Source organism: Pecten maximus, chromosome 9 (genome assembly GCF_902652985.1).
Source record: "Pecten maximus chromosome 9, xPecMax1.1, whole genome shotgun sequence".
Taxonomy (NCBI): domain Eukaryota; kingdom Metazoa; phylum Mollusca; class Bivalvia; order Pectinida; family Pectinidae; genus Pecten; species Pecten maximus.
In genome coordinates, this window is record NC_047023.1 from 26801638 (window position 1) to 26873726 (window position 72089).

Here is a 72089-nt window from a genome sequence, read left to right on the forward strand (position 1 = left end):
AGTTGTCAGGTCTTTTGTATAACCGATATAGCTTACTGAGTAAAATCGTCCTACAAAAAATTCTTACTAGTAATCTTACTGAACACTCAAGTACCTTCTTATAATTCTAATGATCCTATTCATGTGGTGTAGCATCATTCAGACCGGCTTTTTAGTGCTATTGATATCAAATATACCAAATATCATAATTGCGCAAATGTTAGGGTTTCAATATGTTTTTTGTATGAAGGTGAAATGAAAGTTAACAATTAAAATTGACTTTCAATTGAAAAATATGTGTATGAATATAACACTGCAAAACATTTATGGACTTGTCATAACCATGGGTTCTGATGTGATTTCAAAATAGTGGCACATGTATTGCCAAATATCTGTACGTATCAATCACAAGACCCTAGTCAATTCATTTTAAATGGATACTACCCGGTGATAACTACGTGTAGTTGGGTACATCAGATTAACGGGATTAACAATACCCATGCTAGCTATACTTAACCAGCTATACACTTGATCTTTAGTAACGATGGGGACTCTATGCTGGGCAACACACCAGCGCAAGCTTAGTGGGTAGCCAAGAATAAATTGAGCAACTCTGATTTGATCTGTACAGTCAAATACAGTATCAAACCTAACTAGCCTTCAAGAATAAACATCAAACCAAAGATTAATGTAACTGAAATTTGTTTATTATTTCCACCAGTTAGATACAGTTTTTGTCACACTTGCCAACTGTAAGGACTTTCTTAGGGATATCAAATAGTTTCAAAGTTTCAAACTTTAATAAAGAAAAATTAAAATGAACCTTCAGGTGAGAAAATAATGCCTTAATACAACATATGCATAGTTGCTCTATCGTGTAGACAATATATATAAAAACTTGAAATTTTAAATAATGACGTAAATTATGAAATTAAACTTTTATTTTCTCTGTCTTGACAAATGTTCAGTTATATTATTATTATAAACACATATTAACTATTTTTACATACATGTACATCATATCACAGTCTTTCGGTACATATTTCTACAAGCAAGAAATAAATTGGTGATCTATTGCTCATATCACATACTGTTTATCTACAAAAATATATCAATTTGTAAGGTAGCAGGGTACAGTAGCTTGGTCGGTTTTTGATAAAATAAGTGGCCATAGTATGTCTTATAGATTTAAATGTTCCAGAATAACTGGTCATGCTTATTAAGGTATTTATAAGCTACATCATAGTTGCGATGGTAATTATAAAGAAGTGAAAACTGTGTTTAAAGGTATTTTTCATTATATATACAAAATCTGTGAAAAACATATCCAGGAAAATTTTTTTCGAACACTTGTCTAAAATCAAACAACAATTTCATGTTAATAGAAAAACTGATAATTCAACATAGGTACAACATTCGTTTTTTTTTTTGCAAAGTTCTCATGAATTGGAGGTTGGAAAATTTGACTACTTGTAAAGATTTGAGGCTGGCCAAAATTCAATCTCTGATCAAATACAAGTTTTATATCTTGAAAAATGTTAAGACATACACTGTTCACTTCAAAACGACTTTACAAATTTTAGTAAAGATATTACTTTAAAATTTTGATACAACCCTTAACAAAGGGGTTGATTATGGTAGAGAAATATCACAAATGGCCAGGCCCAGCTACTATGGTCTGCAACATTAAAAAAAAAGTTTTTACATTTTCAAATGCACAACTCTCTTGCTCACCATGCTGTATAATTCAAACATACATTTAATAAAAATATACTCGCTTCTTTCCATTTTCATTTTTTCACAGAACACAATTCATTAAACTTATGGGAGCAATCATTAATATTAAATTATCATGAATGTACAAGAACACAATCAATGGATGAAACAGTGAGTATTTGAAATCAATTGACAAACATAATTCATTTACAATATATACAATGTATTCTGATATCAGCTCATGGCACATTCTTATTGTCAGATAGATACAGGACACTACCATCTAAATACAATAGGCAAATCCATGTATGTAGTTTGTAAACAATCTCATTGTTATGTCTAAAAAAATATTTATTTGGCACTGGAATGAACATTAGGGCTATTCCAGTAATACATCTAGGACATGTTAGGTTTGTCAACAGGAAGGAATTAAAAAAATGATTTCTTTTAAACAGTTCTATATAAATAAACATATTTTCTCCTGCGACCTCCATGCAAAGAACATCTTTATTTCCGGAGTCCTCCTATGTGATACATACTTTTTACTTGAATAGCCCTTAATAACATTGCCTATACATTTTTCATTTAAACTTTTGTTTTCTTCCAGACATTCGCAGTCTCGCACATACTCATTATACACAAGATATCTCTCACTCTATCAGATGTGGTATTTGACACAGTCATTTACTATAGATATCAAAGATCACTCACTACTACGTCATATACCAGCTTTCTTAGTTGATCCTGTTCTCCGAGAAGCTTGGGGAAGTGGATTTACGAAACCTTTTCTTCACACACACAAAAACACCACCAAAGACCATGAGGACAATAGGAAGACCAAGACCTGCAGATATCACCCCGATCACAAGTGTGGATATTTTGTCTGCCGGAGGAACCCCATAGCCTAGTGATCCCGTCCTAAAATACAAAAAAAATTATCATTTAAAACAGACCAGTTGATGAAACATCAGAATCTCAGGATATACATTGTAACCGAAAGTATGCGGAATGTCATCTGATATATACTGACATTTACTCAGAATCAGATGTTATACATTCTACGTTATAGTCAAACCAGAAAAAAAAAATTTGCTTGTATGACCTCTCATCAGAATCACATCAATTTCGGCCAAAAATATTTGACACATATAGATCTACACTTAAACAATGATTAAGGACCAGAAAATGTTTTCTACTTTTAGCCAGAGAATTGTTTTTAATACAATAATGGTTGACCATTCTTTTATCATTCCTAATTTTTCAACTTCAAACTGTTAGTAATAAGATGAGACATCTTGCAAGTGATTGATACTGGTTCTGTTATAACATCAACTTGGATTCACAAATGAAATATTTTAAACATTGATTGGTTCTGGTTTTATAATGTTTAATGTTCTATAAAAAGCCATGACCATTTAAGGATTACCTCCCTTGTTTGTTAGCTGTACATGTATGTGTAAGGTGAGAGTGTGTGGGTTTTGGAAGGCTGTGTTATGTTCTGATTACTTCCCTTGTTTTAAGCTACGTGTACATGTGTAAGCAATCTAATTGAAATATAGATACTCATCCTCATTATGTTACATGAACATCTAACGACATCACATAAGGGGTCACGTTCTGGTGACCTTTGTTATCTCATTATTTCACTTTCAGGTGGAATTGTCAATTTTTTGATGTCATCGATCTCACCCATTCGTCACATCATACATCTGAAGCTAACCATTTCGGTACAACATTATATATAGCTAAATGCTTCGTTGGATGAAATGACTTCAAAACAGATTGACAGATTATGCAAGCTATGCACTCTAGTCATGCTATTTTTCACATACAAACTTCACTTCAAGATTCTGTCTGTAGTAATTTGATTGGTTAATCTAAGAGGTCATCCTGACGTGACCCCTTATGAGATGTCACTAGATGTTCTTGTAACATAGTGAGAATGAGTGTCTACAGTGTATATTTCAATTAGAGTGTATGTGTAAGGTGAGAGTGTGTGGGTTTTAAGAGTGTTCTGATTACCTCCCTTGTTTGTGAGCTACACGTGTAGGGCGAGTGATTGTTTTGGCAGGCTGTGATATGTTCTTGTTTGCCTCTGTGACAGCACTAAATTATCATATGCCAAGTTCATTGTGCTATCTCACTATAGTATAATGTCAAATACACCTAACAGGACTATTCTATTATCATCCAAGTTGATGTCCCTGTAGAGCATAGTGGAATTTCTAGGTCTCTTTTGGTGGTCTAAAAACAGTGAAATGGCTATAACTGTCGTTATCTTTGGAGGACACTCTTTATTACTATGAAAGTAGTGGGGAAAAAGAATAGTTCAGTACTTACCATGCTGTGTAGTTATTCTTGGTGAAGAATCCATCCTTAGAAAGCCCAAAAGAGAAATTGGAATATGTCATTTTAACATCACCAATTTTATCTGCTTTATAAAAAGCATAAGCTATACTGTTGTTGATAAAATTTGTGGACATTTTTTCTGCCACTGTCAGAGTTTGTGGACCATACTTCTTCACAGCAGTTCCTGCGGCGCGAGACCTGGTCGCCTTCATATAACAGATTGGCTTCCATTGTAGGAATCCACCGTTTGCTTTTTCTGCTGGTCGACTTACCAAGTTGTTTATCTGAAACCAATATTCAAGTATTTACATAAATAAAATTCATCTAGACCAGATTAAAAAATATTCATAACTACATTGTACTGATAAAAATTAATTTAAAATATTAAAATTAAAATACATATTATTATATTGAAATATTGATATGTAAATACATAATTCAAAGTTCATCCCATTTCAATTGAAAAATAAAATTCAACAAGAACATTACAATCTATTATTACAGTTGAACATAAAAATCAAATACACCATTTTGTGTATGGTATATGCTTTTCAAAGCCACTTGTTGTTCAGATTGGTAATCTAAGACAGACATTACATTTCACCAAAATATTAGTAAGCTGGATATTGTCAGATCATTATCCTATGTTTATTTTACACAATTAAATGCCTCAGTCATTAACAAGAGTAGAAATATGCAACTCATTATTTTGAAAAACACTACCGATATTCAGAACAGGGTCAAAAACTGACTTCCTGATGGTTATATGTTAATTGGAACATGTTTACTGAACTTATTTTTTAAGATAATTGAGAACTCTCCTGATATCTATTATTACAAACACCAAAAACCACAGGAAGCTTTAAGGTAACTTTTAAACAAGTTTATGGATGATGTAGCAGGATCTACTCTGGATCGCTGTATGAAACACTCTTACAGTTATTTCCAATTCCAATGTTTATTTATCGTCCATAAATAATCTTCTTCACAGATGAAGGGGAGGGTCTGACACTCAGAGAGACAACTCTTACATTAATGTAAATTGGAACTTTCATAATAGATCATTTAAATGATGTAAGGTGCGCTGAATAATATAATACAACAGAAATATATATTCATGTCTGACCATGTCAAAGTTCAGTATGGAATGGCACTATCCCAAAAAGCAAGGAAGTGCATTGACCCCTGTCATCGTAAAAACAGCCTGATCTCTGAACTCTACAGAACAGGTTTTAGACAGGTATATATAAGGCACACGTAATACTATAATACTGTATGTTTTTATGTTAGTACAGTACCAATATGCAAAGTTACAAATAGAATAAAACACAAAAACACATCAATGTCATAAGATAATGACACAACGATAAAGGTATATCTTGGTATTACTCCTGCAAACTACAGGTAGTTTCATTCACTAATTGAATGTAGTGTTACACCTTGAACGCATTAGAAAATGTTTAAATTTAATTTATTTATAATCATATACTGTTGCAGGGCTTTTTCTTTTTGGTTCCGTTGATTGGCCCCATTCCCAATTGGAATTATTTCATTTTAAATTCAAATTCCCAAAATTGGCAGTTTACTCCTGTAAAAATCTTTCCCAATTCACCAATTTTCTTCCCAAAATGAGACAAAAAGGCTCCATCCACTTACAGAAAATACACCCGGCGAGTACTCGTCATCAATAGACTTGACATCCTCTATAGCCATATCACCTTTGTCTGTGTCCATACTAAAGAAGATTGTCTCCACACCGTAGCGGGCATTAGACATATTTCCTGTGTCAATATCGTGGAGAATGAAGTCAAAGTGTGTGATATCCTCATTGTATTCCAGATGAGGGAGGTCATCTGATCTATCACCGTGGTCAAACAGGTGGAACTTTAAAGCAGAAATTTTTATTATTTATATCTTCAGAATGTCATTGATAGCTATATATAGTTATTTACAGGCAAAAACACACAGGCATGAATACCCTTCTGTCTATTTAACATATGTAATCAATCATGTAATTCATAATATGGAGCATAGGCTAGGAAGTTGTACCAAGCCCCTGTGATAAGAAAGACAATATATGTATGAGTTCTAAGAGGGCTGATTGATAAGTTGTGAGCCTCACATTAAAGGATTTGAATTTTGCCGGACATTATTGTATTATTTTTCAACATAATCCCCTTCAGTATCTAAAAAGTATACACTTTTATAGATTCCTTTTCTTGGCGGTTCAGAGAGTCATCCATTGCATGTTACAGTTATGGTTAGGGTGTCAGTTTTGGAAATAGATGAAAATCTGATGGAGCGATATAAACTAACCAAATGAGACCAGTCCTTGGGTACACGGCCCTATATAGTCAGAGAATAGCATTACTTAAAGAGAACATCCTCGAGTACCTCCTTCAATACGAGGCTCACAACTTATCAATCAGCCCCGGTACAAACATTCTGATGTACATGTAATATAAGTATTCTATATATTTAGGCAAGACATTTCCCCTGCTGCTACACTAGTCAATACATTTCCAAGGGAGCATAAATATGACCTTTCAAAAGAGGTATTACGAAAAATGAAATGAAATGGATCATTAACATTCTATAGCAAAGCTACATCAGACTTCAGTTCATTGTTTTCATGATGGCATGGAGAAAATCTAAAATAAACAAGAACTCATCAGCTGGAATTGAGAGGTTGGGAACCTGTAAATTATGGTTGTGATGATATCAGAGCAAGGTGATGTGCTGACTAAGGAAGAAAATGTTTAGGAGTCTTCTCATTCATACCTATTATTTCTTTAATAATTCAAGACAAAAATATTTTATACCAGCAAAAACATAATTTTGGCCATTTTTTTTTTATTGATTAAATGTAACACCTTGGTATAGCTGCTAATGAGCTAAACCCAATAATATTCAAACATGACATACTACAAGCACTTTTATTCATCATCTATTCAAGGATGCAGCTACGATATAATAAAAGCAGAGTCTATGGACTTTAAAGATGAAAGTTCTGGTATTAGACAGAACTGTATAGGGGATTATGGGACGGATAAACATACGTACCTGTATTGTTAGGGAGCCGTTAACAATGACAGTTGATTTAGTGGGATCCGTCTGGTGGATCTTTAATACTATAAGTTCATCTGATGAAGTGTCCATCAGATTCTCCCACTCTGTGTCATCAGCTAGGAAATCGTACACCGTCAGCTCAGGGCCAGATGTGCTGTAGTGGGAGAGGTCTGCATCGTCTGAAGTGTCATTGTACTGAAATAACTGGTAAAGACAGCAAAAGTAGGTCTGTCAATTATTTTTCCATTAATCTGAATAATCTTAAATGACAGATTACTGTTTGGTTTTGTAGAGTTTAATCTCCTATTATCATCCGTGGTCATGCAAGGACGTCAGAAAAATTATAACCAAAAAATTATATTAAAATAAAGCACAATTTTTATTTCAGAAAGAAACTATATGTACCATAGAATGGAGACACATGAATATATGATCAGTAATTGTTTATAGTATATTTCTATTACACAGTGAAAGCATTAATCAATTAAACTATTACAGTAACTGTTTCTGAAAATATTGTTTGTGGAGTTGATTGCCCTGTGAACAGCCTAGATCATTTAATTTTATGGAAGGGTTTCTTGTGTATCTAGTAGCTGTAAACTTCATTAAATTTATTGAAAACAATTTTGAAATTCCAATTAGTCCACAAAAAGAGCAGCTAAAAGTAGGTAGCATAGAAGAACTAATTCATCCAAACAATTACATATATTTGAACATGTCCAATTCCTCTCAAGGATATTCCAAAAAGTTGGCATGTATGAATTTGTAAATATAAAGGACCAGCTGTTCATAAACATAAATAATTAAGTTTTTACATGTTTTACCTACCCTTGTGAATATGATGCCATAAGAATAGAGAACTTTAGTGAGAGGATTTTTGGCGAAAATAGCTCCGGCTGTGTCATTTGAACGCAGTTTGTCCCAGTTGAAACTCAGCTTGTCATGTTCTCTATCTGTTAGTGTGTTGGTCCGGATCACCAGTGCGGTGGGAGTTCCCACAGTGGTGAACACAAAGTGTAAGGTGTCTTCATCACCCCTTGCCTTTACATAGGCCAGTCCCCCTCCGCACTCATCAGTACAGTCTGGGTTCAGGTATGTGTTTAACTGTAACAGTGAATTTCTTATATCAGCTACAAAATTTCATTTGACTCCAGAAATTAACATATTAACATATTGACACGGACACAAGTCAGATGAGATATACATGTATTTATCCTGAAATAACTCCCCTCCCTAGTATATAAGTTTAGTATTAAAGTTTGGGGAGGGCTTACTTGTGAACCACTTTTTAGCTTAGTAATCCATACAGATCCCAACTCTGTCCATATCACAGTGACTTGGAACTAATTCCCAACCCATGGTTCATACATTTGTACATTGTGTTTTTAATTGTTATTTTACATACTATGATATGGACTTTAAATCTGCTGTCACAGTTTCATTTTCTATCAGAACTCTAATTATAAGTATAGTACCTTATTTGATGTTACCCTTTTTTTCATATAAAAATCAAGTTTGTATCTGTATTTTCAGGCCTATAGTGATAATAAATCATCAAGATTGATGACAAATTACATACCTACTGTAATGGCATATGCAGAATTTATGTGTAAATTTGTTATTCCCATGCTGAGGCTTAGATCTATTAACTGTGTCTATTAGGGTGCACCTAAAGAGTGACCATGCAGGGAGTGACGAAGTGAAATTTTGCATGGAGTTAGATAATGGTGTCATAAGTATATCACAGAAAACAATATCAAAAATATTAATTAACGAATTCCTGGGCATGCAAAATGTCCCTGGACACTCCCGGGCCACTCATACACCAGTCTATATACATGTATACATGTAGACAGTTGAAAACAATAACCAAAATTTCTAGGTAGTGTAGACAGTTGAAAATATAGTAACCTAAATTTCTAGGTGGTGTGTTAAACACATGTGTTAGACTTATACGATAATTTAAGTTGACTTAAATTTTATTGTTAGAACAAGTAATTATAAATGTGGCCCATGTTCTCCAATAGAGGATTACATGGCGAGAAACGTATGACGGGGGCTTGTCGGCGTCAACACAAAAGACTCAAACACTGTCAAATGTGATCCGACATAAAGAACAATGAAGTGTACCCGATGCCTTGTCCAGATTTCGTACTTCGATGCACTGAAACAGTTATCTATCTGGTGTACATAATGTATATTTCATCTGATTTTAGACCGCATAATTTCGATATTAAAACAACAAACAAATATACAATGTAGAATACAAAAATGATGTTCGTAGAAACTGATCGATTGATATTGTATTCGTTGTAACCCTACTAACGTTTGACTGTCCTTACATTTTATCTAAATAACATAATAACATACTATCTTAGCTTACCTGTCGTTTTGGTGTGTAACCATTAGTTAAAACAACAAATGCTATGGATACCAACACAGAGACAACACGTCCTAACCCTCTAGTGATCGCCATCTTGAAAGTGGTTGAAGTCACATGATTTTTATGTCACAGTCAGCTGACCATTGTTATTTGACGTTGAGTAAGAGTTATCTCCCCTTGAACGCATCAAAGCCTAGTAGGATTTTCAGAAATGCTGTGGCGCAGGTCCTTTTCAGACGCACATATTGTCACTGTAAGAAGTATGTAGCAATATATGAAACAAATGAAATCAAAAGAAGAGGAGTTTGGCATCCAGGAAATGTGAAGAACCCCAGATTCATTAAATTCTTTTAAATCAAGGAGATTATCATTTGATTTTAAAAAGAAAAATCATAATTAAGGAACTTTCCTTCAATTCTGTTATATTTTCATAGTGTACAATTTCAATAGAATAATGGAATTCCCTCCAGTGTGGGGACGTTGGTGGAATTGGAGCCAGGACCGGTGTAATTACGTTTAAAATGGACCCCCGTGAAAAATGGATCCATTTCAACCGGGGTTCCGTGGAAAACGAAACCAAGTATTAAATTTACTTTACATACCGGTTGAAAATGGACCCCGTTGAATAGTGAACCACATGAAAGTATTGTATCTCGGTACCAATTTACATTGCCATAGACGTTGCAATAAGATATGCTTACATAATACAATGTATAAACGATATTGAAGGACATTAGTAAAATAAAATGGCCAGTGACCTTTGATATCACATTAGGCTGTTATGAGAAGTGTATATACAATGTACATGTATATAATACTTATGTACATTCATAAACACTTTAACTCGTGACATCTGGTGACCAGATAATGACCATTAGCATAACTTTAAATATCATATATATTTATATATCGACATTGATTGATAATTTGACCCATGACCTTTATTGAACAAGATAATGACCTTTCGTATAACTTTACACTGTTCATTGTTTAAGAAAAAATGCATATAAAATGTCTCTGAAAATGTGTACGATATTGATTGACATTGATTAATAATTTGACCTTTGACCCTTAGCGATCCATATAATGACCTTGGCTATAACCACTATGAATGTCCTACTAACGCATGGTCCTAAGGATGTCCTATGTGTTTTCATTTTACATGAGATTTATGAAAACCGTCTTAAGGTTTTTTTTCACTTTACCGAGGCTGTTAGTTATTGCATCTATACGTCATCACTGCTAAATCAAAATATCGATTTGTTTCTTTTCAAAACACAAAGCGTTATAATCAGTGGCCAAAGATTGGTAATTAAAATCGTCTCCCGGGCGTTCTATCGATGTTAATATATACATTTGTATGTCGAAAGATAAGTGCATTTGTGCATATGTTGGGGGTTCAACATCCATCACTGGGTTATATGAGGATGGGTGGAGACATTGGTATATATTGTTTTGAAATGCATTTATACGAAGGTTGATATCCAAACTCCCATTTCTGATAGAGGACAAGACATTATATAGAGGATATCTAACAGTGTCTTCAGTAATACCAAATATATTTCACGAGTGGGGCTAATATTTTGATATTTTTCACGAGTGCGCAGCACGATTGAAAAATATCAAAATATTAGCCACACGAAAATCCTACCCCGTATGCTAACTAGGACTACAGCGATAATTTGTAAACAAAAAAAGTAGTTTCCCCTGTCCAGGTGCTGACATATATGTCGGGCTTTCTGATTGGTCAATTATTTTGGTATTTTCTAATCATTAATTTGATTGGTCAAATCAGCAAAAGTGATATTTTTCATGATATTCTTCACTAGTGAAAAATATCACTTTTATAGAATGAATAATTTTTGATATTTCACTGGTAAAAATGTTATAAAAACTGTTATGTTTAATATTCTAAATTATCAAATATCCTAACTCTACCAGACAGATTTTTTTTGAAGTATGAATTATTTTGATTGACTCATTATTCCTTGCCTTAGTTCTGAATTAACACTCGTCGGTGCCTTGCGTGGAAATAGAATGATGTAAAAACCTGTGTGGTGTAGTTTTATCTACCATTTTATTATATACGCTGTAGATACAGAGATATCATCTGATCACCATCCGATCACTGCTCAATTTCAACTTGAAGTTGCACGATATAAAACTTTTAAACAAGGCTATCCCGTCCCCGCTTGGTCAAAGGCTACAGTTGATAATCTGATAGCGTACCAATTGTTAGTTGATTCCGAAATCAAAAGTCAATCTGATTTAAGTCACTTTGACGTCACAACACACATCGAAATGCTATGTAAGCAATTGACCCTTATACTGCAAAATTCAGCTCAACATTGCATTCCACGCTCGAACTATAATCCCGGGTTAAAGCCATACTGGACCAAGGACGTCCGAATGTCTCATAAAATCGCCAGAACTAAACGGAAAATTTGGATACAAGCAGGAAGACCAAGAGGAAATCAACATAGTACTTTCCGTGATTATGAAGCTGCAAAAAGACATTTTCGGATGATCCATGAGGAAGCATATAATGACTATGAAACGAACTCAAACAGAGAACTCGGCGAGGCGGCTGATTGTGGTATTCGCCTGTTCTGGCAGTTGATAAGGCGACGCAAAAGACAGCCACTGAAGATTTGTAACGAAATCCGAGAAAATGATACAACAGCTCGTGACCAGGAAAAAATAGCATATCAATTTGCATTTTTTTTTCGAAAATCTATATCACTCCTCAGATGATGATACCTTACCCGAAATCACCGAGAACTCGTGTGATGAACATAGTGAAGAACTAAGCCGTGAAATCACATTCGACGAAGTTAAAGAAGCTATATGTAAAAGTAAATTACGGAAGGCTCCGGGAGTCGATGGAATAACAAATGAGCATATTAAATATGGTGGTCGGACATTAATCATTTACCTAACGAAATTATTCAACATTGTTACAATCAGTCCTAAAATTCCTGAAGGATGGAAAAGGGGTGTTATTATACCAATATACAAGGGAAACAACAAACCAAGATCGGGCCCCGGAATTACCGCCCATTACACTTTTGCCTGTAGTATATACGCTATATGAAAGTATTCTCCACAGACGGCTCACTTCATGGCTTTCGGAAAATTGCCCAACCTTTCCAAATGAACAACAACAGGGCTTCCAACGTCAGGTCGGTTGTCAAACAGCGTCATTTAATCTTCAGGAAACACTCTATGCCAATATTGAACAACAGAGCAAAGTGAATGTTGCTTTCCTCGACATAAAGAAAGCATTTGATACTGTGTGGCATGAGGGACTCATACAAAAACTGAAATCAAAAGGAATTAACGGAAAAATACTTACCATCATCAACAACACATATACAGAACTAAAAAGCACTGTACTATGTAATGGAACTAAATCTCGTTGGATCAACATGAAACGTGCATTGAGACAAGGAGGGACTTTGTCTACATTATACTATCTGATCTTCATTGACGATCTTCTGAATGACTTGATGGATTCAAATCTTGGTTCGCCGTTAAACGCATTACGCTGTTGTAGCCCTACGCTCGCTGATGACATTACATTATTAGCGCTGTCGCCACGTTCGCTGCAATGCATGCCTTCTCGATATTTGCGAAAACTATTCATCCCAGTGGAGATTCTTATTCAGTGCTACAAAAAGTTGTACTATGGTGTTAGGTGGACGATTCAACAACACTAGCTTTCACTGGAGCCTAGATGGAGTGGAATTAGAAACAAAAGAGGTCCATGAACATCTTGGAATTCTAATATCCAGCAATTTGTCCTGCTCGAAGATAGAAAAAAGCTGTTAAAAAGGACGCGCATTGCTTTTCTCTGTTCTTGGAGTTGGAACACATAACTGTAACATCAATCAAATGACATACCTTAATCAATACAGAAAAGTTGTATTACCATCGGTACTATAAGGTTGTGAAACTTGGAACAATATTCGACAAATTGATAATGAAAAACTATCATGTTTCCAACATCTAGCAGCTAGGAGAATACAGGAGTTCCCTGCACACACGCGCTCTGATATAGCAGAGAGTATGTTAGGTGAAATTGACAGAAGAAAATTACAGTTCCTATACCGCCTTATAAAACTTCCAAATTATTTTCTGGCAAAGAAGGTATTTCTAATTCGTTTATATACCTACCTTAGCAATGACATTCCAGAACAAAAAGGATTTATACCCGATATGTGCAATCTACTGACTAAATATAACCTCATGGACCTGCTGGAACATTATATTCTTACCAAGATAGATTTCCCATCAAAGTTGTCATGGAAGTTACTCATAAACACTTCAATCAGAAACGTCGAAACGACCCTATGGCCTGACCGAATGGACCAGGAAAGTGCTTTCTCCAGATTCAAATGTACCCATCATCAGATCTATCCCCATGGACTTTGGCTTAACCCCAAATCATCCCCAGACCCTGCTTGTGCGCGCTTCGTGTCAAAATTACTAACTTACCCTCCACAGAATAATGAACAGAGATGCACATGTAGCAAATGTGGAAAAATAAGATCTGACATCATACGACATTACGTGACGCAGTGCGATTCCACACATCATCATACGACATTACGTGACGCAGTACGATTCCACACATCTTGTAAGAGACAAATTCATGACAGATGCCCTAGACTTATGCGATACAGAAACTTGTATAGTGTTGGACAATACTGCCGACGAAGAGTTTGTCCAGATATTATTTGGAAAAACCAACGATAGAATTGAAGATATCAGAACTCTACAGATGATGGCCACTCGATTCCTGAGAGCTGCATCGAATGTATATCTTGCAGCTGAGGACAGATTCTAAAACACAGGAAAAGCGCGTCGCGACGCGAACGCGATGACCCATTTTTTCATTTCCTTCTCTTTTGAAAATCATTGACTGTAATACCAAAAAATAATTGCTTTGTATTTATCTGTATTTTCTGTATCTCTTTAAGAGGAATTAAAGAATGAATGAATGAATCTACGAGGAATTCACAAACTTTGCCCGTGTGGTGTGGTTTTATTTTTAATTTTATCATACATTATATCTACGAGGTATTCACATTCTATGGGTTTTCCTTCCATGTGTTTCATTTACAAATGACTGTTACACTGTTGACCCTTAACATAACTGGCGAGTCCTAGAAGGACGAACCAACTGTATGATGGTATTTCACATAATCATGAATGTGATATTGTTTTACACTTGAGTTCTCCCCGAGGAACTTCGGTTTCCTCCCATCTGAAGACCCTCCCCGCGCTTTGAACAAAAGTTGTTTCGCTTGTTTTGAATGTTTCGCAAACGTTGTAAATTAAATAAAGTTTTGTAAAACTTACATAAAATATGTTTCCCACTTTCCAAGAAAATAGCTTTTTAATGTACGAAAGAAATAATAATAGCATGTGCTTTGTGGTTTCTACAGACTTCCACAATCCAAGGGACACAACTTGTGTAGTCAGGTAGCCTGTGTGATCATTATCAGAGATGTGTTTTTCGCATGCAAAACTAAACCGACAGATGTTAATAATGAATTCTATTATATATCCAGATTTATTTTCCTCTCACTTTTCATGTGAATTTTGAGACTTAATGATTTTGCGATATTTCATATTTGTTTTGCAATATTCACATGTCTATAATGTATACAGAGTGCTCCCATACTATTGTGGGGAGGGTTTTTTTTTGTTGTTGTTGTGTTTGGAAAAATACTGAAAAGTTAGTGAATTTTGGAGTTACCTTGAAACTCACATTGTAGTGTATTGACGAAGCGGGACAGGCAAAATAATACTACTATACGTTACTTATACATTTTCTTTTCCTGGTAACTATGGAAGTATTGAGACTGGAAATTGCTCCACACCAAAGACACTATTAGACCACTCGATTGATTTGTGTAGAAAGTTTTGGGAAGTGATATTAAATGGTGTAGGAGTTGTGATCCGGTAACGCCACCGGACGAAAGGACGGATGGACGAAACCCTTTGTACGTGTACTATCTCCGCCAACTTTCGTTTGCTATGGTCAAGTGAAGCGCACCGCTCCACCCTTAATATGTTTTATTAGGTTAAGAGAAATAATTACGCTAAAAAATTAAAAATCAAATTAAAAGTAAATTATTATGTGGCTTCACTTTACCATGGGTGTTCATTTACCATTATGGTATTTGACTCCGGTTCATTTCACCATGCTTCAAAATATAATGCCACACCGGTAAAACAGACTTATATGTAGATGGCACTTATTTCCACTAGTACTGCATGTGTACTGAGTATAAAGTATGTGTATATACTGCACAGGGATTGTTTACCAATGGATCTCCTAGCTCTGGAAAATGCCGATCTTGAAGTGCTATCAAAATGTTTAAAATATCTAATTAGTCATGACAGAGATCTATAGTAGATCTCTGTTCATTAGCGGTTGTCAAGCTGTGAAATCTGATAATTTCCGATGTTTTGATATAAATAAGAGCAGTGGCTACCTTTAAAATATGAATCCAAAACTTGCACGGTAGTCTTATCTGAACACTTGAACACGCATGTAATGTTGAATGTTTACATTTCCTTATACACCTCACACTGCAGACGACAGGTATTACGTGTACCAGTTACACACCAGAAAAGGTACGCGTGTGAAGTATGTACACGGGTACATAAAACACAATAACTAATCTGAAAACTTTAATTTTTAGGGAAATATTTCGAGAACCAATACCAGCATAACTCTACCACATTGTAACGGTAGCGGCTTTAAACAAAGTACAGGGATGATTGAAAAGGAAGAAATGAAATATAATGATGTAAGTATAATACTACAGAATGTGCGATAGGCTGTAAAACAACTGTACTTCCTGGTTGTTATCAAACATTTGATTCGTCGGACTGATAAACCTTTGCACCATAATTATGACGTCATGGTGTATATATGAGTTTTGGCATGCTCGAATAATCAGCTCTGCCATCAGATTGCATTCAATGAGTACGATATATTTGCCTGTGTGGTAGACGACTAACCTCATGGAGAAATGTACTCTTACAAGCGTTTTACAAACTCTGGTATACCCTACCACTATTAGGATTGTTAAGGGGGACCTCACGTCCGAGGAAGGTAAATATTTCCCGGACAAACGAAATAATGTCCTCACTTTATATGGACGCGGACTTAGGATTTATGTACCCCCTGCCGCCAATGCTGACCTGAGACTCAGATGTAAGGACTCGGATACTTCAGACCGAACGAGGCGGAAATCAGCTGATGCTGATGATGGAGAAGAGTATACTAACACAGAAAACCTATTCACTAACAACATATTTGTGTCCGATAAAACAGACTTAAAAGATAACCATTTCGCAGGCAAGGTTTATAGAAATGTTGCAGACATTCTGAGTGATATGCCGGCATCAGTGAAAGCTAATAGGCCCCTCTTCGGATGCGGTGAGGGTAATCATATTCGGATGATTTCTGAAGGTGAGGTGCTACAGATCGACCGGTACAAAGATGGAGCAACTAAGAACATCCTGACCGGCTCTGTAAATGGTGAACGTGTTTCCATACAATTATCAAATGGATCCGTCGACGTCACTGCCCTGCCAGATCCCAAAGCAGATAACACTGTGATAACTGCTGGTGATGTAATGGATTTCTATCGACCAAAGGAAATGGTATTTGAGGATGAAGATATACATCAGACATATGAAATAGAGGTAGGGCTTAATGTGTTACCGCTAAACGAGAAACCGTTACTTTGTGTGTGTTGTTCGGACGGATACAGCAGCGATCGAATCGAGAATCTTGACAATGACATGCTGAGTATACAGAACGTTTGGTGCCTGAACGTTAGGGAGGACGTAATGAGTGGAGTTATTGTACAGGTCATCAATACAGATAAGGACTCGTCCTTCAAAGCTGTGTTTGGCAAACACGTGGGAAGGGATCCTGATGATTTCAGCTTATACAATCTGTACGGCAAACACTTGTCACGTGAGTATCCATTGTATGACTTCTATAATTACAAAAACGAAAAAGGATAGGGAACAAAATTGAAAATATTTTTTGCAAGTATATTTATATAAATACAACTAAAGTATATATTTTCAGATGTGTATTATGGTTAGGCACTCTTGAACATTCACCGGTACCTGAGGTAGATATATGTAGTAGTCTTAGGTGTATACAACACGACGCATATATACTTTGTGTGAATCCATAGTCAAGGAAAGTGTAAATATGGTTGTCAAAAATTATTGCTTAAGTAGAATCTGTCGGATACGCCTTCGACATGTAATCACTCAAATCCGAACTTTAATCATACTCCTATATTCAGTGCGTCATTCCCTTTCTTTAGAATGATTCCCTGCAGGTAGGCCGTAAGAATCACACCAGTTGCACCCATTGCATTATCGTAGGAGGCAACTAAAGTTGGGATCTTATAAATACCCTTTCTCTTCTTTCTGAACAATCACTGTATCATAGCTGCACCTTGAACCCTAGGATCGATGTACAATATCTTCACCTTGTATCATAGATGTATCATATTTCATTCATCTTGTTCTTGGAATATATATATTATGAAGAGTTGACCTCTTCCAGTACGAACTCATTTTCTAGAACATGGGTTCTTATTATGACCCATTTCCCAGTGTTGCAAGTGTACAATGTAGCAAAATGACCCCAGTACATCGAAATATATACATTGTACAACAAGCTGTCTGGGAAATAAGTTGTCGTGTACTTTTAAAAACAAACACACATTTTTTCAGTTTTTTTTTTCCAATACATTTAATTTTAATAACTTTGAACATTGCTATTTCAGTGCAATTTTAACAAATCACTTAAGTTGTTACGTTTATCAAATTAATACTAAAAAAAACAGGTTATAATAGCGTATGGGGTAGATAATATTTATGTATTGCCAATAAATGAAGTCTAATTGATCAATTCATTCTAAATTGGTACCATGATATAGATACTTCCTCAGAATTTATTCGGTTTTTTTTTAAATGATATTGGAGTTAGAGACGTATCTACTCAATCATAATCGGAGGAAAGAAAAAAGCTTAATGCAGATTTAGGACATCTAATTTTATATTACTGTAACAGAATCACTGCCTCCGCTAGGGATCGAATATAACCCGTCCTGGCGTAGCTCAAGCACTTCTGACACCAGGGTTACATTACAATTTGAAAGTGGTCGATTGGCTGGTGTGTCCCCACAAGATAGGGAATGTCCATTATGTAACATACACATTTACGACGAGTTTCATTACATGTGTATTTATAAATGCGAAAATAACTCGGTGAAGGAAATACGTGACAAATACATACCAGAGTCCTATTACAAGATTCCAAGCACTATGAAAATGAAATGAATGTTCACGATTTACAACACTCGACAATTTAAGAATTAGGTAAAAAAAAAAAAAAGGGGGGGGGGGGGGGGGGTATGTATGTGCGTGCGTGCGTTCGTCTGGCGTGAACAATGAAATTGTGAAACTAATAATAAAAAAAAACGTATCGTATCTTTACTTCAAAATGTACCTAGATTAAACTTCAATTAATCTATCTCTTACATTTATATCATTGTACCGTCAATTATCTTGACCTGTACTTTTTATCCTCTAACATTTATATCATTGTACCGTCAATTATCTTTACCTGTACTATTTATCATCTCTTACATTTATATCATTGTACCGTCAAATATCTTTACTTGTACTATTTATCCTCTCTTACATTTATATCATTGTACCGTCAATTATCTTTACCTGTGCTATTTATCCTCTCTTACATTTATATCATTGGACAATTAATTATCTTTACCTGTACTATTTATCCTCTCTTACATTATATCATTGTACCGTCAATTATCTTTACCTGTGTTTTTTATTGTCTTACATTTATATCATTGTACCATCAATTGTCTTTACCTGTACGTTTTATCCTCTTACATTTATATCATTGTACCGTCAATTATCTTTACCTGTGCTATTTATCCTCTTACATTTATATCATTGTACCGTCAATTGTCTTTACCTGTACTATTTATCCTCTTACATTTATATCATTGTACCGTCAATTGTCTTTACCTGTGCTATTTATCCTCTTACATTTATATCATTGTACCGTCAATTGTCTTTACCTGTAGGTTTTATCCTCTTACATTTATATCATTGTACCGTCAATCATCTTTACCTGTACTTTTTATCCTCTTACATTTATATCATTATACCGTCAATTGTCTTTACCTGTACTATTTATCCTCTCTTACATTATATCATTGTACCGTCAATTACGTTTACCTGTACTTTTTATCCTCTTACATTTATATCATTGTACCGTGAATTGTCTTTACCTGTGCTATTTATCCTCTAACATTAATATCACAAGTTCAAGCTCACGTTCTTTTAATGATAGTTTTAAGCCAAAGTTTATCAGTAAAATTACATATTCAACAAATCCTCACATTCCTCACACATACTCACAAACCCACACTGGTTATAGCTAGAATAGTGTAAAGAAATGTACCTCACACTCTGGTAATTAATTTTACACAAGAGGTCTGAAAATAACGAATTCAGCCATAGAAATTACAGCAGTACATAATTTATTTATAAATACGTTATAGTTTATATATTCACGTTATGTATAGAATAATGAATAAATATAGATTGGCAAATTGCCCAAGACTGATTGAATTTGATAATACAGAACATATATTACGTCTCATATCATAACAGCGATCTCGTTTTTGGTTAAGGAAATGAGTTTGCCAGGTTGGTCAGATCTTTTTCTTTTCTGTGCATATTAGTTTTATAAATGTATACATGCTTGATCTAGTAAAATAATATTTTATGAACTTACTTTTCAACTCTGTATAGCATTGGCATTGGAATTCATCTTTTATATCTCCATTATTACAAACATTGCACTTTCTAAGGTTACGTGATATATCATAACATCCAAACTCTACTTTTAAATTATGTGATGACATTACCTATAGGCATAGTTCAATATGTTTTTTAACCAAAATTATCACTTAATGCTTATATAAGGCACACTTCAAAGTAGATTTAATCTTTTCTCTAAACTCTTGTTGAAATATATCATGTATCTTAATTTTCGACAACTTCGAAATCTCTATCGCTTTTATAATCATAATACCACATATATCTCACGAAATCAATTAACCCACACTGTTTATCTAACGTTTCTTGATAGCAGGCTTGCAAAATACTATTGTCTGAAGATACCCCTGTACCATTGTACAAATACAGATATATTTTTCAGCCGACTACATGGAACCTATACCTCGCCGAGATCCTGGGGTCCAACCGCCCATTTTACCATTTCGGCGATCTAAAAAGACAAGTGAAACATTACAACGCCTTCCCATGGCACCATTACCGCCAATACATGTATGTGATGGACCTCATCATCAACCTTCTCCGTCTGCAAAGGGCAAACAACAGTCTTCGTCACCGATCTTCACAGAAATGACTATTAAGGACGAAGGAACATTTCCAGAAGATGCACCACATCCACACAAACAAAAACCAATGGCAGTCACATCAGAAAACTACGTCAACATTGAGGAAAATGAGCCAACAGCGGCCCCACCTGTTTCACATAATGCACCATCAGCCGTATCGACGAATTGTAAAGACGATCCAAACTCAACTGATGAATTCAAGATGTTGAAGCACGATACAATAAAGATAGACAATATGACAATATCGGAACTTGTAGAGATGTTCCGGTTTTACAAACTTGACCACATGGCTGATGTCTGCATGGAACATATGGTTGATGGTGTGACATTGTTAGAGTTAGATGAACAGGATCTTAAATGCGAACCATTTTGCCTCAAGGGGTTAGCCTTAAAACGGGTTCTGTTACTCAAGCAAGGGCACCGACCGAAATGATGTCAATGACATTATTTGAAGAGTACAAACTGCTGGTGTTCATTGACGGAGCCTAAAACGCACTTGGACTGGTACTGTGATATCCACACATTAAATGAAGCAAATCCAAATAAATTCAGCGAAAACATAGAATACATAGAATACATATATGATCCAATACTAAACTGAATTAAGTCTTCATGTTCCGTCTTCAGCGTAATTTATCAATCTGCGTATGATGTATGATAACCTTATCAAAAATGATATTCCTAAGTATCACTCCCTCTCTGGTACCAGACAGTGACATACATATGCGTCTAAGCATTGTACATGATGCACCCTGTGTGACACTCCGCAAATACGAAGAAAAACATTTTGCCAACTCTGGTGTCGGTATATTGGACTATGAGGGATACCGTGTCATTGTGTCACCGATATAAGATTTCAAAGAACTGCCACTGTAAAGCGGTCACTATGGTTATCCAATTTAAGTCGACATCATTAAATGATTTAATTGTGTTAGTAGGACGTTAAACATTTACAACATACCTCAGTGGTACTGACAGAAGTAACCATAGTGGACATCCTATCTACCATTTTGTCTCTTTTATCTCCAACTAACCTAGTGTCTCATTGGAATTTCGGGCATTATTACCGCTTTTTATGTAAAAGGTGTTTCGTTTTTTATTGATGGTAACAATGTCTCTGTTACATACATCTGTGAAATATACATGTACATTGCGATATGTCTGGTACTAAGATAGACTTTCGGTAACACTGCTAACTATGTAAAGCATATGACATAGTAAAATGTCCGTTGTATGTCAGTTTGGACATGTACATCTATAATGTAAATTGACGTTTCACCATTAGAATTACAAATTTCAACCCAGACTTTGTCATATTTGATCTATGTATATTAAGTATGCCACGCTTTGTAGAGTTATCATCATTTGTTTAGAGATTTACCTAAGATGGACAACTTTATACTGTCGTTTTCATCATTTATTTTTAACCCACCACTTATATGATCATATGCCTATCTTGCAGCAAACTTGTACAATTTGTATTGTCAAGAAAGCATAACATATATTCTCATATTGTTAGAGATGCCTAATTATGAGGCCCCCTGAAAAATCTGGTACTTTCCTCCGTGTCGTCTATAAAGGGGACATTAAAGAGACCAAAACAGATCTGCAGACCCACCATTGCAACACTCGGGATCTTAAATCTTTCCCCACTACTCAGTCTTTCTTTTTATTTCTTAAATGATTTCCCCACTACTCATTTTTTCTTATTTTTTCTTAAATGATTTCCCCACTACTCAATCTTTCTGTCTTTCTATAGGTGCCGCCTTTGCACCCATCCTCATAGGACCATGGCTGTTAAACACCTAAATATAAACAAAACCTAGTAAACTGCTGACAACACGGATTATAATCAAATAAATTAACAATCAAGCGTGAGCCTAGCCTGGTATTACTCACACACACAATATTCAACCTTGTGCCCACAGGGGATGACATACAGTTATTGTTTTAGAACAAGACTCTTTATGTTCAAAATCAATTTTAAAGATCATTCTCATTTTCAACATTTTTTTTTTTAATTACCTAAGAAGATAACAACACCTGTGATTACAACGTGTGTGAAGCTTTGGTTTGTTTTTGTTAAACGTCCTATCAACAGCCAGGGTCATTTAAGGACGTGCTAGGTTTTGAAGTTGGAGGAAAGCCGGAGTACCCGGAGAAAAAACCACCGGCCTACGGTCAGTACCTGGCAACTGCCCCACGTAGGTTTCGAACTCGCAACCCAGTGGTGGAGGGCTAGTGTTAAAGTGTCGGGACACCTTAACCACTCGGCCACCGCACAATGTATATAAGGACAGACGTTTGTTGTTAAGTTTACTGGTTTTTTTTTTTTTTTCAATTGCTTCTAACGACCTTGTATGCATTATGTATGCCAATGCAGGTCAACTCACGGATACAATCACTTAGTGTAAAATGACAACATATCAATTTTGATTCTGATGTGTATTTTCTGTGTTGCAGATTATTTTTCCGTGTAATATACCAGGCAAGCTAAGATGATTCATATGTTAAACACCACTTACTAAAATGTAATCGCCGTTTGTCACTTACACATATTGCTCACCGATTGACACGTCGCGTGATATCCATGTGATATAGAAGTGAAACCGCGAGGTAGATTTAAACAAGGCCTTTCGCTAGTCTGTTTCAAAATCAATGTACAATTGATATATGCATGTTACGTAAAGCAATACGTTTATGTACACTAATCTGCTTGTGGAGACTTACAATCCAGAAGAAATTATTGGTTCAGCTGATCATATGATTTTTTATATATATTTGTTTGTAAAAGCACGGATAATATGAGCATGCTATTTCTATAGATAACAATCCGAGGAACGTTTTATTTTCTAGCTTTTTTAGGGTTCCACAATATATTTGAAGAATGTTATTTAATACTGTAAGTATGAATGTTTACCTTTTTTATTTAGCGAAAAACGACATGAAGATGTGACGTTATCATAACATTCTGATATTACGGGGTTATTCATGTTTCAGTTGAACGCCGTTATCAACATATTCCACGAACAAAAGTGATGCATCCTTATCATGCGTACAAAAACCACTAATAAAATATGTATTTGGTTATTGAAGCAAAGTGTGCATTCCGGAGGTATTTTTTTACTCTATAGAGGTTGTATATCTTTGTTTTATCTGTACTTAATAACTGACCCAAATGTGAATTACCGGTGACATTGACATGAACATCTTACAATATATAAAAGCGATAGGCTGAATAAAAGGTCTCGAAAAAACCCACACATATAATTCTGTAATAAAAGTAATTTAGTGCTAATTATGGATCTTTACAGAATTACATCCTCTCTTGTCAGTCTTGTATATCTCCTCCGAGACATTTTCAAAATGTACACTCATGCTGTTAAAATGTTGGGGGGGAGGGGTTGTAGTAAATAGATGTTCATATATGAATTAATTCCTGAATTGAAACAGCCTAGATTATTGTTTGGTAAAGCTACATTAATTATGGGGTTTATTTGGTGTCATTTGTCAACAACCAGTTATTGAAAGGCTAAATGAATATGGATAAGTTTCAATTTTGTAGTGGGTAATTAGGTACATATGTAATTTTTAATCTAGTGCAATGGCAACTTCATATTATGGTATCGTGGAGTGCATGTTCATCGAATAACAACCGATTTGTATATTTTTTGAATGTTAAAAAATAAAGTATATTGTGACAAGCAAGGCTGTTTTCATTGTTTGTTTCAATAAAATCAGCAATAATCAATGTACAAAAAGTGTCCTTTTCAAAATAATTATTCAATTAAGCAATAATAATAATAACAATAATAATGTGTGAAATCTGATGATTCCCGATATGTTCTTCCACGAGCGGTGACCACGTTTTAATAATAGTAACAAGACTAACCATACACGGTACGTAAAGGTAAACTCTTACCTGAAAACTTATTTAGCACGCATGTCAAGTTACTGTGTACCTATCCTGTCATACTTTAAATAACAGACGACGGAAGTGTTCAGTGCACCCGTTTCACGCTAAACAAAGGTACATGTGTGGATTGTGTATACTGATATATTCTACACAAAGCACTATCAATCTTAAGACAAATTTGAAGGGAAATATTTGAGACCTACCGATTCCAGCTAATCTCATTTGTATCGTAAAGGTACCGGCTTTGAACGAAGTACACGGAAGATTGGGATGAAACAGGAAAATGGCGTCATTATAATACTGGTGTACGGTAGGTTGTTAAACATTTGTACTTCCTGGTTGTTATCAAGCAAATAAATCGTGGGATTTATCTGTACTATTTCCTGGTGTATATATATCTTTTGACATTCCTGACTGGTCAGCATAGCCTTTGGATTGCATTTGTTGAGTATATTATATATTGGTCTGTGTGGTAGAAGACCTGGCTAATGGAGAAATGTTCTCTTACAAGCGTTTTACGAACTCTGGTATACCCTACCACTATTCGGATTGTTAAGGGTGACCTCACGTCCGAGGAAGGTAAACATTTCCCGGACAAACGAAATAATGTCCTCACTTTATATGGACGAGGGCTTAGGATATATGTACCCCCTGCCTCCAATGCTGACCTGAGACTCAGATGTAAGGACTCGGATACTTCAGACCGAACGAGGCGGAAATCAGCTGATGATGGTGATGGGGACGAGTATACCAACACAGAAAACCTATTCACTAGCAACATATTTGTGTCCGATAAAGCAGACTTAAAAGATAACCATTTCGCAGGCAAGGTTTATAGAAATGTTGCAGACATTCTGAGTGATATGCCGGTATCTGTGAAAGCTAATAAGCTCCTCTTCGGATGCGGTGATGGTAATCATATTCGGATGATTTCTGAAGGTGAGGTGCTACAGATCGACCGTTATAAAGATGGAGCGCTTAAGAACATCCTGACCGGCTCTGTAAATGGTGAACGTGTTTCCATACAATTATCAAATGGGTCCGTCGATGTCACTGCCCTGCCCGATCCCAAAGCAGATAACACTGTGATAACTGCTGGTGAAGTAATCCACATGGATTTCTATCGACCAAAGGAAATGGTATTTGAGGATGAAGATATACATCAGACATATGAAATAGAGGTAGGGCTTAATGTGTTACCGCTAAACGAGAAACCGTTAATTTGTGTGTGTTGTTCGGATGGATACAGCAGCGATCGAATCGAGAATCTTGACAATGACATGCTGAGAATACAAAACGTTTGGTGCCTTAACGTTAGGGAGGACGAAATGAGTGGAGTTATTGTACAGGTCATCAATACAGATAAGGACTCGTCCTTCAAAGCTGTGTTTGGCAAACACGTGGGAAGAGATCCTGATGATTTCAGCTTATACAATCTGTACGGCAAACAATGGTCACGTGAGTATGCATGGTACGATCTAAGTAAGAACAGATTTGGTAAACATAAGTTGAAAATACTTTGCAAGTATCTATTTTCATGTGTTTACTATGGTTATGCACCCTTGAACACTCCCTGGTATCTACAATAACTTTACATAGAAGTGAAAACAACACGACGGCTTGTTTATGTATAAAATCCCGATATTATATGCTTAATTCAAATAATTGTTCAGATGATTACCAAATATTGCTTTTTCAATATGAATTTGTTGGTTACGCCTCCGATATACAACCTTGTTATATTCTTGTTATATAACTTAGTCATACTCCTACATGAAATCATATCATTTATTTAGGATTACTGCCCGGAAGTTAAATATAAGAATCATACTTGCTGTCCGAAGAGCATGATCATAAGAGGCGACTAAATGTAGGATATCGGCTTTTCTCTCATTTCTAAATACCTTTCTTCTTCTTAAACGAAAATTTCGGGTCTTGTCCCTGGCCGAGGCATACTAGAGTCTCTTAAATGTTTTTTTTTTTTTTTAACTCGTACTTAACACGTAGAATAATATGACAGGGTGAGGTGTCCTACTGGGTCTTTGGCATTATGTTTCAGTGAGGTAGCAAACAGGGAGGCTGTGATTTGTAGGGCTTTAAACAACACTTAACCAAACCAAACCTGTAATACCATTTCAATCTACGGTTTTTATCAGAAAAAAAAATAATAATACTCATTTAACAGAATTAGCCCCAGTGCGATGTAAAAAAAATACAACTCGTGTTGATAAGCGATTCGCCTCTTAACCATTGTACAGGTACAACCAGGGGACACATTCGCCATATGTAGATTACATAATTTCTATTAATTCTTCAAAATTGCATCAATTGTTATGTTAAAATCCAAAGAAAATTAAGAAATTAACATTGACATATTAGAAATATTATTACTCAAATAACTCCGACACGTAAAATCTTAATTTTAAAGTATTCTGTTTCAGCTGACCTTAAACCTACATCACGCCGAGATCCTGGGGTCCAAGGACCGCCCGCTGTACCTCGTAGGAATTTGCTTCCAATTTTACCACCTCGATCATTTGCAAGGGAAAGTTTAACCTTACAGCAGCTTCCCAGAGCACCACCTCCACCTATATGCATTGAAGCCCACATACAACCTCCTTCGCCCGAAGAGATCAAACGCCAACTGTCGTCGCCAACCTTCACACAAAGCACGTTCAAGGAAGACGATGCCTTCGATCAGGTCAAACCGCATCCACACAATCAACGATTAATGATGAATGAATCAAGAGACCACTGCAGGAACGTTGATGAATACAAAGCAGCACCAGTACCACCGGTTTCATCTTACACACCATTAACATCAGCTGTGCCGACGCTGAATTGTACAGACGATCCAAACTCAACTGATGAATTCAAAATGTTGAAGTTAGATACAATAACGATAGAAAATATGACAATATCGGAACTTGTAGAGATGTTCCGGTTTTACAAACTTGACCACATGGCTGATGTCTGCATGGAACACATGGTTGATGGTATGACGCTGTTAGAGCTAGATGAACATGACCTAAAAGAGAAACCATTTTACCTCAAGGGGTTAGCCTTAAAAAGGGTTCTGTTACTCAGGCAGGGACACCGACCGAAATAAAGCCATTGACAATATTTGGGAGTGCAAACTTCTGGTGTTCCGTTCATTAAAGGAAATTAAACACACTTGGACTGGTACCGCGACTTCCACAAAGAAAATGGAGCTGATCCGAAATCAGTTTAGCCTTACATACAATTTTTTTCAGAATTGATGGTCCTATGTGTCATTTACATACCAAGATGTTTAGACATTTTACATGTTACACCAAGTCTGACACACCGCGCTGCAAATAATACAACTTGCCAACTCCGGTGCCAGTGTAATGAACCGAAAGGAATCCCTTTCCTGAACTGACATCATAAAGCGGTCATTATGATTGTCCAATTAAAAAAACAATTAAAGTGAGTTGGGCGTTGCATCATTACAACAGACGATAGCGATCCTGGCAAATACCACAACTAGCAGTGACAGCCGGTGTAGGTTTACTTTAGCATTGTTGCGTAGCATTATGGTGTAAGGTCCAATTGCTATTTATTGTTTTATGCCTGTGTTTATTTGTCCTGAGACCTATGACCATTCCTTTTAAATCATGGCTTTCATAGTTTCTGCTTCACGCTCAGCATATAAGTGGTGAAACGACTTGTTTGTCCATTGTAATTTGACCAGATGGGCTGTTATGCTGGGTGTATTCTGTAATATACTTCAGTGAGGTAGCAATATGACGTCGATATCAGTTTAACACTGTCACGAGAAGACAAACACGAAGTTAACGCATGCACATAGAACAGAGGACTGTTGACATGACGTTAATCAACACAAAATCAATCTGAACGATTATATCCTGCTGTTTATATAAACCATCGTTCTTTATTGATTGTAAGGCTGTCTCAGATACATACATATGTCTACGATAAATATAATATAATTGCTATAATGTCTATAAGAATAACTCATGAGAAAGAAAGGTGTACACAGACCGACTTCCGGTCGCACTGTTGTTTAAGTATTGAAAAAAATACTTATCATTGATAAGGGCTTCTGTAGGTACAGCTCCCTTCATTGATTATTATGCAATCTGTTTAATGATGGAGTAACAAATAGGAAAATGATTCCTTGTAAGGGAAGACAACACTAGTTTCAATCAAACAAATTAACAAATGTGAGCCATGTACTGCAATGTATTACCATATTCAACCTTTGAACGGATGAAATAAAACAATTTTAAAAATGGATCCCTATGTTGAACAGTTTCAAAACATCATTCACATTTCAAACATCTGTTTTAATTATCTTATTAAATAACAATACATTCAAAACCAAAACGCGGGAGAGAGAACCCAAGTGTACAAGGACATATAATTGGTGTTAAGCTTGCTGTTAATGTTTAATCAAATGCTGCTGCTGGCGACATTGTTTGCATTATAGATACGAATGAAGTTCGACGTGTGTATTCAATCCCTTTATGAAAAAAATGTCAATATATCAGTTTTTATTCTATATGCTATTCTAAGTGTTTTGTTGGATTGTTCTGGATGATTGTTATCATGTAACAGACAAAATATGAAACTGAAATACATTTGCAATATAATCACGTTCACAGATATTGCTTCACAAAAGACACGCCGTTTGACGTTGGAGATCGATATAATATACACGTGTTTTCATCTGATTAATTTTAATTAGGGCCTTTAGCTGGTCAGTTTCAAAATACGCAATTGATGAAAGCTTGTTCTGTGAGGAAAGGTTTATATATTTCACAAATATACACCTTTAGTATCTTTATTTTCCCCTATATTGTGTTAAATGACAGAACAAAGAAAATAGTTTTCTGTAGAGTATACTTTTTTTACATGTATACATGTCATTGGGAACTGTAAGCTTTTGTGGATTTTTATGATTATACATTATATTTGAACAGTATCACTGTTACCTATTCACTTAACAAGTTGTTCATTTATTATTGACATATATTTGTGTATAATTATTTTAAGAAAGTAACTTTTAATATGATTGTTGTTGATTTTATTAAACAAGCAATAATAGACAACAACTTGTTTTTGTCCCAACAACTTTATTTAATAACATTTTTAACGAAAAAGACACCGTACAAAATATCTTTTACATTGCTTGCAAAACACCATACCATAACAAAGCAGCCATTTCGCCATACCATCTTAGCTAACAACCCACAGCATAATGGCAAATTACCCATATCAAGATACATGTAGCATTTAAAAATAAACTGTCGATAAATACCAAATAAGGAATGGTGATTTTGGTTAATCTATTTTCATATCATTATATCACATACGACGTGCCTAAAATATCATTTATTGCACCAATAATGTATGACGAGATGTTTACAGTTCACATATGTCGACCATTTATTCAGGGTTCCTAATAAGATTAAACAAAACAATGTCCTATAAAATATGACGTCACAAGTGGTCACTTTAAATAATGCTACACTTATGTAATTCTGTAAAAGTACATAATTTAGCGGTAATCTTTTATGCGCGTTCCATTCCAAAAACATTGCGCAAAATTATAGCAGCGCTAAATGCGTTTCAGAATACTGCTTTTGAAAATTGCAAATGGTGTAGGTCTGGTAATTAACATTTCGCTGATACATAATATTAGTTGTTACATCACCAGTAGTTTACAATTTGGTCAGGTATAAAGTCATGATTAAACACAGATATACAATATTTACAAAGTCATAGAATACCCCGAAAATGCACCACTTGCGTCAATAACCAAATATCAATTTTGTTAATGGTTTGTGTGTCCATGATGAGGATGGAAATGACTTTCGTGTTTACACACAACGACCGGTACGTGTGCGTGGTGAACGATGTAGTCACTGACACTGCCCAGAAATGTCCGTCGGATCTTCCCCTGCCCACGTGATCCAATAACAATCATTTTTGCACCAATATCGTTACACTTGTGTAACAACACGTGCGCGGGATCTCCATGGATTCTTGAGATAACGGCATTCAGCTAAAACATGAATAGCGTGATATAAAACCGGTATGATAACGTGAAAGGTCCTAGTCATGTTAACAAAATTAAGTATTTAGATTATATTCTATTTCATAATCTAAACCTCCATTGTTAGTTAATTTTCATGGTGTAACAAAACTATCTGATATCCTTAAGATGTTAATGTTTTTGAACTATGTCAAAGTGATATGAATTAAATCGTCGCGCAATAAAAGTTATTGGAATGTTTGGGACAATAAAAGTAAAAAAGATATACTAAGACAATTTTGTGGACAACTATGGTCTTCTGGCAAATTTTTAAGCATCTTTACAACTGAGCCTTTGAAAAGTGAATTTTTCTCATATTGGCACGGTCATTGGGAAACGAACCTTAGTTTTTAGACATTTTGTCACATGAGTGGAAAATTAGATTGTTCGGTATACTTACATGCCAGTCATGGAGTTTCTGTTTGATATGCTCCATAGTTTCATGGATTCGCTTTTCCTCTTCGTCTATGACGGACTGTAAAAGTCCAGGTTCGGCTGGAGCCATGGACATAGCTGATAAAAAAATCAGTGTTTGTAACAGTGCATATAGATATATAGATATATTTATACAAATTCAGATTGGGATGATTAATAGTTTTAATCGATGTATGAAACAAATTCGCTTCAATGTTGAACATGTACCTCTAAATGTATAACTTTTAAATATCTCATATGCTAATAGCAAGCACCAAATAAAATGATAAAAAGGGTTTTTTTATGATACAAATATTTAAGTGTTGGTATTCAACGTGTAGCTTAAAAAAACCATGGTTACTAGTATAGATACAAAAACGGTAAAACAAATTGACAGTAATTGTTGACATCTTTGAAAGAGTACTGCTGTTTTCTTATGTTTAATCAAACCAATATAAATTAAATATGGGAATCAGATTTTATGACATCTCATGATCCCCTCCCTGGAAATATATTACATTCCAAACAAGACAAAGCCAATTGAATGATTTTAGTTGTAGTTTTGTTATGAAGTTTTGCTATTTTCCTTGATATTAGAAAACATGCATATACTGATGTCATATTTAACATTAATATTTCTGTACGTAGGCTCTTACTATACTACTATTTTTACTCAACTACATGTACTGTATTTTATAATGACAAGTCTACAATAGTTCCAAAGGTTACAATCAATTCCCTGTTAAAACACAGTTGTGACACAATGTTCACAAACAGCTATATGAGGATCCGAAGCAGGGGATATGTTAAATATTCATACACATACACAGTACATATACCTAGGGATAAAAGATAATATCTGTAGTCAATGCCAAATATATATATATATATATATATAGGGTCTAGTAAGTAATAACGACGGTATAAACCAATATATATGTACTGGATCCTAACAAACAAATGTTGGAAGCGTATTACTAGAAATAGAAATATATGTCAAGTAGTAATAACGACAGTACAGACAAGTAAATTGTCGAACTTTTGAGGCAATCTGCCCCTTTATCAAGACACAGGTAAATTAAAAGTAACGGATTGGATAAACCGGATCACAATATAGGTAGCCTAGATTATGATGCGTATTACTTCGTGTGATAGATAGGGTCTATTAAGTAATAACGACGGTATAAACCAATATAGGTACTGGATCCTAACAAACAAATATTGGATCCCCTGGTTAGTATATCAGCTTTGCAAAATACAATGTTCGCCCAAGTATGGAAGTATAATGAATACATGACATTTGATTAGTAGCCAATGTCTAGGTAAAATAAACTGTAAAATGTACATTTTATATGTTCACAAATAAATAATATAATACTAATACTTTATTCTTGAGAAGAAATATGCTAAATAAATCTTCAACCCTCTTGATATGATCTTCATTTCATCGGGAATCTAGAGAACATCAAATTAAATTGAAAAGAATGGATCTGTATGTAAACCAATTTATGTATTAGCTTTTACACTGTTCGTTGACGTCGTAATGTATTTGGACATTGACGATTTGTTGTCACAATTGGAAATAGGAGCCTACAGCTAATTGAAGACCCGGTAGATAGTATCAGAACTTTGCTCATAACAAACTTTATGTAATGGACATACAACACCAAAACAGTGTAATGATATGACGATTAAACATAGTTATTTCCGCCTGGTCTTTCTTAAGTTTTTGTTTTTTAGGACTAACATTAGATTTATATAGTATATATACAGTGGAAAATTCCACTTGAAAACATCACGTACCAATTTTCAATGCCAAACGATATCTTTCTTGAGTTCTATTTTTAGAACTAGTGACTATGCCGTAGATGTTATTTAAAGCAGTACATCATCTTCTGGTTGATAACATAACTACACTTTGTAAGTCTGTTTTCATATTTAACCAACTGAATTAGACACTGAAGCATTCAGATCCGGATACACTGTTGTACCGGACTTACCACCTTCAGTCGTGTGACTACGGCGGGAACGTCTTGGGGAACGGCAAATACTCCCTAAGGCTGAGAGTAAGAAAACGTACTTGATTTACATTATAAGACACTTTTCTATCTCTTGTTAAAACTTCTAATAAATGAAGCACGAATATCTCGGTGCTTAATATTAAGCTTAATAGTAAGACATCCTCACTTTGTGTAATGACCAAATTTTACGAGAGACTTTAAATAGGCAGAACGGAAATAAGAAACTTTTTTTAAATATGTAGTTCTGAATAATAATTTAAGCATCCTTAATATTGTTAACGTTCATCGCATGGTTAGTCTTAAAACTCAATCTGTATGATGAGTAAAATGTTGTGTTTCAATAGCCTTTATTACAAATCAATATAAAAAAAAAAAATGATATACAAGCATATTACTATTTTTACACAAAAGTCTTTCAACACGTGGCTAGGGTTCTTATGTTTAGGATTGAATGAATCTAAGAAATCAAGCCAGCAATTTAATAATAGCCAATGGCTTGTGGGAACAATTTGGGTTAGAATAGACATGTTTTCTGTATTGTTTAAAATGTCATTCCGTCTCTGTATTGGTGTGCCATACCAAGTTGTGGGTAACATATTGTCTGGTTGTAGTCACCATAGTACAACATACTGTTTGAAGGTGACCCTATATATCAAACAGCTAGTATTATCAGACATAAACTTCTATATATCGTATTTACTCACACAAACTTTCCATCGCTTTGTAGTTACCGCAGTGGATGATATGAACCTCATTTTCCGGCCGATGGATTTTTTCCATATAGTCTGCAATAAAAAGAATACTTAGTGTGTAATATATGTCAGGTAAGGTAATGTGTGTATATATATGCCAGATAAAGTATTGTGTAAATATATAGATATACAGTATATATGCCAGGTAAAGTATTGTGTAAACATATGCGATGTAGGGTATGGTGTATATACCTATGCCAGGTGAGGTATGGTGTATATAAATGCCATGTGAGGTATAGTGTGTGTATATATATGACAGGTAAGGTATGGTGTATATATATGTGCCAGGTGAGGTATGGTGTATATATATATGACAGGTGAGGTATGGTGTGTGTATATATGACAGGTAAGGTATGGTGTGTGTATATATGACAGGTGAGGTATGGTGTATATATATATGACAGGTGAGGTATGGTGTGTATATATATGACAGGTAAGGTATGGTGTATATATATATGACAGGTGAGGTATAGTGTGTATATATATATATGCCAGGTGAGGTATGGTGTGTATTTATATGCCAGGTAAGGTATGGTGTATATATATATGCCAGGTAAGGTATGGTTTATATATATATGACAGGTAAGGTATGGTGTATAAATATATGCCAGGTGAGGTATGGTGTATAAATATATGCCAGGTGAGGTATGGTGTATATATATATGACAGGTGAGGTATGGTTTATATATATATGACAGGTAAGGTATGGTGTATAAATATATGCCAGGTGAGGTATGGTGTATATATATATGACAGGTGAGGTATGGTGTATATATATATGACAGGGGAGGTATGGTGTATACCGTATATCGGGTTTTTTTTAGCGAGTGTCTAATTTTCGCTATTTTCGCGACCAGACTGACAATTCGACAACGAGCCCCTGTTTGACGACAGTGACAATTTTATTACTTCCTATATATCAGGAATAGAGCTTATAATAATGTTGTGTCGAGTCGGTCGACTTCATTTTTTCTATTATTAAATTTTACTCTCACAACTTGCTTTGCTTTTTTTGTGGTGGTTTATGTAGATAAATGCTAGCGTTCGAAATCTCTCCTGGCTGAATGTAACTGGGGACCATTGTTTTGACCAGCAACACCTGGGGCTGTATCCCTACTCTGACCGAATCACTGTAAATTGTAGTATACAGTCTCATGAATACAATTTGGTTTACTAACGACATATAGGCAAATATATATGACAGGTGAGGTATGGTATATATATATATGACAGGTGAGGTATGGTATACATATATATGACAGGTGAGGTATGGTATATATATATATGCCAGGTAAGGTATGGTGTGTGTATATATAACAAGTGAGGTATGGTGTTTGTATATATGCCAGGTCAAGTGTCGTGTATATATATATGCCAGGGGAGGTATGGTGTATATATATATATATGCCAGGTGAGGTATGGTGCGATTCATTTTCACAGTATTACAGAATATACCAAACGATTCGGTGTTTATTTAAGCATTGAACGGCTTTCAGTTGGCATTCATATTGACTATGAATGCCAACTGAAAGCCGTTCAATGCTTATATTTACCATCTGCGATTTTTTATTTGTCGTGCGATTTTTTTCAAATTCAAATTTCAGTTGGCAGTTCATAAGCTGGTGAACTCGCAACTGAATTGGTAGGGTTATATAGTGGCAGTGCCATACAATGGTAAATATTTATAGATAAATGCAAGTATCTTTTCATATATTACAACATATACCTTATATTTTGTTGATTTTTCCTGTAGTTTTAATATAGTAAATGAAGGAGCATCAATAGAGTAGTAGTGCATTATGTCATAAATACCTGTATAAGTGCATACATGTACCCAGTGATCACTAACAACATGTGAGACTATAAAGAATAGTGATCAACGATTGATTAAATCATGTATGTACTCCCTCGTTACTTGTTCCATATGTTTAACAATACACAAGTTCTCGAGTGAATTGATTCCTTCTTCTATTTATGTTTTGTGTTTTGTTTCTATTTCTGTACAATTTCTGCAAAGATTGATTTTGCGTCTAACAATATTATTTCTTAAAGGCTTGTCTAAACTGAGAGCAATTTCTAAGTAATTGGCGAGACAGGAAATTTTACAACACTGATATGTGAGCAAAAACTGCATAAGTCGTATAAATGGCAGTAAATAAACTAAGGACTCTGTTACAATTAGTCTTACCCCATGGCAGATCCATTCAATTCAGCGTTAATTTTACATGAAATGCTGCACACAACTGGTATTTAAGATAAAAAAGCATGGAGATCGTAGCTAAAAGCACCCTGCTTCTAAATAAGAACCAGTAAGCAGTTGTTACAGTGATTTATGAATAGAGAACATTATCAAAGTCATAGATGTGGTGTACATATGCATTGCAACTTAATTGCAGACGGTTATCGACATTTTAATGTTAACTCATCCCTAAAGTATATACACATATGCGATATCTTTGTATTAAATCACATGATCAGTGATCAGGTACACGTAACGTTTTGTACCACAGGGGTGTTTATATATACGCATACTACATATCAAGGTGTATGACCAGTACTTACATTCTAGGGCGTAGTCGGAATGTTTACTCCCGTCCATGCATACAGCTACAGTGGTTTTCTTGTCCGCCATACTGACCTCCAGTCTGTCGTCTGTTTTCTTCAGTACTGATAGCACACGTACAAAGAATTGTACAAATATATTCGAAATATGTGTACCTGTTGGCGTTTATTTGGGCAATATCCACAGGTGAACGAGAGACGGTTTGATAGCCCAGGTTAAATGGTTTATATATGTATAGTGGACGGGCAGTCTGTGTACGTGGTCAGTCTTACAACGTTAACACCAACGGAATCATTGAGACACACACACACACCAGACGCCGATGTACAATATGTTATGTTCTACACATTTAACTTAACATTGCGCATGTAGGTCAAGGGTATGTCGTTAGTAGGACAATATGGCGATTCCACATTGTTGTTGTTCATTGGATAGGCAATGACGCAAGCCAAAATAAATCTTCATTCAAATGACTTTAATCTTGTGTAATGTATCCCCAATATTACGTAGATTTACTGTATTATGAACATGTGTAACCTTGCTTCTCTTCACTCGACCTAGAGGACGTTTTCACCTACTATCTGGCTTACTACGTATCAATATATCATATCTAAATATGTTATCTATCGATAGATTAGATAAGTACATTGTACGTAGATCGTTTATGCAGGTGAATGATTTACAATCTAATTTTAATGTTTTTAATATATATTTCAAATAAATGAAAACATACATTTTAATATATATCATATATATTATACTTAACCTTTAATATCTTCAATACCTAGAAAACTACAGTGTATTTAAAGACAGAAACTGTATTTGATAATCGCTATACATGTAAAAGTGACAGAAGGGACGTGTTATCATTTTTGAAAGGTTTAAGTGAAATTGAGGATATGATTAACAGGCTTAAAATGTTATCATTGTGTATATCTTTAACACCTTTCAGTAAATTTAGTCCTTTAAATATATCGTCTAAGCTGCTTGCGTGTTTTCATCAAATTACCATCCTTTAAACTGTAAAAGACTTAGTAGACATCAATATCTGAAACTTATAAAACATAAACAGTTTTATCGTGACGGTACTATGTAGAAATGATCGACACATATAAAACCGTTTACACCAGTTGACTTGATTATAGAAACATTGTCTTTAACAGCTGTATAAGGTCCTGAATATGTATCAATATTATCTAAAAAATCTAAATACACGAAACTATAACTCGAACACAAAATCGATAAACCGGTGGAAAATATAAACCAATATATTTCTTTGTAGGATAGCATTTGTTACACAAGGGATATAACTCAATGATTATCTACTGATTATTTATCATATAATTTATCAGTTACTTCATACTGGTATGTGTTATCATCTGCTATATTTTAATTCATTTGTTTCCAATGTCACTAAAAATGACCTAGTCGATTACGTTGTGATTAGGAAATATGCATGCAACATGTACTTCGACATGGGATTCATATTTACAGATTCATGTTGTCAACGTTGTCTAAAAATTCAAGGATACAAACCATGTAGGATTTATTCATAAATGTACAATTATGAATTAAGTTTGATATGATTAATTAACTACACATTTTATGAGGGATTCCTACGCATCAATTGTGTTACTATGTTATATATATTTTTACATATGATTTAGCATCACAAGAATATAAGTCAGAAACAAAACTGGAGTCGGGTAAATAAAATTTGACTTTATTGATATTAAGTCGTAGCAGTGATACATTCAACTCATTCATTTGTAAAAGATTCAAAACCAAGTACAGAGTACTTTGGTTAATTCGGCCACTTATTATTTGTATAATTTGCTTTAGGACGGCACTGGCTAAGGCTAGATATATAGAGGATATCTAGTAATACCAAATGTATTTCATAAGTGGGGCTAATATTTTGATATTTTTCACGAGTGTGCAGCACGAGTAAGAAGTATCAAAATATAAGCCACAAGAGTGAAATATATTTAGTATCACTGAAGATACTGTTAGATGTTCTGTTAAGTACATATATATCTTATAAGTTTTTAATTTTCCCAACTGTCGTTTGTAATAAGTCTTTTGATTGGTCAAAACAGAAAAGTGATATTTTTTTACTTGTAAATGTACTATATATATATATATATGTAACAAACATAACAACCTCGAAAGGAAACAGAAAGTCCGGAAGGGGATTTAGTAATAAGAACATGTTTCGATATTTTTCGATACAGTTCACTCGCATTGGGACGCGATGAGTCTGACGGAATCTACTTTTGCAGTGATCATTTTTATGGTACATTTGTTTTATTACCCCAGCAGGAAAAACTTTAAATGTGTGTATACAATTATGGCAAAGCAATAATTGTGTACACACATCCTCAATTGGACCAATTAAGGACTTTTGTAGTGATAGTAATAAGATGGAACGGGATTATTATGGTTTTCGGTTTAGGTCAGTATAATTAAAGATCGGTTTGCTGCATGTCGATAACAAGTGCATTCAATAGGTTGATAGAGGAAGGCAAGAACGAGTTTAGTACATACATATAATTTGATACAATTCATTACCGAGTCAGGTATTATAAGGGTGAATATCAGAGTGATGGGCAGTGAACATATAAGTTTAATAGGTGGGACACTGACCATATTATTTATAACACATGGATAGATAGCTAATTTATAGGTCCCCATTACAATGTTGAAAAATATTTCATTTATTTCATTATTTTTGTTTCTTCTTTTTGTTGTTTGTTTTGTTTCTGTTGTTTTTGTTTTTTGTTATCTGAACAGAATTTGATGTTTGTGTTGTAGATGATTACCTGACACCGATACAATGAGGTACTGATTTTCGTTATCAGTTAAGGCTTGGTACAGTATCAGTAAATTTCTATCTATTATATATATTTTAAGAAACGTAATATCGTATCAGCTGACACTCTTCGTCTACGACACATCCTGGTTGTCTATCGACTTATTATGTATAGTTACATTAGTAAACCACCATTATCAGTCGTAATTGTCACATATCTTGTGGATGCTTACAAACCAGGACCGGCACATGCGCATGATGAATGAGATAATCCGATATGCTTCCTAGAAATGTTCTTCGAACGGTACCAACACCACGCGACCCGACAACAATCATGGAGGCATGGATTTCCTTTGATTTTTCCACAAGCGCGTGACCCGGATGTCCATGGACCTTGATGATTTCTGCACTCAACTGCAAATGGAATGATAACTGCGTGTATACATGTAATTTAAAAATTAGATTTACGTCTAAGTACTTGAATATTTATCGATGAAGATTACATAATGATAATAGCTGATGTATAGATAAGTAGATCGCAGATACGAATTATGAAGTCAGTAGAATTCCATGAACTTTCATTCTCACTTTTGATTACTTTGACATGAGTCATGCCAATTCCAGTTCATATTATTTGATACCCTTCAACCATGATCACTAATGGTGACCTTCACATTTTCATTTAATTTGTATACTCTCCCTGTAAATACTTTTTCATATACGTCAATGCATTACGTACATGTTATTCTCTATTTTATCATTTTATGAAGGTTATCGATTGCCCTTTAATGTTGGATACGCAAAGACTGTGTTTGCATGCAATAATATAATCTCCCTTTACCTTTCTGTGGGTAATGTATGGTCTATGGTTTTAGGTTAAGTAATAACCTAGTTGAACCGGACTTACCTGAAGGTCACTGATGGTGTCTTTGACGTGAGCTACCACCTTGCTGATTCTCGCGATATCTTCATCGATCATGGTCTGGAGAACAGCAGGATCAGAAGGCGCCATCGAGAACTCTAACAATAACAATATATTAGCAATATGATAAAAGGCAGGAAACATTGTACTCCACATGGCCATTCAGAGAATCACAACGGTGATATAGCTATCAGCATTCATTATAAATGACGGAATACCTAGGTGAAAGGTGTGTATAAAAAACATACAGGTCAATAGCGACTTTCAATAAACCCAATATTGAATATTAAACTGAATTGTGTAGATGTTTTGTCCAAATGTGACCTTTCAGAAATACAAGGGACAGAACATTGGCAAAGGGCTGTCACGAGAATCGGCCATGGTCTTACGTAATGTTATGATATAGAAGAGAACTACACGTACTCTCGAATTCAATCTTGTTCGTTCATTTTGCACGGATTCTGAACACTTCTAAAAAAACCTTTCAACGGTAATGTATATTTAGAATCGGTGTCAGTATTTATAAGAATTTAGACATGCCAAACCTTGAGGAGTAAAGATAATGGTATGTCTTTAACCATATTGGTGACTACTCACTGTTCCAGTATTCACTGTGGTAGTGTGCACAATGTACGGCATACACCCTGTTGTTGGGCTGGTGGACATGGTCCCTGTAGTCTGTAGAGATGAATTGAAAGTGTTCTAATCGGGAGGCAATTATCTATATATCGTGATTTTACATTTCTGATTAATATCGACAAGCCGTATTGATTTCACTTACATTGAAATAATATCTTCATAAAACTGGAACACTACTCTTTGAGAAGCAACACTGTAAACAAGGCCAATATAACAAAATCAATTTCGATATTTGATATGTCTCTTCCTGCTAAGAGCGTGAGTGATTGCAGTATGTACACTTAAAGCAACCGCACTGTCAATGCTCTCAGGGGAATACCTTTTTATGATGGGAGTGATCTATATCCTGTCTGATAATGGCTGAAGGCAGCTCTGATTTACAGATTCGTGTGACATAACATTTGTCTCCTGTCGTACATATACCCAGCTTGGTAGACTATATGTGGGCTTTGATTAAACACGACTGAACATTGAATAATATGTTTGCTCTTTTTTGAAACTGAACCTTATCGTTACAATCACAGGGCACATTCTAGCCATATAACGACTAGTGGTAAGCCAAATTGCGACTGACTAAAAGCCAGCAGTAATTGCAGCGAATGTCAAGGTCATATAACCATGATGGCGGATATCAATACCAACACAGTGCAATGGAACAAACAACTCAATTAAGTCTGTGAATTACCCCGAATCAAAACAGAGTCTGAAGCAATATCCCATCAGCATCTTCTGTACCGCAGTAGCATACATGAGGCTAGTTAATCTTTAAGAATCTTAAGAAGTATTGTTAGCATCAATTACGAAATCGTGTGTTTTAACGAATGTTTTACGCGTGGTCACTACTGTTTCCATGTTGGATTAATTAAGGACGGCACCCATACACACATAATGATTCATACAAAGTCCGTTATGGAATATTTTTACATTTGTAAATTGATGCAGGTATTTAAAACAGTAAATATTCTGTGGACCATATCGTCATTCCCTTAATACTATATTAGCATTTTGAACAAACCTTTATGACATTCTTAATTTTCTCATCTGACAAGTTTATGACGCCTTTATCGGAAAGGTTCTATCTTATCAAACAGAACATACATTTATCAATGTATCTTATTTGCATGATTCGGAAATATCGCGATGAACTCAGATGGTCAAAAATTTGACGTCACGTGATCGCTCTGTTTAGGGTCAGATGATCCGAATAATTGTATTTATGAATATAAACATAATTAAAGAAAGAGGCGGTGAACAATGTCACATTTACATTAAAATAGATTAAATTAAACATACATTTATCCATTTATGACACGCAAAGTTTACTACTATATATACATATCTCCATAGACCATAGATAAAAAAAACCTATGCTGCATTCCTTGTATATCTATGAATCGGATCGGATCGAATAACGACACCGACCGTACATCAGTGGGTGGATAACAGAGATACTCTATAGGTACTCAATGCACTCGTGTATTGAGTATGTAACAGCATGCAGCTAGGTGTGATTGCAATTAGTATTTGAACAGGGTGCTCTAGATAATTGTGTGTAAAAGGTACTGCTTTTCCAACCTGACTGCTTAACAACTCACACATTCATACGCACGTGCACGCATATATAAGTAAATTTACTTACATTTAAGTGCGTAATCCGAGTGTTTACTGCCATCCATACAGATCAACACAACCAATCGTTGTTCGGACATCTTGTTTTTCTGTTCACTTGGCAATGGAAAATGAACTGTATATTCATCAAAACTACTTCAAAGCCTCTTTCGACAGCTTAACAAGCGTAATGCATTACGAAGTCAGTGCATCGTTTGTGAAGCATATAAATATCCACGATCGATGAATCCTCATAATCTCATCTGTCCATTTATATACAGTACATGTTGATAATGGTCGTGACCGAGCGCTGCTTTGTCTGTAAAATCAAATCACGATTGCATATATAGCTAGTGCGTTAATTATACACTTCTCCTTTGGGATGTCTGGATCACGTAGCTAGGTGACGTACTTAATGAGAACTGTTTCATGTTCGACTTCGGACAATGTGATCGCGCTGTGTCAAAGTACTAGATTGGGAACCATGGTATGATACTACAGCACACAGCGCACAATGCGCGCGCGTTCTGTACAATTCACATCCATGGGGTCGGCTCATTCATCACAGTAGCATCTGTTATTGGCAAGAACCTCGAGGCGATCTACATCCCGAAACTTATAAAATATCTCTATTTTTGCTGTTTATTACAAGTACTCGGCCGAAAACTTATCATACTTACAAGTCGACTGACTTACCGCGAAGCATCTTTGTAGGACTGACGTTGTAAAGATAACCACGGTATTTTATGTACCACATACTGCTACAGTGAATTAGCACCTCAATAAATACTTCCAGAATACTACCGGAAGACGCTGTGTTCATACGTTTTTGCACGCACACGGTTATTGTAATTTGTATCAAAGGTCATTCGCATACCTGACTTACAGGCGCTGTTCTGAATTCCAACATATCGGTAATATACTTGCCCACTGTGCTTGCATTTCATTACGAGATATAGCAACTATGAAGAGTATTTGTTTTCATTAAAAGGGATCTTTTTCACTCCCAACCGTTATTTACACAAATCCGTTGTATTTAAGCTTTACATACAACCGACCATAACAATGTGCTGGCAATGTTCATTTATAATAGCATGGATACTATAATTGCCGTACAACTCAAGCATCAGAGTAAAAATGTAACAGGAATAACACAACCATAAATCTGAAATTGTAACTAGTGTTTTATTTAAAAATCTACTCTAATTCTATACTGATGAGGACGTCATCAATCGTGACGACAGACAAGTACAGGTGTATGAGAGTGATGGATTATGTAATCACTGACACTTCCCATCATCGTCCGCCGGATCTGTCCCAGACCTCGGCATCCGGTCACAATCAGATCCGCCTCGTATTCCGCTGCCGCCTTAACTATGGCTTCCCCCGCATCGCCACCGACTCTGAGAGTTTCTACTGCCACCTGTAAACAACAAGGTCAAATAAGGTCAAATGTCAATCATTAAATTACACCTCACACGGTCAAATATTTCAGCCTCTATTTCAAATATCTCTACGTGACATATCCTTTTCGGATAGGTCTTTATTGCATGCAACATGCATAAATAAAGTAAAAGGAATAGCGTTCAGTTTATGTTGACTGTTAACACGGTTGCATTATATGCAATACAGCAATACATGTTTAATTAAAATTGTTAAATGTGACAAAAAAAACAGTATAACGAGAAGAGCTTGTATACAAATAAAATGTTACGACTCTGTTCGTAAAACAGGAACATCCCATTTGCAATTTGGAAGTCCGGAAATCGCCAGAAAATGTATCAAACTTATTCTTCATCGGTTTTATGTTGTATAAACATTACACGTTTGATACAAATATTTGTGAGTAAACATCAGAACAAATTGTAAATGATGGTATACCCCGTGTTTCAGAGCTTCTGCCTCAAGTTTGTGCAGTAAATCACTCGACTTCTTCTCTTCTTTTGCATATGCCTTCGTAATGGCGTCAGGATTTCCCGGTACCATGGACGCATCTTAGGAGAAATCAAACGCATAACAATGTTTAAAGTTCATGAGTTGTCAATACTATGAATAAAAGAAATTAAAGAAAACATGAACAAAAAAGTGTTTTATACAGGCAGTAAAACCAAACGGTAAGGTAGTCATTTACTTAATCTGACACATATAGTTCGTATAGTACCTTTTTGATATCATTAATATTCATAAATCATACAATTGACTTATATTTTAAGTGTGCGGGTATCATTTTCCCTTGCAATAAACGTTATCAAACCATCACAGGGGAACAGTTTACATAATAAATACATGACACTCAGGGGGCCGCAGTGGCCGAGGTGGCCGAGTGGTTAAGGTGTCCTGACATTTTATCAATAGACCTCCACCTCTGGGTCGCGAGTTCGAAACACACGTGGGGCCGTTGCCTGGAACTGACCGTAGGTCGGTGGTTTTATTACGGCTTTCCTCCACCTCCCAATACTGGGACTTCCTTTAGTGACCCTGGTTGTTAATAGGACGTTAAACAAATTAGACCGAATATATGATACTCACGACCATAGGCAAATGCTGAAGAATGGTCGACACAAGTTATCAAGATGGCGCGGTCATTCTCCTTATGGACGTGCTTTGCGAACCCTGGAAATAACATATTAAAAATACGATTTTGATTATCACATTGTGAGTGTAGTGTTATGTGGTGTTTTATGGTATTGAATATTGTTGTGTAGTGTTGTGCAGTAGTGTGTAGTGTTGTGCTGTAGTGTATTGTAGTATTGTGAGGTGTTGTGAAACCTTGTGTAATGTTGTGCAGTAGTGTGTAGTGTTGTGCTGTAGTGTATTGTAGTATTGTGAGGTGTTGTGAAACCTTGTGTAGTGTTGCATACTATTCATTCACCTTCAAGATATACCCCGAATTTCCTAAGACTGTTTTAATAAGAACTGTACCAGTTGTATTTCATCTTTGTCTGTAGGTTTTGAGATACAGTGCGATTCTGAAGAGAGCTCTACTGAGCTAATTATACTTTTTATGCATTAAAAAATTTCTTGTGCAATTGGTGTTAAGTACATAAAGGTTGAATACAAAGAAATCAAATCTGAAAATCAAAATATGTTTCTCTTTATTTGGTTTGACAGTATTCGTAATAATAAATACAAGCTATTACTTTTCTCCTAAAGTAGTTTTACATCAAACATTCTATAACTACATTACAATCATCGTAGATATTATATAGCATATGATATAAGCAATATAAAGACCAAGCTATTAGTCATAGAACATTATACCAAAATAACATATCCAATATACTTATCATAAACCATAACTCATACAATATAATAAGATTGATTAATTTGATTACGACACAAAAATAACAACGGAGCGCTTAGTAAAAGTGATAAAAGAGGGCAAAATATCACCAAAATATCATATATATATTCTATGGAGACCCTTTAAAAGTTCAAGGAGAATAAGACCATCGGGTGTTAGATTGCTTTTAAATTTACACTGTTCAGATATGATTGAAAATTTGTCTTTCTTACCTTCCCATTTAAATATATCAAGTAAAATTCGTGTCAATATTTAAAAGATTCTCGGCGAAGATAGACAACATAGTTCACAAATACAATATATTTTTAAATAAATCTGTGATTCTTTTATATTCAGAACATTTTAAAGATACAGTAATTACACAGACATAATATGATTTCTACAATAGTCGTCCAGTCTGAGGAAGTTGCTCCGAATTCGCCGTCGCCAGTTACGAGAGCTCTTCCTCATACTACCGTCCCTTCAAGACCGATTAAAACTAAGACACGTTTCACAGCAATCAAAAGTGTATACTTCCAAAAATATGTTAGAATATTACTGATTACCATAACATCTGAATCTGATTACTTTTGAAGTCACAGTATAAAACGTAAACAACGATCCTTTGTCTCCACTAGCGTCATCAATGTGCCCAGCTTCAACAAATTACGAACTCTTCGCTGAAGACAACATCGTGTATAGATATATTAGTTAATTTAAGTTAAATTAGCTATTGATATCTCTCTCCGTGATCGGATCGAAAAAGTTCGTATGTCTCTCCATATTCACGCTTCGCACTCCATCCGTGTGCGTCGCAGCACCACCTTATACAGAGGGACGCGAGTCCTGCGCGCTCAAAGTCCGTCAACCTTTTCCAAGGTGGTATTGTAGTGTTGTGATGTTGTTTAGTGTTGTCTGATGTTGTTTAGTGTTGTGATGTTGTTTAGTGTTGTGATGTTGTTTAGTGTTGTCTGATGTTGTTTAGTGTTGTGATGTTGTTTAGTGTTGTGATGTTGTTTAGTGTTGTGATGTTGTTTAGTGTTGTGATGTTGTTTAGTGTTGTGATGTTGTTTAGTGTTGTATGATGTTGTTTAGTGTTGTGATGTTGTTTAGTGTTGTCTGATGTTGTTTAGTGCTGTGATGTTGTTTTGTGTGGTGTTGTGTGAACTTGTGTATTTTTTTTGTTTTGAAGTGTAGCATGATGTGCTGTTATGTAGAAAACAGAAATATTCAGTTTTTCTTTGTTGTGTATTGTTGCGTGATGTTATGATGTTATATAGAACGGTGGGGTATTTAATATTGCTGTGTTGTGGTTTGTTGTCAGGTTAACAATTTATTGACATCACTGAAAATGTTTTACAAGTCCAAAACAATGTTAGCTTGTACTTAAATAAGCAACTTGTATTTAGCTGGTCCGAAACACTAATATCATTGAACATAATACAAACCTGGAAAATTTCGCATATTTTACTAAGTGATGCTGGTGTGATAAGAGGAAAACTGGGCACCTGTCCAAATAATGTAATCACATGAGATATTGTGAAGCATGTATTTTTTGTCAGAAATTTAAGTACCCACAAGTATGACGTGGACTAAAGACGTCATTGCAAGGAATCATATTACCGTTTTAGGGAGACTCTTGTCTAGTGTTCTAGGTGCCATGAACAAACGGCCTTTAAGAAATATTACAGTTTGTAGGTCCTTGTTATAAAATCGCCAAACAATTCAAGTTTGACACAAATATATTCCGTTTCGTCTGTTGATTTATATTTTTTTGGATTCTCCTGTATTATGAAAGAACCTACCGCGAACAGTAGCTATGTTACATCTCCTAGCAACATGGCGCCATCCACGATCGATTGTATCTTAGCATAGGTATTCATTATTGCAGTCATATCCTTATCAGCATAGCTATCTCTCTTTAATCATTCAAGGCATATACATGTGTATATGGGACTGGTGACATTGTATGTTTTCAGCTTACTGAACTAGCGGGAAAAGAAACGCAAGCTTATTTTGTCGATATTTATTACTTTACATGTTCTTTAATGATGTGTTCGTGGTGTGGGTTTCTCGGTTATCTCGTCATTGCTGAATACATTTTGACGATTTTTGTTACCACAGACGGCGATTGCGTGGATACCGGTAAAACAAGGTTACCCTACGCCGTTTCCTGATCCAAAAAGTAGCGTGTGTGTCCACCCCGGCATCAGTCGCTGTTCTTATTATCCTTTGAGTGATATTATTCCACTCCTAAATTATGGCCTGTGTGACTTTAACTGTTTAATTGTTTTCATTAGAGACGTAGATTGTATAAGGCCTACCTTGGGGTAGGGAAATGTAGCGATTAATAAGATGGACCAAACTACATTCGAGGTTTGATTCCGAGGCTTTACGGAAATGGCCGAGATGTTACGATTGCGACATAGATGTTTATCAATTGCATATTTAGTCGGACGGTGTCAATGTCGCGGTCAAGGTCAGCATAGATAGCGTTATCTACAGCTCTACGGACAACCTGGTATAGTACTTATGTACAGACGACAATATGATCAGTATCGTGAAACATGACAATGACTTTGCGACAATCACCTTTGTATAAGTTTCCATACCCTACTGCAAACACCCAAACATTACTGTAAACATCCACTGCAAACACACGAAAACAAATCTCTGATTGCAGACAGACAGAAATAATGTATAGCGAGATGATTGACACAAATCAAAGATATGAGCTAAACAACCAGACATAATTGTTTCAAATACTCACAGTCAAGAGCGTAATTTGAATGTTTACTTCCATCTACCGCTATCAAACATACGCGATTCTTCTTTTGTGCAGCCATGTTAGGAGGTAAAGGTGACAGACAGGATGAACGGACGGGGTATCAATATCTAACATATAGCGGACCGAAGGTGTTTTATCTATACCTGTCCCTGAACTCCTCACAGATAACAAGGCTCTTGTGTTAAGGGTACATGTGGGTTAAAATAACACGTTATACATGTATGGACAGTAACGCGCATTATACAATAGTTCTATGGTAACGCATACCCCATGCAAAACATAAAGTTTCATACAGCTAGTAGTTTAATATAAGAAAATATATTACACTACAACGACAATGCATCAAGAAAAAATGCATATCAGTGCCGACCTAGCACGGACAACACATGTATGTGAGATAATGACAACAAACAAGACAGCAATCTATTGTAATGTCGATCTTTGATTCTAGTACGGACGACAACACATGTATGCGACATAATGACAGCAAACAAGACTGAAATATATAGTAACATAATGTCAACACTATTATAAAGTACATGTATAACATCGGAACACATCTATAACTATAATGACAAATATTCAGAAAATTGTCCAAACTACTATATAATTGATGGCTTACTTACACTTTTTGAACAAGACAACCGAAGGAAAGGCCCTTAGCTAAGACGTTCCCTTAGTCAAATAATGCTTCCATAAAAAGTGAAGGAATTTCCTTAATTCAAGAGACATTGATGAAAATTGGACCAGAAGATGATCGCAGGAAGCAACTAAATCGTTGTTTTCTTAAGATTGTATCTTTTTATGCAAGGGATATTGAAAAGACAAGATCTGCTGTCTGTAGTGGAAAAAGTAAGGATCTGTATCCCTTATTTGTCTCATGTAACTGTATTCCTGTCTCCGCCTTGTTTCGGTAGATTGTTTTTCTAATGTCGGTGGTTTCTCCTTGACACCAGACATCACAGCATCCTGGCTGTTGGCGGGATGTTAATCATTGTGTCATCATGATCTCTACCTGACGATACAGGTAGTTATTAAATATCACGAATGCTAAGGAATTCAAACACGTAGACCACAACGACCAGTATCAAATTTATAGTAGCGAAGAAATCCTGCTGATTATACATTGGCTGCATCACTATTTGACCATGACTTTGTTTTTGTTTGCTGGGTTCATTTCGAGGAGGGGTCTTTGTAGTAGTTGTTAACTACCTCATTGAACACCATACGGGAGGCCCGTCGCATTCCATGCAGAATAATAAGAATAAATTGTCTTGCTCAAGGAACCACGACAGCACAGACCGGCCCGTTTCTTAGCCGTCCCAAGAAACACAAACCCCCACGGGTAAGTATCGTCGAACCATGCACTCGGAGCATTGCCTATTATTACAGCTATAGGCATTAGCTTGTTGCCAAATACCCACTTGTTATTCAATAAGATGAAACTTTATTGAACTTTATATCAATTATCGATGAAACTGATTTGCATTTGTATCCGGATAAATACTACAAATTGTCCTTTAATCCATATATATGACTGACAGGTATTCCAATAATAACACAACCAATAAACTTGAACAATAACCTTTTTATTTCTAAATAAAGTCTTTCTAGTAGAAAACGTAACTATAATTAATACTGATGATGACGTCATCAATCGTGACGACAGACAAGTACAGGTGTATGAGAGTGATGGATTATGTAATCACTGACACTTCCCATCATCGTCCGCCGGATCTGTCCCAGACCGCGACATCCGGTCACAATCAGATCCGCCTCGTATTCCGCTGCCCTCCGAACTATAGCCTCCCCCGCATCGCCAACAACCTTGAGGGTTTCTGCTACCACCTATAACCAGGAAGGTCAAGCAAGGTCAAATTAAGTTAGGCTATCATAATGTTAACCAGAATTCTTAATAATTATCTCTTTGTCCGATACGATCGATAAATATTTACCTTGTTAATACGAGGGGTGTTCCATAAATAATGTCATCTGTGCTTTATTTCGCGGAAATCGTGCAATTTATGCACAAAACCACCTCGTGTCGATTGAGTGATCACTGGCTCGTGACACAGGTAAATATCTCGTCCACACGTTCACTGGCCTCGGTACAGTGTACATCGTTTCATAGCCTATTCGTTAGACTAGACACAAAATGACAGGAAAACGAGCTGAAAATGTTCTTGAAATTAGGGCCTATATAAAAGGTAGGTCATTACTCGGCATAAAGGCTGTAGATATTCACCGCGAGGTGTGTGACATTTATGGGGAGGGCCAAATGTCTCACAGGACTGTTTGTAGGTGGGTAGGTAAATTTAGTGCTGGGCAGCAGCAACTGAAAGATGCTGCTCACCCAGGTCGTCCTGCAACAACTACGACCAAAGGTAACATAGAAAAAATCCGAAATATCCTCAAAACTGATGCTCGATTCACCGTAAGACAATTGGCTCGAATAACAAACTTGTCGTTAGCAAGAGTTCATGCAATTTTGAAGAAACACCTAAAAGTTAGAAAGATAAATGCAAGATGGATACCCCATTTGTTAACGGATGAGCAAAAGAAGACGCGTGTAACAATGGCAAAAAAACTTCTCAAAATGTACCCAAAATATAGTAAAAAGCCTTTTGATAATATAGTCACTGGTGATGAGACCTGGGTGTTTTATTTTGAACCAAAGCGGAAGGTTGCCAACCGAATATAGGCCACTAAAAATGCCAGACGCCCAAGTATTGCCAAACGAATACGAACGGTAAAGAAGGTTTTGTATGCTATTTTTTCACTAATAAGGGTCCAGCTATTCAAATCCCGGTGCCAAAAGGCAGAACGGTCACAGGCAAGTTCTATAAAAACGTTGTTCTGAGAAAGTTGAAGAACTACTACAAAAGTCGCCGCCCCAAAACAGGACTTAAGTATGTCCGACTTTTGCATGATAATGCACCCGCTCACAAGGCACGTATTGTGACTGACTTTTTGGAGTCAGAGAAGGTTACCGTCCTTCCGCACCCTCCGTATTCGCCAGACTTGGCCCCTTGCGACTATTTTCTCTTTCCAAAACTTAAATATCATTTATCTGGAAGGAGATACAATTCGAGAAATGCCGTTGGATCTGCTGTTTATCAGTGTCTGATGGGTGTACCCATTGAAGAGTATGAAAAATGCTTCCAAAAATGGATTGACCGGCTAAAAAGGTGTGTTCTGGCTGGCGGAGAATATTTTAAAGGGCAGAGCAAATTAAAATGAACAAAAGCACTTCCGCTATATGAGCACCGATGCAAGTGACATTATTTTTGGAACACCCCTCGTATTACAGTGCAAACGTTCTTAGTGTGACTTTAAGATTAAACTGATGTGTTTATTAGCTTCCCAAAACATATAAACGTTGACTTACACCGTGTTTTACAACTACTTCCTCCAGCTTGTGAAGCAAATCTTTCGCTTTTTGTTCCTCTTTTTTATAGGCCATTGTAATGGCATCGGGATTTCCCGGAACCATGGAAACATCTTGAAAAAAAGCAAACAATGGCAATTAAATCAAGTTTATTTCCCGATATGGTATGTTATTTTCAATATCCTCTCCATCGGACTCAAAAACAAAGAATACTGGCAGATCAACGAAACCATAATTTAACCTCAAAATCGATTAAAGGAGTGCAAAATTAGAAAAATAAATAAATACATATGTACAATTGTATATAAAATAAAATGTGCAAGGAGACACCTGGCAAATAGGAGAACAAGAGTAAGCTTCTGATTTCATATCGCATTAGAGACTAAAAAAATAGATCATGGTGTCTACAACACTTTCGTTTAGTTTTCATCAACTTGCAACTAATTAAACCGAGAGCTGTTAATTTCGCCGTCAGAAGGCAACATCGATCACGGATACGGTATCGTGATAATGGGAACGAGCCAATGAGCATCGAATCGACAGGGAAATTTAAACACCGTAGGTGGGAATGAAGGGATGATGCTATCAAGAAATGGAAAATTAACAATTGCGAAGTTGAAATTGAGAATATTGATACTTAAAATAATAGATGAAAGTGGCGTTGCTTGGATCATAACCTTATCCCAGATCTACAACGATTATGGTGTCCCTGGTTTTCCCAAAGCCAATTATCCAGTATTTGTGTGTTTTAAAGTTACAAAAAATTGTTATTACATATAATATTTGGTCTGGATAGCATATTATCACGAAGATTGATTCATATTCTAACAATTCGCATAAGCAAAAATCTATCTACTCTTGAATGTTTTCAAAATACTTTTATTCGATATCCGTTACGTCTCGATTTAAACATATTTTATTGCCAAAATAGAGACAAAGGATTAGGCACAAGTTTTTTTCAACTCATAGACGCCCTCTCCCATCATAGAAATATATACACGAAAACATTAAGGTAGGCATAAACATTTAACATAGACACAGTTTCGGAAGAAAGAGCACAAGTACTGGATAAGACTACAGACTCAATGGAATAAAGGTATCACAAAGGAAAAGAGCCAACACGTAATAAATAAAACAAGACACGGACTTAATAAAACAGCCCACCTGCACTAAATGGAATGTAGGTATGACTAACGAAACTGAGTTACATTAAGATAGTTGTGGTATCGAGTTGATTTGTTTCGTAGCCATTAAATGAAATACATTCCCCTTAAATGTCAGATTAGGCCTTACTTACGTTCAGATACACATAAATACCACAAAAGGGAGCAAAAGCATGGTTACTTACGATTCTTATAATATCATTTTATCATTTATGTCAATAATTTCTACATTCAATTTTAAAGATGATAAACGTTATGTATCATACTCACTGCCGTAGGCGAACGCTGTGGAATGGTCGACACACGTTATCAGGATGGTCCGATCGTTCTCTTTATGGACATGCTTTATGAACCCTGAAAAACAACCATATTTTAGAGGGGTATGTTTGTATAAAATTGTTTAGCTTAAACTCCATGCTATGAAAGATTTTCATTTTAGCACATAATCGGATTTGAACGGATCAGAGAATGATAAATTGGCGCATCAAAATGCCTGTCGTAGAAAACAATACAAGGGAAGTGTAATTAGCAAAATAATAAACTAGCGAAATGTTTAAAATAAGATTACCGGTAAATATGTACGGTTGCAGTACCATAATGGGATCTTATTAGAATTCTTACCACATACACAAAAGTCTCTAAACATGTGTACATGTAAGTGGTTTGCTAAGATATACATGTACCTGTATATTATTTTGTCGTGTTCGATTATGTTTTGTTTTGTAGAATTTTGGTGATACATAGTATTGCGAGGTTTTGAAATGTGTTGTAGTGTTATGGTCTGATGTGGTACTATGTTGTTTTGTAGTGTTATTTCGTGTTGGTATGGTGTGTCGTGGTGCTATGTCGTGTTGTGATGCTAAGTTGTGTTGTATTGTGATGCTAAGTTGTGATGTGTTATGATGCTAAATAGTGGTTTGTTGTGTTGTGTCGTGTTGCTATGTTGTGTTATGTTGCTATATTGTGTTGTGTTGTTTGCTATGTTGTGTTGCTATGTTGTGTCGTGTTGCTATGTTGTGTCGTGTTGCTTTGTTGTGTTGTGATGCTAAGTAGTAGTGTGTTGTGTTGTGTCGTGTTGCTTTGTTGTGTCGTGTTGCTATATTGTGTTGTGTTGTGTTGCTATGTTGTGTCGTGTTGCTATGCTGTGTTGCTATGTTGTTTTGTGTTGCTATATTGTGTTGTGTTGTTTGCTATGTTGTGTTATGGTGCTATGATGCTAAGTTGTGTTGTGTTGTGATGTTATATAGTAGTGTGTTGTGTAACGTGTTGTGATGTTATGTAGTAGTGTGTTGTGTTGTGTTGATATGTTGTGTTGTGTTGCTTAGTTGTGTTGCGTTGCTATGTAGCGTTGAGTTTTGGTTTAATATTGTGTCGTGGAGATATACTGTGTTGTGGAGATATGTCGTGTTGTGGTCAATGTCGTGTTGTGGTGCAATGTCGTGTTGTGGTGCAATGTCGTGGTGTGGTGCAATGTCGTGTTGTGGTGCTATGCAGTGGTTTGCTGTGGTGTGTCGTGTTGCTGTGTTGTGTTGTGTTTTGTTGCTATATTGTGTTATATTTATAGAGTTTTTGTGATATGTAGCGGTATCTAGTGTTGTGATGTGGTTTGTGTTGTGGTGTTATGTTGTGTTGCGGTGATATGTATTGTTGTGGTGTGGTGTTGTTATTATGTTATAATGCTACAATTGTATGTTGTATCATGGTACCACTATGTGTTACGTTGTGGTACTATTGTGTTGTGGTGTCAAGTATTGCTATAGTGATATGTAGCGATGTGTTGTTTTGTATTGTTATGGCGCTAGATATTATAGTGGTGTTATATTGTGTTGAGGTGCTATATTTTGTTGTGGCTCTATGTTTTCTCGTAGTGCTATGTTGTGTTGTGCTGCTTTATTTTGTTTTGGTGCTTTGTATTGATGTGGTGTTATGTTGTGGTGCTATGCTGTGTCGTGGTGGTATGTTGTGTTGTAGTGCTATGCTGTGTCGTGGTGGTATGTTATGTTATGTATTGTTGTGGTGGTATGTTGTGTCGTGGTGCTATGCTGTGTCGTGGTGGTATATTTTGTTATGGTGGTATGTCGTGTTATGTATTGTTGTGGTGGTATGTTGTGTCGTGGTGCTATGATGTGTCGTGGTGGTATGTTATGTTATTTATTGTTGTGGTGGTATGCTGTGTCGTGGTGGTATACTATGTTATGTATTGTTGTGGTAGTATGTGGTGTTGTGATTTTTTATTGTGTTGCTATGGTTTGTCGTATTGCTATGCTGTGTATTGGTGATATTTTGTGTTGTGGTATGTTTGGTGCTTTGTTGTGTCAGTGTGCTACACTAATATGCCGTATGATGTTATGCAGTGCTATGTTGTTATTTCAGGTTATGACATTTTGTTGGTGTCATAAGATACGCATCTCGGGAATATGTAGACGCTACGCCCTCCTTATCATATTGCAAATATTACGAGTTTGACGTACGAAGTGCTCACCCGTACAGGTCTGTTAGCGATATAAATGAATGTCGCGGCCAAGGTTATTAACACATGTAACTGCCTGCAGTAAATTAGATCTCTAAATATACAGAAGATAACATCCTACACGTGAAAGACAAAGTAAAGGACATCGTATAACAACGATTGTAGCCCTACTCGCTATAAGATACTCCAACCAATGTACAGTACTGTACTGGTGGAACAGGTTAGGGAACTGGTATTAAGGAATACAGTGATTAATATAAGATATATATAGTCGAGGGTATATATATGGGTCGCGGGTGGGACGAAATTGACTTCAGTAACTAGATGTCATTGTTTATTACGTGATTAATCAGTCAGGCCTAGTTGTGGTTCGAGGGCTGGACGAAATTGACTTTAGAACCTAGATGTCATTCCTTAAAGTAACGGATTTGTCATTTCTAGTTGTGGTTCGAGGGTGAGACGAAATTGACTTAATTAACTAGATGTCATTGTTTAAGCAATGGGATAGTCAGGCTAAGATGAAATTGACTTTAGTAACTAAACATTTTTGTTGAAGTAATGGGATAGTCCCTAGTTAGGGTTTGAGGGTGGGACGAAATTGACTTGAGTAACTAGATGTCATTGTTTATAAGTAACGGATTGTATTAGTCAGGTCTAGTTGTGGTTCGAGGGCTAGACGAAATTGACTTCAGTGACTAAACATCTTGTTGAAGTAATGGGATATAGTCGGGCCTAGTTGGGGTTTGAGGGTGGGACGAAATTGACTTGAGTAACTTGATGTCATTCTTTAACTAACGGATTAGTCAGGTCTAGTTACGGGTCGTGGATGGGACGAAGTTACTTTAGTAACTAATGTCATTGTTTTTAAATGTAATGATATTTTGTGCTAATTAAGTTGAATCATCTACATGTGGGTGGATTGACTCAGTGTGGGAATAATCAAGTCAACTAAGAATAATTGAAGAGTTAATTACAAATATGTCTTCAAAAAATTTGGACTTAGTCAGATGTATACTCGTTTCAAATACTTACAGTCGAGAGCGTAATTTGAATGTTTACTTCCATCCACAGCTATCAAACACACGCGAGTCTTTTCTTGTGCAGCCATCTTGGTATATTTAAGCGACAGATGCCGGAGAGACAGGGCATCAGTATCGTTATCAATACAGACTAATGTTGAATTTAATATGTAAACCTGTCCCTGAACTCCCGACAGATAACAAGCTAGAATCTATAATGATATCGGTTTATACACGCGTGGTTGTGTTGGTGTAGCACGGGTTTGCATCGGGTAATACTTAATGTACAGAAAGAAATATCAAAATATGGATAGGGAGTAGGACAAATTGTTGTGGTCGGGTTCTAGAACTGACTGACGCCATGACCATACGGCAGTTATTCACGTCCTTTTTGGAAGCTTGGACTCGTTTTTGCTGAAGTTTTAACGTCTGTTTTTACGTCTCATATTTGTGTGTAGATTTACGTTTGAAAGTGTCTCTGGTAGAGTCAAGGTTAACTTTTGGCCTTGCTACTGCATCCGTGATCTCCGAATCACCTTTACTTCATGGCCTTCGTCTTCTCCTAAAACCTGATAATGTTAGTTCTTTGACAGAAGCAATCATTAGCATTTCTTGTTCTATATTCTTCATCTCACAAGTAAACTTGAACTTTTCAGGAGCATACGTCGTCCATGTTCAATTTTTTCCGAAGCGTCATTAATAGAGTGTATTTGTTTACATTCTCTTTGTTTGGTAGCAAAACACACGACACAACAAAGTTCCGAATGTCCCAAACAGTACATCTCTAGAATTTCCCATCGATGACGAGGACAATCTCCATCGATATCTGCGTTGTATTTTTCATGATATTTATTTGGTACGGGATACAGATTATGTGGTACGGGATACAGGTTATGTTGTACGGGATACAGGTTATGTGGTACAGGATACAGGTTATGTGGTACGGGATACAGGTCATGTGGTACGGGATACAGATTGGTGTGGGATACAGGTTATGTGGTACGGGATACAGATTCGTGTGGGATACAGGTTATGTGGTACGGGATACAGGTTATGTGGTACGGGATACAGGTTATGTGGCACGGGATACAGGTTATATGGCACGGGATACATATTGGTGTGGGATACAGGTTTTGTGGTACAGAATACAGGTTATGTGGTGCGGGATACAGGTTATGTGGTACGGGATACAGGTTATGTGGTACGGGATACAGGTTATGTGGTACGGGATACAGGTCATGCTGTACGGAATACAGGTTATGTGGTACAGGATACAGGTCATGTTGTACGGAATACAGGTTATGTAGTACGGGATACAGATTATGTGGTACGGAATACAGGTTATGTGGTAAAGGATACAGGTTATGTGGTACGGGATATAGGTTATGTGGTACGGAATACAAGTATTGTTGGACGGGATACAGGTTATGTTGTACGGAATACAAGTATTGTTGTACGGAACAGGTCATGTAGTACGGGATACAGGTTATGTGGTACGGGATACAGGTCAATTTTAATCTCATCACCAAAAACGTCTGAAAATGTGTTATACACAGTACAGAAGGTCGAATTACACCCAATACAAAGATACGCTTCGTCTATTAATGGTATACTTTTAGCATACACCAGAAGATTTTCATAAAGATCAACAGAGACCTATATACTAAATATAGTAATATAGGTCTCTGAGATCAAACAAGAAATCGTTTGCAATTATCTTTGAAAATCATTAATGTCCATTGACAATTGTTTCAAATGGGATGTGAAATAGATAGATAAAGGAATGAAGAAATACATTTGTGCAATACACTATATACACATGTACGTACATGAATCTGCAACATTTCAGGAGTTGTCTCCCCTCAACTATGTGAACATCTTTCTATTTAGAAATAAAGCGAACCACACTATTTGTTCTGGCAGAGACATGTATAGTATATATGTCTCTGGTTCTGGTTCTACTCTTTCTGTTACTTATAAAGATGTGTTGTCGTAGACTTGAATGAAATGCCCATGTCAGGTATAAAATCAAAGACAAAAGAACAAGGTCCAAATAAAGTAAAGCTTTCCAAGAATATTCTTCCAGAAGACCATACATGGGTGGCATGATTTTGCCAGTTAATACCTGTGGCAGAGTCATAGAGTTTCCACAAACAAATGATATTGGCTTACTATGGAGGTCAGAGGGGTCGAATGTCTATAAAAAGATTCAATATATTTAGTTCTGAAAAACGAATTCATTTGTCATATAGTTATAGTATTTGGAAGGCCAGTGTGTACATGTAAAAGATCGGGTTTTTTCCTCCTATACCCAAAAATGGCTGTATTGAAGATAACGTAGTAAGATTCTTTAAAAAGTAATTGAATGAATACAGCTAGCGGTATATAGACTGGTACTTGATACAGGTAACGGTACTTAGAGGTACCGGGTACAGATAACGGTACTTAGAGTGTTTTTTTTTTACTTCTATTAAAGTAAACTTATAATTAGTGCACTACTGTTTTTTTTTTAACTTATTATCACAATTACATATCCCGGTAATACAATATTAAGGTTAAAAGACTTTTTTTTGCATTATGTTTTATTTCACTTAAGTGAGAAAGAATTTCACTTAAGTGAAATAAATCTTATTCATCTTAAGGGAAAATCTTTTTCACTTCAGTGAAATAAAACATAATGCAAATGCTGCTGTTAAGTAAATCGGACACCCACTCTCATGAATCAGATATGGACTAGTCCATCTATTGACCAAGCATTGGGTGTTTAATTTCTGACCAATTCGAGACCTTTTCTCTACTTCATTTGTTGTTAGTAAAATCAATACTATTTCCCATATATATGATTTACTTTCACTTATATTTTAATTCCATTAAATATATGTTTTATTTATTTCCCTTATGATAAGTGATAAGAACGTATCAAAGTTAAAGTTTACTCACACTGTTTCTTAGTTGACAGGTCCAAGGGGTTCATTCCATTATACCATGGGGTGGATAGGAGGACAGAGTGACTTTATGGACATATGGTCAGTTTAATTTACCTTAAGATGAAAAGAATTTCACTTAAGGGACAAGTATTTTGCATTATGTCTGCATATAATCTTTTTTCACTTAAGTGAAATTCTTTTTGTCTTAAGGGATTTTAACATTTATTTGCATTATGTTTTATTTCACTTAAGTGAAAAAGAATTTCACTTAAGTGAAATTCTTTTCACCTTAAGGTGAATAAATTATTTGCATTATGTTTTTTTCACTTAAGTGAAATTCTTTTTTCACTTAAGTGAAATTCCTTTTTCACTTAAGTGAAAAAACATCCCCTTAAGAGGAAATGGGATTAAATGTTAAAACGGCTTGCCATACGTCAGAGGTTTAACGGAGTAACTAAAATGGTGGTCAGCAGTGGACGACAGTGTGAACAGAAGTAACACAGACATGTCTGAATACGATCTGGACATGAGATTTGAGGTTGATGACTTTGGCAAATATTGCCAACAAGAAGTCGGAATCCAACATTATCAGTTTGAGCTTTTAGAAAATTAAATTTTATAGTGAAATGGACTCGAAAATGACCGTTTGGGTAACACCAGGGACGTTATAATAGACTGATGCGTATAAGGGACATTACAGATGTTATACACGATCCAATAACCAGTCAACCCCCAATAAATGTATATTAGTTTTCCATTTCTTACTCATTACTATAAAACATTTTTAAATAAAATAATGTTCCATTTTATTCGCAAATTAATATTCAAATAAACCAGAGACCTATATACTAGTATATAGGTCTCTGAATAAACATACCAACAATACAACAGTTCTGGATACTATGGTTTGTGAGAAAAGACGATACACATGCGTTGTATTCTATACAAAACCCACTTCTAGTCATGAAGGACACTTAATTCAGAAAGTAATATATTATAATCATCAGGATCTACAATAGACTAAATCTCTCCCGTGTGAATACCAGTGTTGAAGCCTACAACAAACTTCTACATATACAGATTGTATCCTTTATTTTACATGTCATGGTCTCAGGGATTACGGACGATTAAATGCTTGAGAAAGATATAATTTATATACGATCGTTGTCGGTGAAATTATATAAAAATGATTCGCAACAATTATAATATAATTGATACTTTATGTACCGGTAAATAGCATAGGTATTTATTAAAACCATCATTTTAGCTCCGTTTTTTATGATAAAAAACATACAATTTAGTTCATCGTGACTAATCATAATTAATGCTAAAACTTATAAACTCGCAATGATTTTTTTCGTGTATGATTTGTTCAAATTTCATTTATTTATTTTTTGTTATTATTTTTTTTCTAATTGTGTCATTATCGTGAAGTGATAGAGATCCTTGTGGTTTTACTTTCCATTCGTGTGTCGCAAGTCATATCTTCAATTAAAACAGGACTTTAAAAGATGTATACTCAAGTTTGAGTGGGTTAGTATACCGCTAAACAATTGCCAGGTGTGAAATTACGATCCACAAGCTCGTCACACCTGTCACTGCACCACAGGTGTCTGTGATTTCTGGTGTTCTAATCGGCACACGCCGATAATTGCTTGTGAGTTCACGCGTTTGGTTTCTATGCACTTTAAAAAGTTCCGAAGATATGCTTTTACAGGTTGTACGTAAATTGAGCTTAAATTTTATTAAGATTGCGTTTATACTACAGGGAATACATTTTCAAGTTGTTGAAATCAAACATATTATTTTGGAGTTTCGATTTCCTTACAAGCGAAAAAAAATCGTATCTCAAAGGTTTGTCTAGAGAATATACCCACGATGTTGAAAATTTACTCTATGAATCTTGTCTGGGAGTTACTAATCTTCCATGGACAAGTGTTATCAATTTCGGACAATTATCCGAAAATCACAAATAACGGTATCTTCAAGTGTATTTTGCAACGTATCCATTGCTGTTTTGGCTAATAAAAATTCTAAATTTTCAGCATTTATTTCACATCGTGTATGAATTGTATTTTAAACTTCCATTACCAGAAGTATTATAACCGAAATCAATATTGGTATGTAACAAACAGTCATGCCCTCAGAATAAAGGCTATATTATGATGTAAGTCGTTATAAACGGCCCGTTATTCAAATGTCATACATGTTACAACGACCCGTTAAAATAGAAATTATTCAAATTTTACATGTTATATACGACCTGTTATAATAGAAAATAAGTAAGATGATACACGTGTATTTGGCCCGTTATAATAGAAAATTAGTAAGATGTTACATGTTGTATATGGTTCGTTATGAGAGAAAATTAGTGAGATGCTACATGTTACATATGGCCCGTTATAATAGAAAATTATATGTCCCTGGTTTCGGTAACACTTGTTATTAACTAATTCACAAATATAACTCAAAAAGTTTATTCAGCACTTTCATTATTGTTATCTAATTCGCATTAATTGCAGGCACGTGTTCACGTTTGTTTCTATATATTTCCTATATGACGGCTCTGATCCCGTTAAACCTCTGACGTCACAGGTCAGAGGTCATCGAAACGAGGTCAACGGCTTTGGGCTTCAGGTGTGTTTTCGAGAAAAATCGCAATTACTCTAATCTAGTCGCTATGAAAGTCGGACTTTCAGCTTTTTTAGTTTCATCCAAAATCGCATTTTTTAAGCTTAACATAGCAAATCGTTCCGGGTACACTTTAACATGTGTACAACATACTGTGCTGTTCTAACTACCCTAGTTTACCTGTGTGATACTGTTTCTGACCATTTGTACCCTTAACATGTAATATGACCAGTGTATATTACATGTAACTGTCCTTAAAGGTTAGACTATATACTAATTAAAGGTTATATTGTTTAAGATTCATCGTAATGCGTCGCCTCCTAAGATCCACCACTAAGATTGATGGACACGTTTTTTTGTGAGCGTGCTATTTTTCCCGTAAAATCTATTCAATTCTCACCCCTTTGAAATTATTTGCTGTCGTTGCATTTCTTTTCTGGTGTTAGGTATTTTAATTAAATTTTGTTTCGATAAAAATACATTCCGCAAAATTTTCTCTGCGAGTGAAAATGCTACGGTGAGCGGATGGAAATAGTACGGAAGTGCTACGGAAGTACGACGGTTATGTGGCAGGATTGTTTTTATGTATATTTTGGTTCAGTAATTCTAGTTGTAATAAGTATTGTTATGTTCGAAATGTAATGTGATATTGTTTCGTTATATTCCCGTCCTTCTGTATTCCGTACTGTGGCAGAGACGTATATACATTGTACCTGATATACAAGTCTCTGATTGTGGTCAATGGTCAAGTCTTTTGTCTTACTTTATAGAGATATGTACACTTTTATTGGCATTTTCAAATTTACGATGTGACAACCAGAAGTCGGACTGTACTTTTTTTTCTCCGCACTGGCCAAACATTTGCCACTCTTCCCATATTTGTTTTGTAAGATATATATAATATATATTATAGTACATGTATATTCAATCAGAGACTTATATACTAAATTAATATAGGTCTCTGATTCAATGTAATCTCATTTTTTTTTTATCTATAGTAGCGAATTTCAGATCGTTACATGTATTTTTACATGGCGATCTATATGACGCCACGAGTTCAAATTAAGACATTTGATCTTTTTCTGAAAATTGGCAAGTTATTCCTTTATGTCAGTAAGTGTTATTATTACATAATGCTATGCTATCGGTTATCTTTATTCATTTGTATAACTTAACAGATACAGTCCTGATGTAATATTTCCAAGTCTCTAGTATGACGATACCATGAGTATCTTAGACTTTGTGCCACACGCAGGTAACTTTACTATTATAGTATATATACAGATAGTTGTAATATCTATCTGTACTACATGTGTTTGTATATTGATTATGTGTACGTCCGAATTTGCCTTGGACACATCTATTTATTAAAAATAAGCATTGCGAGATGTTTATATATGTGTGTAATGTAATTGGTATGTACTAATTACAAGAGTCATGTAAAGTTCTATATCATATATTTTATATATTGTATCGTCAGTATGTTAGGATAGAGTAATACGTTTAGTACGATGTGCCGTCAGTACTGTAACACGTTAATACGTAGTGTCTGTCTACACTGTGATAGTCTGTTAACGTAACGTCCACTGTACTTACAGTGTTTAAATTTCTGTTTTGTAGAGTCTGGTATATGAATAAATGGTCCGAACTCAACACAGGATTTCGTTTTTCAGGTCTCTGTTTGAGAGGAAACCCAAACCTGTAACAGTTACGCTACTGTTGATACGGAATTACGACGGAAATGCTACGGAAACGCTACGATTAAATCGGAACTGCGAACGTACACGGGTCTGTGATTATAACGGTCACACAGATTGAAAATAATATTAACCTTTGTGATAAAAAAAAAAAAAAAACAACTATTTTTCCTTATCCGGGTATAGCCATTGCAAGGTATCCATGTTTGTCAAGTTTAACTTCCCAGATAATATATATATATATAGAGTATTGATGTTTACAATGTTTATTATCGGCCGGCTGAAGCCGGGCGATCTATTTGTGGTTGGTTTAAAGTTTACACACTGGGAAAGGGAGCGGTTTGTTATGTATGTTGATATATGCATTGTTTTCACGAGTTTGATATCAATTTAACCATTTATATTCTTGCTGGTGTTTTTATAAAAAAAACAGTTGTGTATCTGAGGTAAAATCGTGAATTTAATAGTCATAGTGAGATAATAATTTGTTTTTAATTAATGAATACCGATCTGTCCCTTTAGTCTAAACTAACCGATAACAAAAATACACTGTACCAGAAACATTACATTCCTTCTTTTTAACGAGGTGTTTCCAGTAAAACATGTTTGTAATTAGGGATTTCCATTTCGGATGGAAATCACTATTGTTATTGTTATGATTTTTCTTATAATTATTCTTCTTATTAGGGATTTCCATTTCGGATGGAAATCCCTATTGTTTTCGTTATGTTTTTTCTTATTATTATTATTATTATTATTCTTTTTCTTATTTCCACAGATTTTGTAAACACTTTCATTCAAAAACGAACGAAGATAAAACGTTCATATTATAGTACATGATAGCACACATCGAGCTGATCATTACACTAACATTTTGGTGACCATAGGTTTAAAGGTCAAGGTCACAGATCTAAAAAAAAGATTTTTTAAAAGAGTTTTTTGAACGATCATAACATCATAAGGAATCGTTTTATTTCATTCACGATCAATGTGTCATGTAGATCATGGTCGGGGCTAACTTTTATCCATGCCATGTTATCAGAGAATATGTCAAGGTCACGACCTCGCTATGGGGTAAACAAAATGTCGGAAAAAAAATTCTGAAACTAAATATTTTTTTCATCTTGCATGAAAGAGAATGAACCACTGAGACAAAGTGTGCAACTTTTTTGATAATCGGATAAAAAATGACGGAGATATGGCACATTGAAAATTTCAAAGTTTTCCCCGCCAAAATTCAAAAATCATGAAAAAATCCACTTAAAATGTTTCACAAATCACATCCTTTATGTGGAGAGAACAGTTTTCGGGGTGTTATAAGATTCCATAACTGTATGCAAATTTGTGAATCATTCCATATCTATATCTATATATATACCGTACGTGTATATATTTACACATATCAAAATTGGAATGACACAGGAGATTTGCAAGTTTAAGTTCACCTTCAGTCATGGGAGGTTTACGTAAAATGTTATATTTACCGGGGTAATTAGTAATTTTGATTATATATTTATCAAGCTCTATTCTGTACTTTCTACCAGTGCTTATATTAGAGAATGGACACAATTATATGTTCTCCAATGTCAAAATTAATCATATGTAAAATATTAGGGGTTTATTTGACCGAGACGTATTCAAAATTTTTGTAATCATTCGCCATTCGAGGCCTGATTGCCGTCATATTTGAATTACCAAAATGGACCTGAAATCAATATTTTAAAAAAGAGAATGATCTGTGACTTCAATATTTCATAAAAATAATTTAATACATCGTTTATTCACTTCATTCAGATCTTCAGACACCACATAATTTTTGAAGTCATATATAGAAATATATGAACCATTTTGTTATTGATTAATAGTTCACACAAGTAAGCACTAGATGTAAGCAGTAAGTATATGTACCGCTATCTACTGGCATGACTTTGAGTACAGTAGACTAAACTCGCTTTGTGGATATTGACAGGATAACATATATTTACATACTAGTTCAATTTTAGAATTATAACTGAAATCTTGTAACAGCATATGGCACAAATAGTCATCTGAACATTTGTTGTATATTGAAAAAATATTTAAGGTAAATATTAACTCATTTGCTTGACTTCAATTTTCAGTTTATCAATTCATCGATTACTCTGTGTTTGAAGTATGGTGTAGTGAGAATCTCAAGTCTTGATCATGACTTGATGAAAATTCTAAATTAACAAATTATTAAAATAAATTTGTTTGAAAAATAACACAAGTTCAACATCAATATTATATAGAGTATCAATCACAATATATCAGAAGTTATCAAACTACAGATAACAATTAACGGCTGAATATCAAATTAAGTGAATATCACAAGTATTTTTGCATTTGTTTTTAGATAATCCGGATTTCCGTCTTTAAAAAAATTTACCTAGTAGACGTAGTGCATAGTAAACGTAGCCATGTAACAGCTGATTTTAATCAGATTTACTTAGCATGAACTTAACACCGTCTCAGTAGTTCGTCGCAATCGAAAATTTGGTCGTGAATTCGGTATTTTACAAATTATTTCAAAATACTTTCAGGTAAATGAAAAAAAAATTCTCGTAAAAATGTCGATTTTGAGTCCACTATCGACCATTTCCGTAATTCAACTCTAACGACAATCGGGCCGCGATTCGCAAATGAAAAATTAATTTAAAATTCGGTCAAATAAACCTCTAATATTTTATACATGATACAATCAGGCATTGTAGAACATATATTTTGGTCAATCCTCTGAAAATAATGCCAATTTATATTATAATTAAGCCCCATTTTTCTTCGTTTCGGTATTTCAAGTCCGCTTCACGTGTGGTCCGTTTCAGTAAATATTCTCGTCTTTGCCGAAATAAAAACAAGCTATATAATTGTTCATTTTAAACATGACAACAACTGCCAACCACACGTATCCAAAAATGTTATTGTTGATATCATCTGAATATTGCCGTAGTTATCTGTCACTTCGATTGTAAACCCCATGCCATAGTGAAGGAAGAATCGACCAATCAAATTGGTTTATTTTTGATTTCCGTAATCTTGCAGTTACCTCCCTTACAACAGTAAATACGTTCCAAGTATCGCCTACAACAAGCAATCCCGTGCACATAACAAGATATTATCATTTGCATTTGATTTATTGGGTCATTTTCGTCAAAGGAAAATGGTATATGGAAATCGATGACAACTTGAACGCTATGACCAGTCACCCTGACCACAAATGCCACCTAATTGTAAGCCTATACATATGTACAGTTCTTTCTCGCAAACACGTACAGTAACCTATAGTATGATACAATGTATCGTCTCGTATGCCGTCATTGATATATTTCTTTCTCTAAATTATAGAAATACACACCTAGTTGATAATGATGTAACATTCTAGAATATATATATTACACATTTAAGTAAATCGCGGACAAATTTGCAGACCTATGCTATAATGTCAGCCGTTTTGGAATGAACACAGATGAGCAAAACTTTCTAAACATTCGGAGACGAATGCGCCTGCGCAATAGTTGTTTACATAAATATATTGACCTGGAGTTATTCGCAAAGTTCAGGTTCATTTAGTCTTCTCATTTCGCTAGCGTTATGCATTTCTCAAATCGTAGGCATCTTGAAAACATCTACTGAATACATTTCAACCTTTTCGGTAAAACTACTATATAAAACGAAGATGTTTTTGCAAGTAAATTATTTGAAGCGTAAGGCAATGGGGGCAGCCATATTTCATTGAAACAGACAGTAGATGGCGTATTGGTGAATGTGGTTACCAAATATGGTCATATTTCTCAGTCCAGTTCTTGATGGCAATAACCGAACATTAATGTTCGTTTAAAAATTGAAAACTATTCTTTCGAGTCAGGTTCTTTATCTGTTCATTTTTGTCCTTGTATAATCAATGCATCTTGTAGTTTTTGGTTGGTACTTTTCTCTGTAACATGTTATCAAAAAATATGTCACGGTCAAGGTCCCAAGACGAGGTCACAGTATGTGTCTGAGGGGTGAGGTCAAAATTTTAAAAGTCAAAATGATTTAATTTTTTAAATGCATATCAAAGTGCATGATTAATCAAGACGAATTGTGCAAGTTTTATAGTCGTGCGATGAAAAATGACGTAGAAATGGCACTTTGAAAATTGTTCGTTTTCCCGCCAAAATTCAAATTTGTCCCAGAAATGCAATTAATTTCCCTCTTCTCCTATATCTTTACATACACATATTTGACATTTGGCACAGTGATAGCATGTACGAATGCCTACAAATTATTTTACTTTTCATTGACCTTGACCTTCACTCAAGGTCATGGAGGTCAAATGATGAAAAATCAAAAATTTGAAATTCTCTTAAATACGGTTTATTTTCATCATATATGAAAGAAAACGTTCTTTAGAAGATGTTTGCAACGTTTCAAGGTCAAATCATCAAATATATCTCAGAAAACGCCCTTTGGAAAACATTTTACTGCCAAAACTAAATATTACCCTGCAATTACACTTGAAATGTTTTTCTTCCAATACTCTGACACCTACAGACTTGATAATTAGCACATCTATAGCATGAATGACCGGCTAAAAGAGGCATGCAAATCTTAGACCTTGACCTTCGATGTTCAAGGTCACAGACACGGTTGAAAGTCAAATGTTTGCTTAAAGAAGGGAAGCGAAAAGAAAACGAAGAGAAAACGTAGGTAAAACGTACAAAAGCGTTCGTCAGAATGAGAACATGTCTGCGATCATTTTCTAGTTGGAAATCCCGTGTTTTGATCTTGATCAAATCTAGTTATTATTATTATTATTACAAGCTAACCGATAATAAGTATTTATATATTAAAGTATTTAAAATGTTGCCGTTATTCATCCATGTACAGAATATATAAAAGAAGTATTATGTGACCAGTAGCATTGGGTTCTAATACTTTTTCATCTAGGGAAAGCATGGTCTTTCATTGATATGTGCAGTATTTTTCTATCTATAGTTACATTATCTTTAACATTTGTCTTTCAAATCTTAAGCTACATGTAGTATTCGAAGCAACTGGTTTTCATTTGACGGAAATAGTGACATTGACCTTTGACATCCGAGTATGACAGAGTACACCTGTAGTATGGTATTTTGACCCCCATGGTAAATTGACCCCGGGGTCAAAATACCATTATGGTAAAATGACCCCCCCCCCCCATGGTAAAGTGACCCCCCCATATTAGAGTCACTAAAAACATGATTTTCATATATCATTTAACATATTATCATTAAAACAATATTGTATCATTATAAAAAGTACAAATTTCAATGGGTAGGTTGACTAAAGAGTAAAACATAGGTGAATAGTTGATGGAGAACATCAATGGAGAACAAAAGCTTTTTTATCATTAATTTTGTTAATGTTAAGTGACTTATTTTCACAAAACCTTTATCAGTATACATCAAAATAAATTCTATAAATTACAACAACAACAAAATTGGTCTTACTTTGATGAGTCGTTTATGCTTTGGGGGGGGGGGGGGGGGGGTCACTTTACCATGGCCATGGTAAAGTGACCCCCCCCCCCCCCCCCCCCCCCCCTCCCGCCCCTCCATACACACCTACTAAAATAACAATATTTTATTTGTTTTACTTCCATTCATTATAATATACATAAATAAAAATAATTGAAGTAAACTACTGAAAGTTTGGCAAAAAACTATTTCTTGATGGAGGGGGAGGGGGTCACTTTACCATAGCCAATCCAAATCATGTTGCTGTTAATGTATAGACCTGCCACGACTTGAAATGATCTACCCCAATACAATTCTGTTGATACTTCACGATCTGATGTATAGAATAATACTTATTTAACCAAAATTTTCAATAATTTATTTCAATTAATTAATCAATCTATATGTGAGAACATAAAGCATCTACAAAATGTTTGGATGTTAACATTATAACAACAACAAGTGATGTTAATGTGAGTCATGTGAGGAGTGAGGGAAAGCGACATCCCCTCCTTACATAACTCACATCAATATCAATTATCTCAGGCCAATTTAGATTTGTTATAATGTATAGATTAAGGAATTAAGGTTTATTAAGAAAAAAGGGTAAAATATTTTATTTCATTATGGATATAGTAGCGTAGTAAGTAAAATTGATTAATATATTTTATCAATTTTACTTATTACACTACCATATCACACATACATGATCACATCAAAAATTTTTCTTAGACAAATCTTGTTTTGTTATGATGGATAGTTTAAGGAATTGAGTTTTTTTTAGGTCACCTGGGACGAAGTCTCAAGTGACCTATTCTAATCGCCTTTTGTCCGTCATCGTCCGTCGTGCGTCCGTAAACTTTTCACATTTTCGACTTCTCCAAAACCACTGAACAAAATTCAATGAAATTTGGCATAAAGTTTCTATGGATGAAGGTCAACCAAAATTGTGAATTATATGGTCCCCATCCCCCAGGGGCCTGAGGGGTGGGGCCAAAAACGGTCAAATTGACTAAAACTTCAAAAATCTTCTTCTCTACTCTCAGATATGGTGGAGTCAAACACTCTTTATAGATGAAAGGGTCTTGTGGTGCTTTACCAAAATTGTGAATTGCATGACCCTGGGGTCTCACGTTTGCCCCTGGGGAGGGGGTAAACTTTACTATAGTTTATATAGGGAAATCACATTTTTGACTATTATTTGTTGGATTTGTATTGGAATTCATTCTAACTTGGTTCAAATTATCAGCATGGGATGACAGTTTGATGGTATGTACATGTTGGCCCTAGTTGACCCCCAAGGGCTGGTGGGCGGGGCCAAAAAGGGTCAAATTGACTAAAACTTCAAAAATCTTCTTCTCTACTCTCAGATATGGTGGAGTCAAACACTCTTTATAGATGAAAGGGTCTTGTGGTGCTTTACCAAAATTGTGAATTGCATGACCCTGGGGTCTCACGTTTGCCCCTGGGGAGGGGGTAAACTTTACTATAGTTTATATAGGAAATCACATTTTTGACTATTATTTGTTGGATTTGTATTGGAATTCATTCTAACTTGGTTCAAATTATCAGCATGGGATGACAGTTTGATGGTATGTACATGTTGGCCCTAGTTGACCCCCAAGGGCTGGTGGGCGGGGCCAAAAAGGGTCAAATTGACTGAAATTTCAAAAATCTTCTTCTCTACTCACATATTTGGTAGAATCAAAAAATCTCCATAGATGGAAGGGTCTTATGGTGCTTAACCAAAATTTTGAATTTAATGACACAGGGGTCTCGCGTTTTGCCCCTGGGGAGGGGGTAAACTTTACTATAGTTTATATAGGAAATCACATTTTTGGCTATTATTTGTTGGATTTGTATCGGAATTTATTCAAACCTGGTCAACATCATCAGCGTTAGATAGCAGCTGATAGTACACATATGTTGGCCCTGACTGACCCCCAGGGGCTGACAGGCGGGGCTAAAAAGTGTCAAATTGACTGAAATTTCAAAATCTTATTCTCAATACCTATATAAGATAGAATCAAAAAATTTTCATAGAAGGAATGTTTTTATGGTGTTTTACTTGAATTGTGAATTTCATGACCCTGGGGTTTCACATTTGCCCCTTGGGAGAGGGTAAACTTTGCGATAGTTTATATAGGGAATTCATATTTTTGACAATCATTTGTTTCATGTCTATTGGAATTCATTTTAACTTTCTTAAAATTATCAGCAAGGGATGACAGCTTAATATGCAGATGTTGGCCCTGACTGACCCCAAGGACTGATGGGTGGGGCCAAAAAGGGTCAATTAAATTAACTGAAATATTTCAAATCTCAGGTGACCGTTAAGGCCCGTTCGGCCTCTTGTTTTTTTAAAATATTTTGTGAAAAAAAAGTCAATCACAAAAATGGCCATGGTAAAGTGACACCACCCCCCCCCCCCCCCCCCCCCCCCCCCCCCCCCCCCCCCCCCCCCCTTACATGATCACATCAAAAACTTAT

The 72089-nt window shown here is 35.4% G+C and overlaps 7 protein-coding genes across 7 annotated transcripts; 2 read left to right on the top strand and 5 right to left on the bottom strand.

Annotated features, from left to right (window-relative positions):
• Nucleotides 1-664: 664 nt before the first annotated feature.
• LOC117334491 (glycosylated lysosomal membrane protein B-like) lies at nt 665-9595 on the bottom strand. Its single transcript, XM_033894148.1, has 6 exons — nt 9497-9595; nt 7942-8217; nt 7108-7317; nt 5701-5928; nt 4036-4328; nt 665-2613 (listed from the first exon to the last, which is right to left on the bottom strand). The coding sequence occupies exons 1-6, from the start codon at nt 9587-9589 to the stop codon at nt 2430-2432; spliced, it is 1284 nt and encodes a 427-aa protein (XP_033750039.1). The 5' UTR covers nt 9590-9595; the 3' UTR covers nt 665-2429.
• A 6567-nt stretch (nt 9596-16162) lies between these two features.
• Nucleotides 16163-24717, top strand: LOC117334862. The gene is made up of 2 exons (XM_033894693.1): nt 16163-17501; nt 20808-24717. The coding sequence occupies exons 1-2, from the start codon at nt 16538-16540 to the stop codon at nt 21440-21442; spliced, it is 1599 nt and encodes a 532-aa protein (XP_033750584.1). The 5' UTR covers nt 16163-16537; the 3' UTR covers nt 21443-24717.
• A 273-nt stretch (nt 24718-24990) lies between these two features.
• Nucleotides 24991-29452, top strand: LOC117334385. Its single transcript, XM_033893978.1, has 2 exons — nt 24991-26383; nt 27367-29452. Exons 1-2 carry the CDS (start codon nt 25414-25416, stop codon nt 28032-28034), a joined length of 1638 nt encoding a protein of 545 aa, XP_033749869.1. The 5' UTR covers nt 24991-25413; the 3' UTR covers nt 28035-29452.
• A 573-nt stretch (nt 29453-30025) lies between these two features.
• On the bottom strand, nt 30026-37104 carry LOC117334386 (universal stress protein YxiE-like). Its single transcript, XM_033893979.1, has 4 exons — nt 36757-37104; nt 34147-34227; nt 31408-31520; nt 30026-30977 (listed from the first exon to the last, which is right to left on the bottom strand). Exons 1-4 carry the CDS (start codon nt 36824-36826, stop codon nt 30747-30749), a joined length of 495 nt encoding a protein of 164 aa, XP_033749870.1. The 5' UTR covers nt 36827-37104; the 3' UTR covers nt 30026-30746.
• Nucleotides 37105-38459: 1355 nt separating this feature from the next.
• On the bottom strand, nt 38460-43424 carry LOC117335129 (universal stress protein YxiE-like). Its single transcript, XM_033895059.1, has 4 exons — nt 42770-43424; nt 41089-41169; nt 40477-40589; nt 38460-39983 (listed from the first exon to the last, which is right to left on the bottom strand). Exons 1-4 carry the CDS (start codon nt 42837-42839, stop codon nt 39780-39782), a joined length of 468 nt encoding a protein of 155 aa, XP_033750950.1. The 5' UTR covers nt 42840-43424; the 3' UTR covers nt 38460-39779.
• Nucleotides 43425-43916: 492 nt separating this feature from the next.
• LOC117335178 (universal stress protein YxiE-like) lies at nt 43917-48945 on the bottom strand. The gene is made up of 4 exons (XM_033895159.1): nt 48792-48945; nt 45268-45351; nt 44620-44732; nt 43917-44161 (listed from the first exon to the last, which is right to left on the bottom strand). Exons 1-4 carry the CDS (start codon nt 48865-48867, stop codon nt 43967-43969), a joined length of 468 nt encoding a protein of 155 aa, XP_033751050.1. The 5' UTR covers nt 48868-48945; the 3' UTR covers nt 43917-43966.
• A 1493-nt stretch (nt 48946-50438) lies between these two features.
• On the bottom strand, nt 50439-57026 carry LOC117335179 (universal stress protein Slr1101-like). The gene is made up of 4 exons (XM_033895160.1): nt 56863-57026; nt 53631-53714; nt 52198-52310; nt 50439-50657 (listed from the first exon to the last, which is right to left on the bottom strand). Exons 1-4 carry the CDS (start codon nt 56936-56938, stop codon nt 50463-50465), a joined length of 468 nt encoding a protein of 155 aa, XP_033751051.1. The 5' UTR covers nt 56939-57026; the 3' UTR covers nt 50439-50462.
• Nucleotides 57027-72089: the final 15063 nt, after the last annotated feature.

Bases quoted from the DNA above. Each gene is read 5' to 3' on its own strand.
- LOC117335129 (XM_033895059.1), bottom strand. From the start codon at position 42,839: ATGTCCGAACAACGATTGGTTGTGTTGATCTGTATGGATGGCAGTAAA. The intron at 41,170-42,769 runs GTAAGTAAATTT...TCATCTCTACAG, and splicing joins CTCGGATTACGCACTTAAAT to ACTACAGGGACCATGTCCAC. The intron at 40,590-41,088 runs GTGAGTAGTCAC...TGTTATTGTTAG, and splicing joins CCACAGTGAATACTGGAACA to AGTTCTCGATGGCGCCTTCT.
- LOC117334385 (XM_033893978.1), top strand. From the start codon at position 25,414: ATGGAGAAATGTTCTCTTACAAGCGTTTTACGAACTCTGGTATACCCT. The intron at 26,384-27,366 runs GTGAGTATGCAT...ATTCTGTTTCAG, and splicing joins GTACGGCAAACAATGGTCAC to CTGACCTTAAACCTACATCA.
- LOC117334386 (XM_033893979.1), bottom strand. From the start codon at position 36,826: ATGGCGGACAAGAAAACCACTGTAGCTGTATGCATGGACGGGAGTAAA. The intron at 34,228-36,756 runs GTAAGTACTGGT...TTTTTATTGCAG, and splicing joins TTCCGACTACGCCCTAGAAT to ACTATATGGAAAAAATCCAT. The intron at 31,521-34,146 runs GTGAGTAAATAC...TTTTTTTATCAG, and splicing joins CAAAGCGATGGAAAGTTTGT to CTATGTCCATGGCTCCAGCC.
- LOC117335179 (XM_033895160.1), bottom strand. From the start codon at position 56,938: ATGGCTGCACAAGAAAAGACTCGCGTGTGTTTGATAGCTGTGGATGGA. The intron at 52,311-53,630 runs GTGAGTATGATA...CTTTTTTTCAAG, and splicing joins CACAGCGTTCGCCTACGGCA to ATGTTTCCATGGTTCCGGGA. The intron at 50,658-52,197 runs GTAAGTCAACGT...TCCTGGTTATAG, and splicing joins AAGTAGTTGTAAAACACGGT to GTGGTAGCAGAAACCCTCAA.
- LOC117334862 (XM_033894693.1), top strand. From the start codon at position 16,538: ATGGAGAAATGTACTCTTACAAGCGTTTTACAAACTCTGGTATACCCT. The intron at 17,502-20,807 runs GTGAGTATCCAT...TATATTTTTCAG, and splicing joins GTACGGCAAACACTTGTCAC to CCGACTACATGGAACCTATA.
- LOC117334491 (XM_033894148.1), bottom strand. From the start codon at position 9,589: ATGGCGATCACTAGAGGGTTAGGACGTGTTGTCTCTGTGTTGGTATCC. The intron at 7,318-7,941 runs GTAGGTAAAACA...TGTCTTTACCAG, and splicing joins ATGGCATCATATTCACAAGG to TTATTTCAGTACAATGACAC. The intron at 5,929-7,107 runs GTACGTATGTTT...TCTGCTTTAAAG, and splicing joins ACGGCTCCCTAACAATACAG to TTCCACCTGTTTGACCACGG.
- LOC117335178 (XM_033895159.1), bottom strand. From the start codon at position 48,867: ATGGCTGCACAAAAGAAGAATCGCGTATGTTTGATAGCGGTAGATGGA. The intron at 44,733-45,267 runs GTGAGTATCATA...ATTTCTCCTAAG, and splicing joins TTCAGCATTTGCCTATGGTC to ATGCGTCCATGGTACCGGGA. The intron at 44,162-44,619 runs GTATACCATCAT...TGTTGTTTACAG, and splicing joins CAGAAGCTCTGAAACACGGG to GTGGCAGTAGAAACTCTCAG.